This window comes from Ruditapes philippinarum, unplaced genomic scaffold, assembly GCF_026571515.1.
Source record: "Ruditapes philippinarum isolate M1 unplaced genomic scaffold, ASM2657151v2 ctg2330_1_1_1_1, whole genome shotgun sequence".
Lineage (NCBI taxonomy): Eukaryota > Metazoa > Mollusca > Bivalvia > Venerida > Veneridae > Ruditapes > Ruditapes philippinarum.
Genome location: NW_026861942.1, coordinates 177,071 through 238,018, shown reverse-complemented (window position 1 = coordinate 238,018; position 60,948 = coordinate 177,071). Strand labels below are relative to the sequence as shown.

At 31.1% G+C, this 60,948-nt stretch overlaps 4 protein-coding genes across 4 annotated transcripts; 2 read left to right on the top strand and 2 right to left on the bottom strand.

Annotated features, from left to right (window-relative positions):
- The first annotated feature begins 21,323 nt into the window (after positions 1-21,323).
- Positions 21,324-24,621, top strand: LOC132717436 (putative nuclease HARBI1). Its single transcript, XM_060700905.1, has 4 exons — positions 21,324-22,092; positions 22,389-22,496; positions 23,282-23,474; positions 24,485-24,621. The coding sequence occupies exons 1-3, from the start codon at positions 21,983-21,985 to the stop codon at positions 23,466-23,468; spliced, it is 405 nt and encodes a 134-aa protein (XP_060556888.1). The 5' UTR covers positions 21,324-21,982; the 3' UTR covers positions 23,469-23,474; positions 24,485-24,621.
- LOC132717431 (putative nuclease HARBI1) lies at positions 21,415-21,972 on the top strand. The gene has a single exon (XM_060700901.1). It carries the CDS (start codon positions 21,415-21,417, stop codon positions 21,970-21,972), a length of 558 nt encoding a protein of 185 aa, XP_060556884.1.
- Positions 23,678-27,810, bottom strand: LOC132717435 (uncharacterized). Its single transcript, XM_060700904.1, has 5 exons — positions 27,625-27,810; positions 26,195-26,362; positions 25,740-25,872; positions 24,894-24,944; positions 23,678-24,620 (listed from the first exon to the last, which is right to left on the bottom strand). Exons 1-5 carry the CDS (start codon positions 27,770-27,772, stop codon positions 24,428-24,430), a joined length of 693 nt encoding a protein of 230 aa, XP_060556887.1. The 5' UTR covers positions 27,773-27,810; the 3' UTR covers positions 23,678-24,427.
- A 16,167-nt stretch (positions 27,811-43,977) lies between these two features.
- On the bottom strand, positions 43,978-45,540 carry LOC132717433 (uncharacterized). Its single transcript, XM_060700903.1, has 4 exons — positions 45,451-45,540; positions 45,076-45,122; positions 44,751-44,857; positions 43,978-44,114 (listed from the first exon to the last, which is right to left on the bottom strand). The coding sequence occupies exons 1-4, from the start codon at positions 45,519-45,521 to the stop codon at positions 44,037-44,039; spliced, it is 303 nt and encodes a 100-aa protein (XP_060556886.1). The 5' UTR covers positions 45,522-45,540; the 3' UTR covers positions 43,978-44,036.
- Between the last annotated feature and the right edge of the window lie 15,408 nt (positions 45,541-60,948).

The following is a 60,948-nucleotide window of genomic DNA, read 5'->3' as shown; positions in this document are numbered from 1 at the left end:
AATATTTACTTTTGGCTTGCTTCGTCGACTTTGTCTGTTTTTTAAATTATTTTCAGGCACGCACACTAATGGTTTATTTATAAATTGTTTTGTTTCTTTTACAGACACTCTACAACATGTCTCGATTCGGATTTTGCCTTCTTTTGGTAGTTGCTGTTGCATATGTAACTGCTGATGAGTGCTCTAAGTAAATATCATTTCCATTTTTTAATAGACGCTAAGCTTGCTTTTTTTATCAACATAATATATGATCCATGAGGTACACATCATATTTAGATAATATATACATTAATGATTTGCAAACAAAATATATTTTCTTTTTCGCGGAATGTTCCTTATGTATTGGAATACTTGTTTCACGTGAAACATATTATTGTTCATGTAAAACTGTTTGCGTTTTCAGCTGTCCATGCGGTCAAGCTTGCGACGAATCATCAGCATGTGTTGATGGTAAGCATTTATTAAAAAATATAACTTACAGTAGAAATTCTATGAATCTATAAAACGACTTTCGGAATGGCTCGCAGTGACGAAGAAGTCCAGACTCCCCCTATGAATGTGTTTTGTTCTACAATTTTAGTAATAGTAGTATGTTTGGAAAAGAAAGCATATTACCTGAAAACATGATTGCTGTATTTTACATTTTTCTAATACATGCATATAGTCTGCCATAAGGTATATGTATTACTTTAACATGCATCTTACTAAAGGTGTCTTAAATATAAAAGTTTCGCGTGATTGCAGGCTGTATGGTGTTTGACAAGTTTATCAAAGCTGGAGAAGAACTAGAGGTATATGGAAATACCTGTAATTGTAAAATGGAAACCGATGATAAAGGACGAGTCGTTGCGGTAGGTTGTATTCTGATTATATATTCTTAAATGTTTACAAACTGACTCTCCCATGCTTATATTGTATTTAAACAAGATGACAGAAAAATGGTAACAATTAAACTACTTGAACAGAAAGAGATTGGACCTTGTCACCTTTATGGAAGCAGTGTAGCCAGTTGACTAGGCTCTATACTTTGGTAGCTCAATCGTTGTAGTTTGATACAGTAATCACAGAGTGTTCCGATTTCGAAACAGGTCAAGTCCATTCCTCGAACTCAACCGGGGAAATGATAAGACATATTCATGCATTTCTACAACATTTCATGTACTGTTCACTTAATGCTGCAGGTTGTATTTATTTTGAATCACTATGTTTTTCAGTGTACTAAAAAAGCGTGGGTAGATGCACCAGCAGGTGATCCATGGACACAAAATCCAAACTGCTAAATCAAAAACAACATACCGCTTCCCTGATAAAAGACCCATGCTGTATTTAACTATATATCTTGCAAATCAATAAAAAATGAATTTCATTCTTAAGATGCGTTTGCTTCTCATTTCTTTGGCATTGTTAACAACGCTTGTACGTATTAAGAGGTTAAACTTTTCACAATGTATAAGAATATAACAGCAATATGTTCAGCCATTTGAGGTATGGTACAATGTTCTTGCATCAATTCGTTACACAGCGGAAATGTGATATGTTTTTAGACAAACAGGCTAGCCAGGCTGATAGCTTCGAATGATAATTATTTCCTGGTTACAGACAATCTGCTTTTCAAAGGCATTTCTGCTCGATATTCTTTTATAATGCAAATATTTTCATTCAATCATAGAATGTCCTGACTATCTATCAGTATTCCCTGAAAAAAAAAACAACAACAACAAAAGCAAATTAAGATAAAAACGGAACAAAAAATCAGTTTTCCTTCATGTAGACAGGAAAATAACTTTAGCCATTCAAAATAAACTAAATGAGAAAAAAGAATTTATTAAGACATGTAAAAGATGTTACACCTTCCATAATATCAAATAAACTGACATGATTTGAGCCGCGTCACGACAAAACCAACATAATGGGTGTGCGACCAGTATGGATCCAGACCAGCCTGCGCATCCGCGCAGTCTGATCAGGATCCATGCTGTTCGCTATCAGTTTCTCTACTTGTTATAGGGTTTGTAAGCACACAGCATGGATCCTGATCAGTCTGCGCGGATTGGTTTTGTCGTAACACGGCTCATTTATCTTAATCTGTAATTTTCAATTTTTAAACTTGTTTTCAATGCTTTCGACGGGGTTCTTCTTTTCAAGATTTTTTATCACAATATATAAAACAGACTTATGGAAATATGATCATATTATGAATAGAAAAAAGGAAATAAAATATAAAAAAAGATCTCATTTAGAATTAAAAAAAAGGTTTCAATACATACATTGTAATGTCAGGAGACCATAAATATTGGTCTGTCAGTTCTTTACCAAAACAATCCTAAGGGTTTGTTTTACACGAAAGGTAAGAAAAAATCGCTGATCCAACACATGTTAGATTACTCTATTAAATTGTTTTCAATTCCTGTATTCAATATAAAGTTCAATCACGTTAAATGAATGCATGATTGAATATCACGTCCATGTAATGAAATTATCCTATAGTTAATACTAATTTAGCTGCCTTTTGATTAATTATATATATTCTGTTCATTTTGTGTCAAAGAATTAAAATGGAAATTATTAAAAAAAATGTTTATGCCGAATCCCTTATATTGAGGGAATAACAACGATTGCACTTTTTAAAACATTTTATGTTGATGTCAATAAGTTTCATTTGTAGGCTTAGGTTTCTTATCCTTAAAATCACTTGTCCCTCAATGCTGTGGGTTCGAATCCCGCCATGGACTTTGAATTTTTTCATATGAAAAAGCTATCCAGCTTGCTTACGGAACGTCAATGGTTATACATATGTGTTTGTTCGATCATGAAACAATTGTGTGACTTAAGACCCAACTACAAAAATGTTTACAATCTTTTAACAAAATTTAATAAAAATCTAACAACTTAACAATTTTTAACAAAATTAATATAAAACAAACTTTAAGTATGTTATCATTTCATAAAATGGGTTCAGTTTTATAAATGGCTGTAATACAATTCGATTAATATATCAATAAAAGCAATCTTTATTCATGTATTGCATTTATCAATAAAGAATAAGATGATCTGTTTATATTAACAGTACTTTTGATAATAAATACGCGATGCCTTCGAGATATTCATTTTTAACAAATGTTTTATTTACCCTTGTTATTTATAATGACACATGTCATTAGTTTCAATTAATCATAATTATAATGAATTGTTGACTATATTACGTTTTAACTAAGTACATATGTACTTTCCTCAGATAAGGTTAATAACATTAAATCACATTGTCTCCATGATATACAAATAATTCAGAATAACTCTTTAACTTTGTACATAATTACACATGCATATAAACACACAATTTATTTCGAGATTGACAAGAATTGTTAAACTATCATTTTTGCATAGATTTACCAATAATTTGACTAAACTGAAATAAACTGAAAAATCAGAAATATAGGAACACTAAAGGTTTGGTAAACCAACAGGAACGGAACTAATATTCTTACAGCCCTTAAACTGCTACATGTACATGTCTGGTATTTGTAACTGAAATCATCTTTCACTTCAGTCTTAAACTAAGCGGTTTTCTAGCTTTTGCCAACTTACAGTCACCACCAATAGCCATGTCAGTTATTGACTATTATCGCATGGTTTGGAACTTTTCCTTTGTTCTTACTAACCCATTATACTCAGTACACTTCAATGATCATTTGAAAACTGTATTGATATATTACAGTACAGTTTTTTCATTGATTCATATAGGCAGAAAACTCGACTGTTATATATCGGTCTAGTTTTTTTCGCACATGTTATATATCAGTGCAGCTTTTTTTCACAGAGGCTCCGATGGGGCAGTGGTAACGAACATTCCCAGTAGCAAAAAAAATGGAATCAATAAAATGAAATAAAATACATATATAAATAAATACAATGAAAAATATAAACAAAGATGATTAATGAAATGAAATTTACTCTCATTTAATCAAAAAGGTACATCCGCTGAATGAATTATTTCCACCGAAAAAAGCCCTTTAATTAAAATGAATCAATATTGACAACAGTTTACAATTCGCCTCTAACATTGGATGTCTCTTGTATATCTTTTTTTTGCCACTCTTACTTCAGAGGGAGATTGCCCTGGCTGCCCGATTACCGGGTTCCTGTATATTTCTGTCAACAGTACGATAAAATCTGTACAAAGGTTTGTTCTAAAGACAATTGTATGTTGTATTAAATCATAAAAAGACGACCACACTATGAGAGAAACCAAATACTTTTCATTCTGTGTGTAATGAACTTATACATATCAGCGTGTAACATCTCCCAATGATGAAATACATAAAATACAAATGTAAGATATGAGTTAAAAATGATTTTTAAACATTAAACTTATTATTTTGAAACGGGTAAACCTTCATTTTGATACCTTATCATATCAGTCTTATATCTATTATATCTACTTGAATTAGGATTCTTAGTTCTAGGAATGATTCTTTTTATATAATCTTTTAACGTTTACGAACAATCTGCAACAGTAATGTAAGATTTATGATAGTTATGATCAATTGCCTTACTCATTTTTGTTTAATTCAAAGCTACAATACATCTTACAGAAAATGAATAGTACTAAAAAAGAAACTATAAAATAATTATTATGGAATGAGTTAAGAATAATTTTAATACCATATCATATCCTTTGTCATCAAACGTAGCTAGTAAGGCTTTGTTCGAATTGGATTTAAATAAACTTTCGTACAAGTATTCAATAATATAATAAATTTTAAGTTGAATCTACAGCAGTAAAAACATAATAGGTATATATAACATGTTTGATCAATTGCTACTCTCAAAATATATTTTAAATAAAAACTATTTAAAAGCTGAAACATCAAGTGTTTTTAAATGTTTAATCCTTCGAAGAATCTACAGCAGTTAACATGTGATTTATGACGGGTTTGATCAATTGCTATACTCAAAATGTTTTGAAACAATGCCGATTACACTTTAACATCAAGTGGTTTTATATGTTTATAACTGGGCTATAAAACAAATGTGTTTGTATTTTGTATAAGTTTCAGATCGAGGTTATATTACAGGTAAACGTCTTTCATCAACCTTTATTCTAAATCTGTACAGATTTGTGAACAGAAGAAAATTTAAAAAATGAGAAAACTTCTGTAAGGGTTGTAATATAATCTAACAAGTTTTCAGTTTTAATAGTTGCAAAATGCTTCATAAAGTAAATAAAATATAATTAAACTAAATGAAAAATCCCAGTTATATACACGTATTACGCAGACGCGCTTTTGATTTCGCTTCCAATTCATCTCTACATTAAGAGCACAAAAAAAATCCTATCACTTTGGGTTGTGTGAGTTTTACTGAATTTCCTGAGGCTATCAATGTAGGATTCATTGCGATGAAAGCCCCTTTTAAATGTCTTCACCGGGGGGGATGAATTTTTCCATTTTCCCCTAAGGACTCTGAAAAGTTTTATTGCGGGAGTGCCCCCTTAAAAGATACAATGTTTTTTGTATTGATAACTGATTCCTTGGGGTATACGTAAAGGGTTTACTGGTTTAAAGACCCCTAAAAGACAAACCACTATGGTTTGGGTTGAGAAAATTAGGGCCTGAGGCCATCATTGTATGTTTTATTGAAACCCCCTTGAATATCACCGGGGGTTGTGCGAGATTAACTGTATTCCCTGAGGCTATCACCGTGATTGTTATTGCGATAAAAGATCAACCTAAATGTCATATCACCATGGTTTGTGAGAGCTTTACTGTATTGTTTGAGGTTATCACAGTGGGTTTTATAGCGATAAAAGTCACCAGAAAGGCAAAAAAAACGTGGGACTTGTGAATTTACTGTATTCCCTGAGGCAATCACCATGGGTTTTATTGTGATATAGGCTCCATAAAGGCATATCACCGTGTGATGCGTTATATAACTATTCCCTGATGTTATTCCCGTGGGTTTTATTGTAATACGGCCGCTTATAGGCCCATCACCGTGGGTTGTGTGAGCTTTACTGTATTCCCTGAGGCTACTCTAGTGGGTATTTTTACGACAAAAGCCCCTTAAAAGCCTATCACTGTGGGCTATGGGAGCTTTACTGTATTCCCTATGGCTAATAACGTTGGTTTTATTGCGATAAAAGCCCCTAAAAGGAATTTAACAGTGGGTTTGTAAGTTTATTGTTTTCCCTAAGGCTATCACCATGGATATTATTTCGACAAAATCTCCCTTAAAGGCCTATCACCGTTGGATTTGTGTAAAGAACTGTATTCTCTGAGGTTATTTTCTTGGGTTTTATTGCGGTAATATTAGCACTATCAATGGACATCTATCAAGGCCTATCATCTTGGGTTGTGAGAGCTTTACTGTATTACTTAAGGCTACCATCGTGCGTTTTTTTGCAATAAAAACCCTTAACAATGGGTTTTAAGGCGATGGCAGCCCCGTAAAACGCCTACAACCGTGGGTTGCGTGGGGTCCACTGTTTCCCGAAGTTTCATGGGGTTTTTTGAAAGAAAAACCCTAAAAAGGGTTCACCGTGGGGGTTTTATGAGCATGCTGTTTCGGGTTTCAAAGTGGTTTTTTTGCGGTAACAGCCAAATAAAATGCCTATCATCGTGGTTAGTGAGCTCTACCTATTTGCTTACGTTTTCACCGTGGGTTTAAATTTCGATTATCAGCCCCAAAAAAACTATCAGGTAAGTTGTGTGAGCTGAAGTGTATTCGCTGAGGTAATAACTAACCAACGTATGTTTTGTTGCGATAACAGCCCCTTAAATGGCTTTTTACTATGGGTTGTGTGAGCGTTATTGTATTCGTGGGGTTACATGTGGGTTTTTAAATTTCGATTTAAACCCCCTAAAAGGGATTAAACCCTGGTTGTGTAAATTTTGTATTCGTTTAGGTTTCACCTTGGGGATTTTTTCGATTAGGAACCTAAATTGCCTTTCACAGTTAATTGTATGAGCTTGACTGTTTTCTCTGAGGTAATCATCGTTGGTTTTATTGCGATAAGAAGACCCCCCTTACAGGCGTATAACCGTGGGTAATGTCGATTTGAATCTATTCGCTGAAGTTATCAACGTGGGTTTGATAGCTTTAAAAGCCCCTTTTAAGGCCAATGACGTCAGTTGTATGAGTTTTACTATATTTGCACCGTGGGTTTTATTGCGATAAAACCCCACTAAAAGGAAGCTCACTGTGGGCTGTGTAAGCTTTACTGTATTCGCTGATGTTATAACCGTCGGTTTAATTGTGATAAAAGCCCCCACCCCCGAAAATCAGGCATATCACCTTGGGTTGTGTGAGGTTTAATGTATTCGCTGATGTTATCACCGTGGGGTTTATTGCGATTAGAGCCACCTAAAAGGCATATCACCAAGGGTTGTTTGAGCTTATGTGTACTGGTTGATGTTATCACCTTGGGTATTATTGCGATAAGAGCGACTTTAAAGGCATATCACCGTGGATTGTGTCAGCTTTATCATATTCCCTGATCACCGTTGGTAATACAACACAAGCTAAATTGTAAATATTAATCACACTTTACACATTTAAGCGAAAAATTTAGGTTCATTTTCAAGGAAATTTCCCTTGATATTTGGCTATTGTAAATACAGATTGCTCTTTGAAAAGTTTAAGAAACTTTCTTTTTCATATTGGTTATTATTTATATGTATTGGCTTTAAATTGAAGTTCGTAACTGCATTTATCTTTCCGAACTTTAATCATTTCGTTTAAACAAATGTACAAGCTATGTTATACCAACATTAGAAAATGAGAAAATTCATATTCTGGAGTACTGAAGTCTAAGAAGCCCCAATCTAGTTATTTGTATTGAAGACTGTAAAGAATCAATACATTGCAATTTATCCGCTTTGCATTGAAATAATATGTAAGAAGGAACAATATAAAAAACATATACATATATGTATGTTATTAACCCTATGACAGTCCGACCTAATTCATTTGGTAAAGGGGCAAGGAAAGCACTACCACTTCTCGTACCAATTAGTCCCTACAATAAAAACCGAAGCTAGTTCTAAATATTTTGTTTTCTAAAACTCCCATTTCTTATTTGCTATGCGAAACAAATCATTTTTCTCATAAAAGATCATTACACTTTTATGTAAAGAAATTATGTTTATACCATTGTATAAAAATGTCGTGGAACAAACTGAGCAAAAATGCCATTATATAACTGTATAACCATTGAAAAGTACAGTACAGACAAATTTATCGCAACGTATTACAATCTGCAAATATTCTCGTCTGTTCTCAACACGTTGGTGAATAATAAAGTTTACTTGTGCAGACTAAATAATGATGACCTGTCAAATGATGCCACATTATCGAGTCTTCCTTATGCAAAAGAGGCAGATGCTAACGAAGTAAGTAAACTTGAGTGATATATATAATGAGACATTGATAACATTTTGCCGCCTTCTGTATCGCATCTTGTCGGCCACATTTATTATCAGTTTATCAGTATTTCTTTTTCTTTGAAAATTTATTAACCCTTTTATACAAAAATCGACTTTTAAGATGTCCTTATCGCAGCAATTCCCATGATGATAGCCTAAGCTCACAAAACCAGCCGTGATGTAGTAAATCTGAAAAAAATATAGCCTTGATAGGCCTTAAGAGTGTCCTCATCACTATTACATTGACGAAGACATCCTCAGAGAAACAGACGTAAAGACGTTTGTTTTAGGGGCTCTTATCGCAATAATACCTAAAGTGATAGCATCAGCGAATACATTAAAGCTCACACAACCCAAGGTGATAGGCCTTTAAGGTGGCTGTATTAGCACAAATACCCCAGTTATTAATCTCAGCGCTAAAAGTAAAGTTCATACAACACACGGTGATAACGCGACAGCCTATAAGAGAATAAAAAACTTTTTAGGAATCTCTTATCGCAATAATACCCACGGTGATAGCCTCAGCGAATACAGTAAAGCTCACACAACCCATGATGGTAGGTCTTTCAGACGGCTCTTATCGAAATCAAACCCACGTTGATAACCTCAGTGAATACAGTAAAGCTTACACATCCCACGGTGATAGGCCTTTTAGGTGTTATTTTTATTGCAATAATACCCATGGTGATAGCCTCAGCAAATATACTCAAGTTCACAAAACCAACGGTGATAGGCGTTCTTGGTTGCTCTAATAGGAATCAAACCCAGTGCACGTAGATATCCGAACACAGTTAAGCTCACACAACCTACTGTGATCGGCCATTTAGGTGGATTTTATCTCAATACTACCCACAGTGATAGCCTCAGCGAATATATTAAAGCTCAAACAACTCACGGTGATAGGCCTTTTAGGGGCTTTATCACAATCAAACCCACGGAGATAACCTCAGCCAATACTCTTAAGCTCACACAACACAGTGTGATCGGCCATTTAGATGTTTTTTACCGCAATAATACTCACGGTGCTAACCTCAGCGAATATAGTAAAGCTCATACAACTCACGGTGATTGGCCTTTTAGGGGCTTTATCGCAATTTATCATGCAACTGCCATGGTAACTGCCCGATAACACTTGCCTGATAATTATTTTTGATATCAGGTCAGTAACCTGATATCAAAAATAAGCCACGCCCATTTTAACGGACTTTTTTCAATTGCTTATATTCTCATTTTTATCAGTATGTGAATTCTTCAATGTAATCTCATACCCTTACAAGTCTTCAATCAAGATGCGATATTTATTTATTTATCATTTCGATTTCGATTTCAATTACGAATAAAATAGATAGCGAATAGTTTTAGCACCAACTACATGAAGTGACGTCATAATTTATATTGCAAATGACATCATCAATGTTCACGTCATACTATATTGTACATGTAATCATAACAAACAGGCTAGATGATTTTATTTGAGAACTTGAGAATGTTTACCTATATTGCCGGATTATTTAATACGTGAACAAATTGTTTCGTTTAAAAAATAAAACGCATGTTTGTGTAGCGTGTGTTTGATTGCCGATTTGACTTTTGTTTGATTGAAATTATTGTGAACTTTTGAATTTGTCAATTCAAGACAAAAAGTGCAGTAAAGTTTATAAATGTGATTCTAAGGGAATTTTTGGATCGAAGTTTAGATTAAAGGTAAGAATTTTATCGTGATAGGCCTACATTCTGTTGTATCTTTTATCCGAGTCGAAAGAAAAAATGGCCGCCATTTACAAATTCTAAGTTTCAGGGGCGGAGGAATTTGTTTTCAAGAATTATTTCTTTGAACAATAATCCCCTTGTTTTACGAAATTCGCTATTTTAAAGTAGATTATTTTGTTATTTTGACAGTTTTTATGTGTTACATGATAAATAGAAAAACATGCTACTGTCTTTTGATATCAATTTTATCAGGCTCGGCTGATATGGGCAGAAAGGGCTCGGCAAGCCTCGCCCTTTCTAGCCCATATCAGCCTTGCCTGATAAAATTGATATCAAAAGACAGTAGCATGTTATTCTCTATATATCACAGGGTGATAACCTTACGCCACTCGTGAGAATCCCACTCGATGAAATAAAATTTCATCTTAAACACAAACAAACAAAAATAAACAAACAAAAATCTTCTATGTATTCTCCTTGATAAAGCGTCTTTCAAACCAGTGTTGAACTATTTAAAAACACATCCGTCTGTTCAAAAACATGACTCTAACTGCTTAAATGAGCCGCGTCATGACAAAACCAACAAAGTGGGTTTGCGACCAGCATGGATCCAGACCAGCCTGCGCATCCGCGCAGTCTGATCAGGATCCATGCTGTTCGCTTACCAACTATACTGATAGCGAACATGCAGTATGGATCCTGATTAGGCTGCGCGGATGCACAGTGGTGGTTTTGTCATGACGCGGCTGAAATGATTTACGATCAAGTTAAGCTTATAAACTAAAGTTTTAGCTTACCACATAAATCATGTATTTTATAAGAACAAGACATTGTCATGTAATCACATTTAGTTTTATCTTCTATGTATCTCAGCATCTATCATAGTATGTGGTCAAATAACTTTCACAATTTAACATTTGTTAAGAGAAATCGAAAATATGAAATAGGAAATGAAAGTACTATCTTTTATGAAGTGAAATCTAAAATACAGAACGAATTTGGTACAAAAAGGGGGGAGAAAGAGAAACCCTGGTAAAAGTACACTACGGACGAACATGTGTGTATGTTTTATTGTTTTACCATTCTGCCTTTAACCAAATTTCACCAAATAAGTATGATATATTTTTACAGTTTATTGTTTTTGTAATAAAAATACCACATGTTGCCATAGTAAATAATAACTTAAAAGGTAACGGACTGTCATGATAGATACTTGGCATCAACGAAAGCCTAGCAGGTATATTGTTCACTATATATATAAGGTCATTCTCACAAAACAATTCTGAATTTTATTTTGAATCGACACTATTCAAGTTAGTCATATATATTTTTTCCGAAAGGATGTTTGATTTAGACTTGCTATGTGGCCTTGATTTTGATTGTTTATAAAATATATTTTGCGTGTACGACACGATAAGAGAAAGAATTATGAGGCAATCAGTTGCTTGTTTCTATTTCAGATTTTCTACAATATGTTGCGACTCGGGGGTTTGCCTACTTTTTGTTGTTGAATTTGCATATGTAACTGCTGATGAGTGCTCTTAGTAAATATTTTTCAGCTTGATATTTTTCTGTAATCAAACTAATTTTCAGCCGATGAGTTGTATTCAATATTTTATCATGAAAATTCAATTATGTGAAATGATAGCTTGCATATTTCTTATCAATAGTATGAGCTATTGAAGCAATAGGTAAAAAAAACAACAATAAACAAAACAAAATAGACATAAAGTAAGCTGTATTTGATAGATCAGCAGGCTTTTTAAGACTAAGAGTTAAAAAGATATGTTTGGACTTCTTTTAGTCGTTAAATAAACAATATTATTGCACACTCAGCAAAAAAGTCCATATATATTGTAAATATTTTCTCACGGGATTCACGGTATAATATGAAGGTATATGTTATTTTCTTTTATCTGTCCATGCAGCCAAGCATGTGACGAAACCTCCGCATGTGTCGATGGTAAGCATTTACTAAAATTGTATGTTACAGATGACCAGAAGAATAGTAGAGTTGACTTTTTTGATGAGTCAAAAGAGTTAAAACAAGCGGCCTTTTGTAATTTGCCCTATGTTTATATCTTGCTATATTTAAAAATATTTTTGTTTTAAACTGGGTTAGTCAACCGTATGTTTTTAAAAATACTGAGTTATTTTGTCGAAAATGTGTTGTACTTGTACAAGCTTTCATAAATGTGTATTTTTGTTATGCCTGTTTTTATACCTGTCGTAGTTAAAGAGAGCTGTCAAATGTGTTTTAGATAAGGAAAGATAGTTACTGTGCAAATTGCCACTGCTACTTGTAGGTAAAATAATTAAAGAATATGCCTGACAAAAAGACACTGATATATCACTTCAAACAGAATAATTGCAAGATAACAAGGAACATAAAGGTAAGGTATATTATAAAGATATTGAGGTAGCTATGTTTAGAAAGCATACTTCATAAAAATGTGTCTTATCTATCAAATTTCCATGTGAATCAGGCTGTATGGTTTTTGACAAGTTTATCAAAGCTGGAGAAGAACTAGAGGTATATGGTAATACCTGTAAATGTCAGATGGAAACCGATGAGAAAGGACGAGTTGTTGCGGTATGCTGTAATTTGATTATATATTTAATATATCAAATGTTAATATAATGTTTTTGCATGCTTTTTAATGTACCAAATTCAAACATGACATTAGTACATCATAAACATGTTCGCGCTTAATTATGTTTCGCTCGTATATCACACTTTGAGGGTAAAAATGATAACTCACAGGATAACAAAATGTGTTAAAATATGTGATATATGTTAAATTTTATGTTGTGATACATCAACATAATATAATATAGATAACAAATATAATAGTTACTATCTATTATATTTACACACACTATAGGATTCATTTATATTATTAGAATTTTTATAGACTATTGTTCTTTTTTAACAATCCCATATGATAATACATTGTCATCGCTATTAACATTGACGCACAAACCATATGTTAAACTTTAACATACTAGTAGAAAGAATGATAAGTCTTTGCCACAAGTAAAGAGCAAGGCCAGGGAGAGCTTCATTTATTGGTAGCTCTTGTTTTGGAGTTTGATACTGAAATCTCTAAAATTGCGAATGGGCTCTTCCTAATTAAAAGCAGACAAGTCAATTACTTTAACTTTGCAAGTTAAGGGTTATGAAAAATGCATTCATTTTTGTCACAATTAATGTGATGTGCACATTATGGTACCATATCGTTTATATTTTATTTTGTTTTATTTATTTCAGTGTACTCAAGTAGCGTGGACAGGTGCACCAGAAGGTGATCCATGGACACAAAATCCAAACAGCTAAATCAAAAACAACATACTGCTTCCCTGTTTAAAAGACCCATGCTGTATTTAAATATATATCTTGCAGATCAATAAAAAATGAATTTCATTTTAACATGCTTTTTTGTTTTCATTCTTTGACATTGTTAACATCTTTTGTACTTCTTTAATAGTTTTAACTTCTCATGCTGGGTCAGAAAGAGGCATTAATTCTATGAAGCGATATGTGATAATATTTTAGACAAACTGACTAGCCAAACTGTTATTTTATGCATATTCTCGAAAAATTATCATTTTCTGGCTACAGACAAACAGCTTTTCAAAGACATCGGCTCAATATTCATCAATTATTTATAAGATTATACAAACAATTTAATCAATCATAGAATGTCCTGAGTATTAACTATTTGTTGTAAAACAAACTGGATGTGTATTATGAAAAATACGCTTAATATTAATAGCTCTAAACAAATAAAACAATTTTGCCGTTCTGTACCACACATAATGTACTGACTAGATTATTTGTTTATATTTGTTACACGTACAGTGTTTGAGTTGTTGGTGAATCGGGTAAAAAGAGCAAGGCGATGTCTTTAAAAGACGTTTGCTTTTCTTTTATTGATATGTAAATAATGTTAATATCTTTATTGAGTTGATTAATAAGTTACGTGACTCATTTAACGACTTGTCTTTAAAACAGGTGGACAATTATTGTTACTTTTGATAGAAGAAGTAGTAGTAGCTATAAAATATATAGCTTTTCTAGATATTCATCAATCCTAAGGCTTAATAGTCTAATAAAAAGAAAAAGAAGAAAATACACATCCTTCGACAATAGGACCTTGACGATGTTAACTACTTTTTCAGAAACATATCTTAAATTTGTAATAAAAGCTGAAAATTGAATGTACTTCAACGTATTTGGTACATAAACGTGACTGTAAGAACATTTTCTTTTTTCTCTTGTCAATATGTGCTAAGTATTTTTTGAAATAAAAAGCTTCTAGTTTAATTGCCAATTGTCTCAAAGAAAATTCGTGCAATAAGCATTAATAACATGACGGTAAATTACAATTCAAACCTTTTAATAACATGTTTATTTTCAATTTATACTAACAAAAGCTCAGAAAATAACTTTTGGAAATGAAATGTAGGAGGAACAACAATGATAAATCACTGTCTCAAGGAAATTATTTTGACTGATATTATCCCATATCTTCTCAAATATTTATGAAATTTACAATGATAAATGCATCCCAAAATGATAACACTAGTTCAATACCATAAATTTAGGTCAAGGTTTTCATTTCAATTTTACATCAATTGGATTTATCTAATTAACAATCGAGCTTTTTCTTTCAGTTGATCACTTGTGCCTTCAATATCTTTCTTAATTACGAATATGTTTAATAAAATCAAAACAAGCAGTTTTAAACCTTTTATATGCATTTTGGACAATTTTCACTTGAGTCGGGCTCTTCAGACGCTTGATCTCTACCATCCGGAAAGTGTTATCACCAGACGCTATATAAAACAAATTTTGACAGCGCCTACTCAACATGGCGGCCCCCATGGCAGCAATCCTCTGGATATTTTTAATAAACATCAATCTGATTTGTTCATGTGAAGAACGTGAAATCACTGACAATATGTATATAGGTAACTACCCGAAAATAGATGACGATCTTCAAATGAATAATCCAACAAAGTATTATAAATGGTACAAAATTGCCCCAAATTTGGACATTATAAACATTCATTGTATCATATATTTCCATCTTAAACACACACGTCGAGCTCAGTCACGGCCAATCAAACTTAACCAGTGCTACAAACTGTATCTACTTCTGCTTGTTGGGGATATTGCTCTCAACCCAGTTCCCACAAAATACCCTAGCGGTATATGCAGTCGACCTTTCGCAAGTAATCACAGAGTCCTAGAATGTGAGGCCTGCTACAAATGGACACACATTAAGTGCGGTAATATCTCCCCCCAAGAATACATTAGACTAGCAAACATTCTAGATCATTAAGCTAGCAGCCAGTGTGAAAATTTTCACTTTACAGACTCACTTTTTATGGATACTAGTAACTGCAGCAACTCAACTGGTTCATCTATCTTCTAAGAGTCTGAGGAAGACCTCAGTACCAACTCAAATACTGCTGACATTTTTGATGAACTTCATAAAATCCGTAGTGCACAACCGAACGAGTTTCTCTCCGCTTACATGAATATATAAAAGTCTAAGGAACAAATTTTTCCACATAAAAGAACTATTGCTGAAAAACTCTGTTGATCTTTGATTTATTTCTGAAACTAAACTTGATGATAGTTTTGTTGATGCCCAATTTCAGATTGACAATTACCACTTGTGGAGGGCTGATAGAAATGCATATGGTGGTGGCATAGCTGCCTATCTCAGGGTCCGTATTCAATATACATCTTAAGATAATCTTATCCTTAAATATGACCTTAAAGATAAGAAAATCTTAAAATCAGCGTTTTTTCTAAGAAAAATCTTAAGTGATATTTAATAAACATCTTATCTTAAGTTTTTCCTTAAAAATACGATTTTCAGTCCTTAACTTTAAGGAAGCCACATAGCAACCTTAACTTTGCTCTTAGAAATAAGGAATTTAGATTGATTCATCAAAAACGCCATTTTCTCGGGCAGGTAAATATCTTACGATGTACATGCGTGTTAATTGAAATATTTTTCGTTCAAAAATGATTTTATATGCTTATTTGCTAATTTGAAGGGCGATAATCGATGTATGTTCCGTAAAAGTCGCGCGTCACAGGTCGAATGTTTACATCGTTTAAGCTCAATTTACCTAAAATATTGCCACTATTGGAGGCGAACATTTAGAAGGCAAATGATTAACAGAGTCAAGATATACCATAGCATTGGCTAAATGCGCATATGTTTTGTTGTGCTTACGTATGTGATTTTTTACCGGAATTCGCGAGTTTACAACTATGATTGAAGTAGACAAAACATCTTGTTTACATGTATTATGATCCACAAACTCTTCAACAATAACTTCCGGTGACTGTTACCAGTTATAAACAATGAAGTGTTTAATTGGTTAAATAAAAACGATGATGACACTGCATGAAAGCACATCTTCAACGGTAACTTTTATAAGGAAGCTTATATAAAAAATGGGCACACTGGATTACTTTTATATGAACAACACCGTTGATGTTGAGGGATGTTGAGGATTTACAGGTTTGTAACCTTTAAACTTCGTGATTTTAATATCACTATATCATGGAAAAGACCCCAGTGTCTATAAAATCTTCATCTGTTTTCTTTATTTTACATTACTATTTTTAATTGATACATTCAAGTAACCCCCCCCCCCCCCCCCCCCTGAAATATACAGCAGGGTCTTATCCAGGAGATATTCTTATATATATATATATATGTGTGTAGGAACATCGTCATGTATAATATCGTAGCATCTCTTAGTCTTATATCATGTATGATGTGTATTTGACTGCCTCTGTGGTCGAGGGGTTACTGGTTGGGGACCACCAAAACCGGACAACCACCAAACCCGGACGGCCCCGAAAATGCTTAATTTAGTATTTTCTTTGTTCAGTGGTTGTCAGTCACATTTTTATCAACAATAAGTGCATGTTTCTTTTAAAATTAAGTAAATGAATTTATTTCAACCTCTGTAAATGGTAATATTTTAGTGTCTATTTCAAGAATGTTAACGTTGAAATTTGAGGGTCAAGAAAGCAATGCCTGACCTCATATACCAGCTGTAATCATTTGCAGAGTGAATAATAGAATTTCCAAAACTTCAGCATTTGTTGCTGACATATTGTATATCATGTTACAAATCAAAAATCAAAACACCCAGGCTTTAATCTGAATTAAATCACATCATGTACATATCTGTCCGGACACATGTTACTGTAGTGTAGACAATTTAGGTAATTTTGATACCCTCCTTGTCGAGCCTCAGATAAAAGTGTCAATACAATCAGAAATAAACAAACTAGTTTATTAGTTAGGAGAAGAACCTAGCTGAACTGTGTCAAATTTTTTGGTCTCTAGGTTAAAAATTATGAAATCTGTACAGAAAAATGTTCCAAAAGTGTCCGGTTGATGGTCTCCGACCAGTAGAGTCGATGATTTCTAATCCAGTTACCTCTCTGGCATAGGTTCGATCCCTAGGAGATGCTTTGGTAGTTTAGCGTTTATTTCAAATTTTGGGTAATATTTGGGTATTTCGTGCATGCCGAACATACATATGAGCCGCGTCAGGACAAAACCAACATAAAGGGTTTGCGACCAGCATGGACCAGACCAGCCTGCACTATCAGGATCCATGCTGTTCGCTATCAGTTTCTCTACTTTTCATAGAGTTGGTATGCGAACAGCATGGATTCTGCACATCTGCGCAGATGTGCAGACTGCTCTGGATCCATGCTGGTCGCAAACCCTTTATGTTGGTTTTGTCGTGACGCGGCTCATATGTATGTTCGGCATGCACGAAATACCCAAATATTAATACCCAAAATTTGAAATATACTAAAAAATAAATGTTTAAGACTTTAATTATGATTTACAATATACACTCTCACTAAGGTATATTAAAAAATACCCAAATATACATTTTCCTATCATTGTGTTTTGAACCAAAATATACCCAAATACAGTATACTCCATTAAAGCTATTAATTTTAAATGGACACTTGTATGAATTTTTAACAAAATTATACCATTAACATTTAAATGTAGACAATAAATATTATACCTTAATTTTAAATCTCATGTATATTCATTAATGAACCTAGGTAAGCAAATGTCACAAGTTTATTTTCTAACAACATCAGAACTGCCCATTTCAACGAAATTAATGAAAGTTATAGCCTGCTAGGTCATATTATTTTATTAATATCAAATCATTTTATTATTATAATCTAATTTTTTACAAACAAAAATGTATATTGCTATGTTTGGGTGCATTTGCAGTGATTTTTTTCACTGTATCTATATTACAGCTGTAGAAAGGCTGTTTCCCCTAGCCCAAAATAGGTATATTTTCCCCTAAAATTTGTAAAAATGCTAATATTTTCCCCTAAAATGCCTTGTATTCTTCCTTCCCAGAACCATGACTTAACAGAATCTGCATCTGACTTATATCACCTAGAGAATAGAAATCTGCCCCTATACAGCCTCTGCTATGTACTGAATTGATATTATTTTTTTTCACATCAAATCTGTGGGTAAATTCCATTTTCAAGTACTGGAATTTGATTTCAGGTTCTCCCCCTTTTTTGTTTTATCACTCTATATTTTCACCTTTAAGCCAGGTTTTTTGGGAAATTGAAAAAAAAAATCACTGATTAAAACAGATTTGGGTATGTTAGGGTATTTCGTGCCGCCGTGTGTTGAAGTTCAATAAAATTGCTGTTTATGATAACTTTATCTGCTTCCATTAAATAATGATTATATTGAGTTCATGCAGACTATATAGACTAGTAATTTAACATTAAAAGTCTTATATAATTATTATGTATTTTTTTTTTTATTATTTCAGGTTCTCAGTCACTGGATGATGTATTTTCCTGAATTCTTGCATCTAAAAGTTCCACTTTTGGATGGACACTCTTTCTCTTCAAGCAAACAGTGATTTTTTTTTCATAAGCTTGTTGTGCAGGAAAGACACGGTTTAAGGAAACATTCAGTGAATGGCCGATTTAATTAATAGGAATTTAAAAGAAAATCAATACAAGATTTTTATGAACTTATGAACTTAACATTTCATTATTGCATTTCAGTATTGTTCAAAAAGGCCCCTGCCATGAAAATCTTAATTGGAACTGAGTTAAAAAAGTATCTCATCCAGTAATCCAGTATTTAAAGCACCACATGAACCTATAAAAATTGAACATTTTGATATTTATAATATGTTGTGAAGTATATGTGTAGAGAGCAAGTCAATGATAATTGAAACTATCAGTGAATAAATTTATAAATAAAATTTTGCAATATAATGAGCTTGTTGTTGCACCCATATGAATTATTCATCATTTACTTAAATGCTGCCATTATGATTATGAAAAAAAACCTTGCTTCAAAGTTGAAGCAATACATCTTTACTGGCTTAGACCTACTATAGACCACTGTATTGTATACAGAGCCGACACAGTATTCTCTTAGATGACTTGGGCATTTAAACTGAAATGTTCAAGGATTAATTGGTACCTCAAGTACTTGTGAAAGTTTTTAGCTCGACTATTCCAGAAGAATAAGTAAAGCTATTTATGTAGTCACCCGAGTGTCAGCGTTGGTGTCTGCGTTACCACTTATGTTAAAGTTTTTGTAATACCTTAAATATTTTCAAAGTCCATTGACATATGGCTTTGCAACTATGCACACTTGTTCACCATTATGATCCCAACCTGACAGGAGGAGGTAACTGTATCAAGCATTTTAACAGATTATGCCCCTTTTTCAAATTAAAATGTGTTTTTAGGTTTGCGTACCACTTCAGAATTTTCATATTCTATTGAAACAAGTTGAAATTTTATAGTATTCTTTGAGAGCATAATAGGACTCTCTCCAAGGCCTATAACTGTAACATGGATTTAATGAAAACTTTTGTCCTTTTGTTATAAACTCAGAAATTTTTACATTATCAAGGCTCTTTTACTATCGAGCACTAAGAATAGTCGAGCGTTGCTATCCTACCGACAGCTCTAGTTCTGCTGTTTGACTCAATAATGGCCCTTGAATAGAAAAAAGATGTTTCAGCCTGTTGATGATTTTTGTTTTTGTGTCTCTTGCTGCGCAGAAGGTGCAAATATTCTACACAGTATTCCTGAAATATAGGGTGTTCATTTGCCCCACAATACAACTGCTAACATGGCTATTATAAGGCTACACAATGTGATCACTAATCACTCATTTTAATGTAATGTAGCTTAAACATTACATGCTCATGGACTAGTTGATATGATTGCTTTTTGTCAGTTATCTGTCATACACCCAAATTCACTGTGTTTATCATGAGTTACAATTATCTTTTGTCCAATTAGCATTGCATTCACTCCAATTGTAATATTTTAACTTCTAGGCTTTTCTTCTATATAACATATAGTGAGGCATTACCTCAAATTGAAGAGTAGTCATAAATAAATTGTATTACTGTCTATAGCATTGAAACCTGAAGGGATGTATATTAAAATCTCATACTGTTAAATTATTTACCCCAGGGTAAAAGTCTTTGTCTGTCTGTATGTCACAAATTTTTGTCCTGAGCATAACTTGATAGTTAAACAACATATTGACATGAAACCTACTGGGTAAATTTAAAAAAAATAATATATGACAAATGGAAGTTATTTCCCTGCATTTAATGTCTTAATTTCAGTGCATACCACTCCAACAAATGATGACCGTGAAAATTAAAATGTAAGCAAATGTCATGTAAGACAAATACAGGAACTGTCTGGTTGCTGTCTTTAATTGTCTCCCTTTCTTTATTTTTTTTATTTCAAATTGTATACCTCTTAAACTAAGAATGTTATTGTCTTGAAACTTATGAGTATTATTAAAAGACAGCTAGAGGAACTTGTACTAATAAAAAGAACCAGAATTGCAAACAAATGTACATCACATTATACCCAAGTATTATCTGGCTTTTTGTGTGGATAATTTATTTGCCGGATTGCATTTAATATGTAAATTGTAATGTAATTGAATCAAGTAAATTTTGTATAATCAATCTTTTTCAAAACCAATCTTAAAAGAACATCTTGTTATATTTTCTAGTTTTACAAAGTAGAGTGTGACTGATAGGGATTGTCTCTTAACAGAGTTAAATAGTTTATGTAACTGTTATATTTTAACTAAAATCTGTGCTTACTGAACTTAAGATTACATTTTATTTTTTAAAACCTTAAACAGAAATGACAAACCGCCTAACTTCAATAGACACAATGCCTAACTTAGAGGTTCTAAATAGGTACAGGCTTGACAAAGGTGGAATAAGGTTTTTGGAGCAGTTATTGTATAACAAGATTCAACCCCTGGCCAGGAGAAATAACAGTTTGTCTGTCAGAGACAAGATTTTGGTAACTCTGAGGTACTTGGCCACCGGACCCATTCAGCTTAATGATGCTGACATACATGGTGTAAGTCAGCCTACAGTTAGCAGAGTTGTGACTGAGGTAGTCTCAGCTTTAAGCAGTCCAGACATTGTTGGACAATTTATCAAATTCCCTTGCACCAGAGAGGAACTGATTAAAAATCAACAAGAATTTTATGGCATTGCCAAATTCCCTAAAGTTGTAGGTGTGATTGACGGCACACACATAAGAATACAGGCACCTGCAAATAATGAAGAGCTGTATGTTAACCGGAAAGGCTTTCATTCCTTGAATGTTCAGCTAGCATTTGATCCCTTTGATCAGATCATAGATGTAGTGTGTAAATGGCCTGGATCTGTTCATGACAGCAGGATACTACAACAAAGTGGCTTAACAAACAATATTTGAAGGAGGACACATGCCAGTGGGACAGTACCATCTGCTGGGAGATTCAGGCTATCCATGTAAGAAATGGTTGCTCACACCATTTATAAATCCCCAAACTAGTGGTGAAATTGGATACAACAGGTAAATAAACTAGATTATAAGTATACATGTTATAATAGTTAATCTATAATAACTTTTTTATTTAAGTCAGAAATATTATTCAATGTAATTCAATTTCTTTAAATACAATTATTAAAGAATTCAGAACATCTAACTAATATATATATTTGTACAATACATTTAACAGTAAAGTTAATTAACAAACATATATTAGTAAAGAATTTGACATTAAAGGCCCATTAAGCCTTTGATATAATATTTCATCATTATCAACATACAAGTTTTGAACTTACTGAAAAATTTGGCAAACTATGCAGGAGTCATAAAATTACAAGGGCCAAAGTAGAACGTGGAATTGGACAGCTGAAGCGGAGATTTGGAGTTTTGCATCGAGAAGTGTCATTAAAGCCTGAAAAAGTTTGCAAGTAAAAACATTTATTTTTTCTTATTATTCTTCATATAAAACCCCAAACAGCTGGTTCTAGTATAAATCATGTCCAAAAAAATATACAAGGGCAAAATTGTCGACAAATACACCCTTAAAAGTTTTGACAGAGATATGGGCATAAAAGAAATGTAGTATATAATTATGCTCTTGGCAATATCCGGAAAATTCCTGGATATTTCATCATCTCTAGTGACATTTACCTTGCAAATATTAACCTAAATTGCATTTGTACCACTTATGGTCATGATAATTAGCATTTGTGTTACAATCCATCAATAAATGATGACTAAATGCTCCCCAAACAAAATTTGACCTCTCTATGTGACCTTGACTTTTGGTAGCAGGGACCTGGATTATTATCGGTAAACTTGTGATTTATTGTGTTTAGATAAATCAAATATGATTGTCAATTAATTTGTTTCAAGAAGTGGCCCATTAATATTAGAACAAATTCATAGAAATAATGATTCAATGTGCATTTAAAAAACAAATATTTAATATGAAATACCAATATTGCTACAACTAAGAAATGCCAAAATGTATCTTTGAATTTTGAATATAATAAGTCATATGACACCTTATATATACCTTACAGACACATAAAGTAAATGTCCCAAAAGTTCTTAAATGCAAGTTTTTTTATAAATAAAGTACATTATGTGCATGTATGACATTTTCATTAATTTACAAGTTCATCATAGCATTGTGTGCATATGTTTAAATGTATTTTATATGGAATTGTTTGCACTTTTGTATTTATAGAGTAGTACTAGCATGTGCAGTGTTACATAACATTTGCAAGAGGCTAAACATTCAAATGCCATTACAAGATGATGATGATGACAATGATGATAACAGTAATGCTCAAGACAATACAATCAATGGAAACAATGCTGCTTTTCAGAATGGTCTAAGATTCAGAGATCATATAGTACAGACATACTTTTGATGATAAGTAAGTAAATGTTATTGTATAATTCAAAATGAAAAACTCAAAAATGAAGTTCATTTGCTCAAACTAATAAACAGACATAATATTATGCTTTTAAATCCAAGTGCTTCTTGATTCCTTTTTGCTGGACATTTAAATTGTGCCTGTTGGTATACAAGTAATTGTAAGTTCCAGGCAAAGTGACAATTTTTCTAAGTTAGTATTTAGCAGCTAATAAAGTTTACTAGAACAAACATAAAATGTTATTCACTTATATGTCTGTAAAAACATTGTTTAAGCTAATTTGAAACATTTCATTATTTCATGCTTTCCAGTGTTTTATTGTAATATATCAGATGATTATATTCTGATTAATCACTAGTGAAATTTATAAAATATAATTTTTCACTGTAGCCGGACTACATCTGAATGAACAAGTTTTGTGACAGACAGACAGACAGACGGACAGTGCACAACTAGACTTGGTACTGATCATTCCTGTAAAGTTTGGATCAAATTGCACCATTAGTTTATGAGGAGTAGTCCGGACAAGCTTTTGTGTATCTGGCAACACACAGAAAATAACACCTTTTTATCAAAGGGCCATAACTCGACCAAAAACCATTCAACCGGAAAACCAGTGCAATATGCGCAAGGACTTGAGCTACAAATCAATCCTGTAAAGTTTCATTGAAATTGCATAAGTGGTATGAGAAAAGTAGCCCAGACAAATTAAAAAAAAATTATTAAAGGGCCATAACTCTGACAAAATTCATTGAACTGGAAAATGCTGACAATATGCACAACTAGACTTGGTACTGATCATTCCTGTAAAGTTTGGATGAAATTGCACCAGTAGTTTATGAGGAGTAGTCCGGACAAGTTTTGTAACAGACAGACGGACAGACAGACAGACAACGGAGAAGTGATCCCTATATGTCGCCACTACTCTGTAGAGGCGACACAAAAACCAGCATTCATTGTTCAATTTTTGAAAAATACTGAATTTGAAGTTCAAGTTTCTTTCTTTTCAGTTGTCTCATACTTGAACAGTCTAAACATTGGCACTTTGCGCAAGATGTTGATGTTGATGGAAGACTTCTTTTTGATGTTTTCAGCCCCACTAGATCTACCTCACTGTCATGATCCGATAACATAATTTCTGTTATACTGTAAATAATGAATCAGTTTAGTGGAAAGTGAAAATGTACTGAGTAAAATGTTATTTTTCAGTACACAATAAAATATCATTTAAGGAAAGCAGATGTTTCTTTTTAATTCAGATATAAGCATTGTCCAACAGAGAACAAACAGCATTTAATATCAAAAGTTAACACAAACTGAAAAAAAAATTATGATAATTATGAGATAACAGGCAAAAGACATATCTCATATTTTCTCAATTAAGTATTACAAAATCAATAATTTAAAAGTAAATTTTACATGTCAATATCCTCTGTTGTTTTGGTGTTGTCTGTGGTCTTCTGTGTCAGTCTGGACAAAAAAACAGAAAAAATAGATAGTAATAGAAATGAAATCTTGTGAAAATAGATTTTGTAACATTAAACTCAAACATGACTACAATATATTTCTATGAATCACTGAAGAAAACAATGTTTGTACACATTTTATTTCATAGAAATGATAAAGGATAAATGATAACCTTTATGAAAAGCTGATATTTTTTTGAATTCCAGATAAGCATTGTTGATGTAATCAAAAGAGACCATTTATTCAAGTTCATTACAAGATAATAGGCTTAGACACATCCAACATTTTTGTATAAAGTATTGCAAAATCAGTAATTGAAAATTAAAATTGTTACATGTCAATAGCTTGTTAAAACACAATAAATATGAATGTTTTAGAATTTAAATATAATAAAACTGCTTCAGATGAACTGTTATTTTGAAATGAACTATCACCTGCTAGGTCTAGAACTTTCAGTGTACATTTGTACATACATGTACAGCATATGTGTTATCTTGTATGCTGTATAAAAACAGACTGGCTTTATCAAATTATCATACACAAAATATACCTTTATCGGTTTATACAATTTTGTGATGTAAATAAGTATTTTCTATGCATCAAAAAATTGGGTTTAACTGACATGATTATGATGTTCTTAAATTCTGAATTTTGATAACACAATTTTCTGACAGCTAATGGAAAAAGTTTTATAAAATGTCTGTATTGTTACATAATATTATGAAACAAAACAAACTGTATACAACTATACATTTATAGGTTAAGTGTTTACTGTGTTAAATGATTAATAAATGATACCTTTCTAACATCATCAAGGAAGAATCATAATTTGTAGAACCAGGAATTCCTACTGTATTTACTGAATTCCTCCCAATTACATCCATCACTGCCTCAGTAATTGCAGACATCTTTCCTGGTTGTGGACCACCACCTGAAAGATAAAAAAGTTAGGCTATAACTTAGATAAAGTGAATATATGCATCATGTTATCATTATTCTTGACATTGATTGTTAATATTGATGTAAAGGAATTTCTTAATTTAAATGATACATTTTTAAAAAAAGATTGAATACTATACCTACATGTAGTTGGTGCTAGTGGGCCAATGTGGTTCCATTTCTTATTTATACTTGTAATAATGATAAGATTATCCAAGTAACAGAGTGAATATAGAAAAGCCTCAAACACCTACAACACATTATATAAACATTTGCTTTACTCAAGCTTGAATATTAAAAAAATTGTATGTTACCTGTAGCAGACTGTTCCCTCTGGAAGTCCTGATACTTTAACCTGTGTGTTTGTACCAGGTTGTCCCATTTTTTAACAGTGTCCTCTGTCTTCCTTGGAACTTCTGCCACAGTATTAAAGTTCTCAGTTATTTTGGTCCAGTTTATTTTCTTTGTTGATGATGTTATGCCTGAGCAAAAAAGAAAATACATATTGATGATCGATAAAATATAATGCTTGGGTTTCCATACACTTTAAAGATATACTATGCTCATCTGTAGGTAAAATATTTTAACCTTAGAAATGTACTGAAATTCATGAAATTCTTACTTAATATGTTTAAAATTGAATACAATAATGAATAGACTACAATGTAATACTATGTATGGGAAGCTGCATTCCGTATTACATGTCAAGTGAAGTTGATCTTTTCTTAAAAAACTGCCAGTTTTTTTAATGACACTATATATATATATATATATATTCATATTGTGACCGCCTATAGTGTGACTAGTTCAAAACATAACATATCTACTTTAAATGAAGTCGAAACATTTATATTTTATACATTCAAAGAGACTGTGTAGCAATTATTAATATTTTTAAAATTCAAATTTGAGCTTGCTAACTTTTATAACAACATATATACAGAGTCTCTCTTAAATGTGAAAACACCGTGGATATAGTTTCTATCAGCCAGGTAGACAATCAAATACAAAGTGAATCAAATTTAAATTTCAATAGTATATGTTGGTTAACAGGAACTTGAAAGTTCATATCAACAATTACAGTAAACTTTAAGTTTCTAGAAAAAAAAAACATCCTCCATACATGTATCTTTTTATATTAGTCTAGCACCGTGGAATTTAATTATATACAAGGATTCAATATTAAAGCATACAAATGAATAAATGCACCTTTTTTAAGTTATCATATTTTTATCCAATTTTATTACCCTGCCTCCTTATTTTAATAGTATCTCTTACAGCTAGATCTAGGTCTACTATCCCACACATTGTAGTTTTTGCGTTTTGAAACAAAATGTCATAAAAAGAGAAAATTCACCACAGACGATTGCATTTAGATTGTACTAAATGGTTAATAAAAGTATAAGTTTTTTGCTGTGTTTATAATTCTGTACTGGTTGGGGACCACCAAATGCAGACAACCACCAAACCCTGACAGCCAAGATAATGCCTGATCTATATTTCTGTTTTGTTCAGTGGTTGTCGATCAATCACTGTCACTTTATATCAACAATAAAAGCATGTTTCTTCTATTATTAAGTGTTAAAGTTTATTTCAACATAACAATAATCGGGGACAGTGAGTTTAAAATACATCGTTAGTCCAAGATCGAAGAATGAATTGTAAACACAAGCTGGTTATCTCCCTTCAACTCCCGCCATCTGTCAAATGTAACATTTCATGGTAATATTGGCAAAATACTTACTGCTGGTGAACTTATGGCGAACGTACTGGTAATTCGTCAGTGTTTTATTTAAGTTTGATGACTGCCCCATAATGTTTGCCAGCAATAAGCAGTCATTCGCCGAAAAATTGGCGTTTCGGCGTTTCTTTACGTCTGCTGCCTCCGCCATGTTGAATGAGACGTGCGCCTAATTCTCATTTCCGTTACTATTTTAAGCGATGGAAAAACCAGAATAGCCTGGCAACGTACTTAAGAATTTTCTCAAACGAAATAAGAAAATTCTTAACCTTAAGAAAAATTTTAGCTAAGAAATTACTTAAGTAGCTTTTTAAGTACTATTTAAGGATAAGAAATATCTTATCTTTAGTTAAGGAAAATATCACGTAAGGATAAGAAAAATCTTAAGATGTATATTGAATACGGGCCCAGATCTGACCTGGCAGGTGATAGAAAGAAACAACTGGAATTCAAGCTCATAGAATCTATTTGTATTGAGGTAATAATAGAAAAATCTAAATGGTTAATTTCTGGATTGTATCGTCCACCCAGCCTGAGGGACACAGACTCTTTTGATGATCTATATAAGTGCATAGATAAAATTACTACGCATTATGACAATTACATTTTCCTGGGGGATTTGAACTATGACTGTGCAAACAAAGATAAATGTACAAATATAACTGAACTTTGTGACAGTTTTGATTTAACAAATATGATAAAATCACCTACATGCTATCCTGCAAATCATGCTCCTAGTTTACTAGATGTTATACTTACCAATATGCCAAACAAATGTTCTAATATTATGAATTTTAACTGCGGCATAAGTGACTGCCACAATTTGATTGGTTTTACTTTAAATTTGACTGTACCCACCTATAAAGCTAGATGGATTAGCTATAGAAGTTTTAAGAATTTTAATGAAGATGACTTTTTAAATGATTTTAGAAATTCAGATCTATCTTTTATAAATACAGAGGAAAATTTAGATCAAGTTTCTGAAAAATTTTCATTGTTAATGACAAAAACCTTTGACAAACATGCTCCTATTAAACAAAGAAAAAAGCCTCTACAGCCTGCCCCTTACATGAACTCTACTTTGAGAAAATCTATTTATAAAAAGAAAATGATGTTTAATAAGTATCTAAGAAATAGAAATAGTGTTAACTGGGAAAATTACAGACAATCAAGAAACCTAGTTACTAAAATCAAGAAACAATCAATTAAAAATTATTTTTTGGACAGATGCTCTGGAGGATGTAAACAGTCTGATTTTTGGAAGACTATAAAACCGTTTTTAACCAACAAAGGTACTACTTGCCAAAAAAACTTTGTACTATGTGAAAATGATGTTCTTTTATCTGATCAGGAAGAAATTAGTAATGTTTTTAATGATTTTTATATAAATGTTGCAAAAAATATTGGTGATAGCAATGTACCTTGTAATGATAGTCATGTAAGTGTAAGTAAAATCAAGGAAACATCTAATATATCTGATGAGTTAGTTTTTAAACCTGTTTCTGAAAATTTTGTCAAAAAACAAATAGGAAATATGAGTATCAAAAAGGCTACAGGCTATGCTAGTATTTCAGTTAAAATGTTAAAAATTGCCTCTCCTATTATTACACAACCACTAACAGATATGATAAATAGATGCATACAAGTATCGTTATTTTCAGATATGAAAAAAGCTCAAGTACTAGAAAAATAGTATTTTAGACAAGAGCAATTACAGACCAGTCAGTCTTTTACCTGTAATGTCTAAGGTTTTTTAGAGGGCCATTTATGAACAATTGATGTCACATTGTGATAACATTTTTAATCCCTTTCTTAGTGCTTTTATGCCTTGTTATGGTTGCAATACAGCTCTTTTAAAAATTCTTGGATAAAAACCAGTATCTGGCAGCTATCCTAATGGATCTCTCAAAAGCCTTTGACTGCTTGCCTCATGATTTATTATTACTTAAAATGAAATTTAATGGTATGTCTGAACAATCACAAAATCTTATTAAAAGTTATCTGTCTAATAGGCAACAATGTGTAAAGATAAGAAATATATGTAGTGATTATCAAAACATAATAAAAGGCGTCACACAAGGCTCAATACTTGGACTGATTTTATTTAATATTTTTATAAACGACATTTTCCTTTTCATAAATAAAAGTCAACTGTATAATTATGCGGATGATAACACTCTTTCTTACTCAAGCACTTGTAAAACAGACTTAGTTAGCACTTTAGAAAAAGATAGTTTAACTTTGATAGACTGGTTCTCAAAAAATCAAATGAAGGCTAACCCTGAGAAGTTCCAGGCAATAGCTCTTGGGAAGAAAACCCACCAGCAGAAAATTAATTTTGAATTCAAAAATATAGAAATATCATGTGATGATGAAGTAAAGCTGCTTGGTGTAAACTTAGATTTTATGTTAATTTTTTAATTCACATGTGTCAAATATATGTAGGAAAGCCTCTAAACAACTGAATGTACTAAAGAGAATTGGTAAACATCTTAATAAGTTAAGCAGACTCACAATATACTCTTTTGTCATGCCAAACTTTAATTATTGTCCTCTTACTTGGCATTTTACCAATGAATCAAACACTAGGAAAATAGAAAAAAATCAGGAAAGAGCTTTGAGATTTATTTATGATGATTTTTAACAGTAACTATGATCAACTACTTGAGAAGTCCGGCCTTATTTCTTTGAAAGTTAGGAGATTAAGAGCAATTGCTTTAGAAACATACAAAATTCTAAATGATATGTCTCCTGTTTATTTAAATGATTTACTACATCTTAAACATTCTAAATATAATTTTAGACACACCAATATTGTTGAAGTACCTTTACCAAGAACTGACAGATATGGTAAGAAATCTTTCCGGTATGCCGCTGCCAAACTTTGGAATCAACTTCCAGATAATTTTAGACAAATTTCATCTTTTTAACCATTTAAGATCATTGATTAACACTCTTGGTAAGGGGAGAACTGCTCTTGTACTTCATGTAACGCATGTACATCATAAAAAAAACCCAAAATGTTGGCAGCGACATGCTGGATGTTTCAAGTTCTTAGTTACTTTTGCTTTGTATTTGTTTCATCGATGTGCTTGTTTTAATTATCTTATATGAGCTGCTTTTGTGTACTTTTATTGTGATAGATTTATTTTTATTTTTTTATGTGCTATGCTTTTGTGTGCTTTTATTGTGATAGACTTATTTCTATTTTTATGTGCTATGTATCATCTTTTATATACAATCATGTATAACTTGAATGTTTGTGTGTATGTTGATGTCAGGGTTAATGTTCATTACTTGTCATTCTATTTCTTAGTCCTAACAATGTTTTATTTATTTATATATAATTTGCTCTTTTTCATAAGTTGGTTTGTCTATGCATTGTGTGTATGTATGCTTGATGTTCCTCTGCTTAAATGTTTGTGTGTTTTATATAAGCTGTGATGTATGATCTTAACCTTTAGTATGTTTATTATTAGATCTAATATGTATTACTTCTTACTTTTGTATGCTACTGATGAATGCTAGTACAGTGCTGTTTGTCTACTCTTCTTGTTAATGCAATGCTATTTGTCTTATTTTATCATAACCATTTTCGTCATTTATCATATCTTAAACATGTGTCTTATATTATAGTAGTCGGAGTAAAAAGCTCATCACAGCTTATATTTTATTGTTGATGTATCCGACTTGTAAATAAAATTTACTTGACTTGACTTGACTTGAAAATACGATTAAACGTGACATAACACTTGCCTTTGTCGTTATATCAACGCGTTTACATATACAATGCCACTGTTTCGAGATAGTCAATTTGCATCATAAAATTAAACTTTTGCTATTTTGATTGAAAATGCCTGCTGTTTTTGAAGATATTAAAATTAAGATTTTAATAGCACATTATTCGAACCCAGATAATTATTACGAGTATAAAATATATGCATGATCGATGATAATTATGTCTCAAATGTAAAAGCGAAATGTCAGCTTCATTTAAAAATTGATAGGAAGGAGGCACTTGGTGTACACAGCTTTTTACATAACAAAAATTGAAAACTATGTATACAATTATTTTGCAATTTTATTTTTTGACGTTTCAAACACTGATTTTCCAAAAAGAATTGGACTTTTAACATTGAAAATACTTTTGTAATCTGACGCTTTAAACGATTTTGGTAGAATAGATATCAACATTTAAATCATTGTTTTGTTTATCAAAGCAATAATTGGTATTATAATTGATCACTATTCAATATCGTTCAATCAAATAAATAAATAAATAATTTCACCATTCTTATCTTCACATTGCAGTGAAATTTAATATTTAACGAAAATTCAATATTTTTGCTAGTAAAGTATATTGCTGCATTTCAATCATGGAAAGAGGACAACTTATGAATATGGTTTCCTTTGACGACATGACACCGTGATATAGTTTCGACATTCTCTTTTCGCATGCGCCCTTCAACTCTCCCTTTCAATAAAAAATTTTGCAAATCATTAATACTTAAATGATATACGATTTATAAATTATTTTTCATCTGCCATTTACGGACAATTTTGTTACTGACTTGTTTAATGAGCTCAAACTCAGAAACGAATTGTACATCTATAATTACTTCATTGCAATTGATTATACATGTTCAATATGCTTACCAAACAAGACAATCAAAAAACTTTTCGACACAATTGAAAAAATGAGCCGCGTCACCACAAAACCAACATAGTTCGTTTGCGACCAGTTTGCTACGGTTGTGACCAGCATGGATCCAGACCACTCGCGAATCCGCGCAGTCTGATCAGGATCCATGCTGTTCGCTTACCAACTCTATTACAAGTGAAGAAACTGACAGCGAACAGCATGGATCCTGATCAGACTGTGCGGATGCGCAGGCTGGTCTGGATCCATGCTGGTCGCAAACCGCATACGCGCTATGTTGGTTTTGTCGTGACGCGGCTCATTTTACATGTATCAATTGTGTCTGCAATCTGAAAATATATACACGGCCACAGAGTGTTTGTTCTTGAAGCATATAATAGATCTTCGCTTAATTATCAATTCAACTCGAAATTTTATTTAATCCCTTGTCCAGAACATGTGTCTTTTGCGATTATATAGCAAGAGAAGTTTTTTGATTGTCTTGTATGGTAAGCACACTGAACATTTGAGCCGCGTCACGACAAAACCAACATAGTGCATTTGCGACCAGCATGGATCCAGACCAGCCTGCGCATCCGCGTAGTCTGATCAGGATCCATGCTGTTCGCTTACCAACTGTATTACAAGAGGAGAAAAGCGTGGATCCTGATCAGACTGCGCGGATGCGCAGTCTGGTCTTGAGCCATGCTGGTCGCAATCACACTATGTTGTTTTGTCGTGACGCGGCTCAAATGGATTTTTTAACGCATAATAAGATATACATGTTTTTATGTATGTAATTCATAATAGATTGATTAAACAAAAAATAAACGTGTGTATCAGTGAATTCCTCTTTAATTTTTTCTATTTCAATGACATAGATAAAATTAACTTGCTTTATTCCCTAAAAGGACACTTTTAAACAGCTTAATTTTCACTTATTAAAGAAAACGGGCAGACAAGCACTTTAACTAGTTGATTAAACAGTTGTTTAACAAAATTATGCAAAACAAAATGTTTAAATGTCCAATTGATATTCATTTCACGAAAGCAATTTCAGAATTCTCTATGGCATTTTCACTAAGGTTGTATAAAAGACTCAAAACTTACAACAAAGTATTCGTAAATGTACAAAAGGATCTGATAATAGAAGAATTTAGATGCAATTACTATTCTTGATTTTGTTGGCCTACTGCCTTGTTGATGACGTCTTAATATTATTTATTTTGTTGGGACTTATTGCCATTTTGTTTTCTAAATAACGCAGTGGCAATAAGAATCGACAGTAAAATTACCAATGGCATTAAGATAAATTTTAAAAAAAGTTTGACGACCTTTATCAATTAACTTGTAGAAAATCTACTAGTGCAATCAAGCTTTTCAATTTTGTCGCAAAACAAATAAAAATATTATAGTATGTAGATCACGTGTCAGATTTCACGAATCGCACTTAACGTTGTACCAGAAGGGTTAAATAAATATGACAGTTTCTCCGTTTGTGTAATTAGGCTCAAGTAGAATCTATCTGTATTTATTTGCTTCATAATTGCCTTGTTATAATGCCAGTGTTGTATACACTTTTCATATTTATTCCTTAATTGCATAACTCCTAACAAGGTTGTCATGCGTCCGGATAATTATCACTTGAAACTTCTTACAGAAATACAACACCATTTTTAGTTTATCTTCAGATTTCTAGATATATTGTCTAATTTACATTTTAAAGATGGCACAGTGTCAGACATATTTATCCCGAACATTGGCCTGCGGTGCACTTTCTGTAATAGCTGTAATAACAAGGAGGCGAGAAAATTTGAATAACAATTCCACACACAATTCCAGATTATGTATGATTTCAGTGTCGATGACCTTATCAATATCGGACATTGCTTAAATGTACTGGACAAAAAGCAGAAATACTTGTTTACTTAATATTTGGTGACTTTATGCTCTTTTTTCACTGTAAAATTAATGAAATATTTCAAAAGATTGAGTATAATGATGGTCATTGAACAATTATTGATTGCTGACTTAAAATGAAGATAAAATACTAAAACTGATTAAGAAATAAATGACTGCCCCACTCTTTTTTTATAAATTAAACAATACCGGTAAAGTTAGAAGAGTTCCAATAAATATATATGTAGGTCATTGACTATTCAAGTCAGGTGACATAGATTGTAAAATAATAACAAATATTGACAAAATGTAAAGTTCTTTTTGAATTTTCTCGAACAATCACCGTTTACTCATAGATGGACATAATGTTACTATAGCAAAGTACCTTTAATTTCCCGGACATGTGAAAGATTATATAAACCAACACAACGTAAGAAACATGATTATTAAAGAGAATGATTGGATTGGAAAAAATCCATTCTTTTGAAATAAACTGATACTGATTTACATATGACCTATACTGTGTCCGTGTGACGTAAAACCAAATCAAACAAACAAACACATTTATGTTATATTTTTTATGATAAATGTGTATGCTAATCGTTTGCTTGTAGTTAGAGTGTTTATTATCTATGCGTTGATGTTATATTAATTCACTCATATTTCTATTGTAGGATTGTCATATTTGTCAATTTAATCATATTGTCTATAATGTTTTATCCAATAAAATATATAGTATTAATTGAATCGATGTGGCATATATTTCTAATAGACGTTTTTAAATTGTCTTCATGAACTCGAACTCTTAGATATATGTGGCTTTCATTCATAAGATGTTTCAAGATCCAAGTTTTAGTTATATGAAAAAAAAACAACAACATATTATTCCATTGACTGTCCAGCGTCGCAGGTGGGCTTATATTAACTATGTTTATAATTGACTTTTAGATCTATGATAAAGTGTCTCTTCCTTGCAAAGTCTTGAATAATTACTAACATTTTCTTTGTCAGTCTCATATTTTGTCTGTGGGAAATTTTTGTCTTCAAAAAGTAGTTAATCAGGATGTGCAATAAATAACTAAGAGTTGCTTTCATTTAATGCAACATTCATTCCGTACCTTGTTTATTTATTTTATTCCGCAACAAATTAAACACAAAGCTTATTTATCGTCAGGGTATTGACTACGTGTAAAATGGAAGTAAATAATAAGAATTTATATAACTTCGGTTTCTTTTTTCTTATTGAAAGTCGCAAATTAATTCTGCAAAATTACATCTGAAAGAAATTATTTACTACGGAAGTTTCTTTGTTCTGAAAGTTTATAATATTGTTTTCACAAGAATAGTTTCTAATATTCGTTTGTACAATAACTGCGTTGTCAGCGGTTTTATAAACGTGTCCTGAAAACCGACATAGTTGTAAACATATATTCTCTTCGCTTTTTCTTGTTTCTCACAAGAATTTTGTTTACTTACTGTAAAAATGTTACTTAGGAGATAGTTAAAACGATAATGATAATAACAGATAATAAACTATATGTGAACTAAAATAAACAAAACAACATGTTTATAATGGAACAGTTTATTTTAAGTTTAATTTATACCTGTAGAAATAAAGTCAATTTATTCAAAATGTATTATCTATTTACTTATTTGATCATGCTAGCCATTTTAATATACCTTGTCGAATTGAATATTTGTATTTTAATATATTCATCCATTACGTAATTGGCTTGACACTAACAACGTCATTTCCTATCATTGTCTTGTGCTTTACATTTTTCCTCTGTCGGCTATTATTTGTGCATGTGAATTGTTCGAATCCCGACAGGGACTTTGAATTATTTCATGTGAGGAAGCTATCCAGCTAGCTTATGGAACGTTGGTGGTTCTACTCAGGTGCCCGTTTGTGCCTGAAATAATGCACGGAGAGGCACCTGAGGTCTTCTTCCGCCAGTAAAGCTGGAATGTCGCCAAATGACCTATACTGTGTCGGTGTGACGTAAAACCCAATCAAACAAACAAACACTTGAATGATCTTTATGCTATTGAAAATCTTTCAATGCATTGTTTCATTTTATAAATGTTGAATAAACATAGCTCAATGATTTTTTTAAAGAGCGAAAAGTACAGTTCACAAAAAGCGTTTGAAATGAACATCCTCGTTACACTTTTATTGTTTTTGTTCTAGTTTTTGTTTGACGAGAATTAATGACAATAGTTATTGCGACAGAAAGCTTTTAAGTTTTAATGGTCGTGCTAGAAAACAAATTGCTATTTCAAGAGATAAAATGTTAGCCATTGAGTTAACTAATATTTCAATTATTAGTTTTATTCTCAAGGAATTTCATGTGAAAGGAAGTTCCCATTTGGGTTAATGATTCAAACTTCCATACGCTAATGACTTTGGAATAATTACAAAATAGTAGAAATTTTCTGTATTCTTAGATGAATATCAATATAATAATTTTGAAACATTCTCATTTCTGTGATTGCAATAGATAATATATTCTTGACACGAAAATGGGTCAAAATTATGAGAGAGTATAATCATATTTGCTAAAGGAGAAACGATAACGGTACTGTCCTAGCTTAATAATTTGTATAAATCTCCTACAAAGTCTAAACAAAGTCGCTTGCAACTAGAATGTCAATGACCCAATTGATGTTTCTTTAGTAAAAACATCTCTTTTATGCTGATAAAAAGTGAAGGGTTTGGATATTCCTTAATCGATTATTGTTTTCATTTAAACATTACTTTCTCTGTTTCATTATTTGAAAGATATATACATGTTATAATAAGATTGATTTAATTTCTGTCTATCTGGTTATAATGTCAACAAATATAATATTTACATGACTGTATGCATATTTGTGTTAAAGCAATGCTATTGTTTCTAAGGTCCTTCTATATAGAAATGAGAGAGAACTTTATTCTCTCCGATAATGCGTCTTTTAAACGATAGAAAGTTGTAGAAACAACAACATAGTTTTAATAAGAAATAACTCTATAACTGCACGAATGATTTACGACTCAATTTAAGCTTTAAAACGCTCACCACATTATTCACATTATTTGCTTTGAAAGAACGAGGGAAGAATGATATAAACGACGATTTCTTTATCATGTAATCAGATTTAGTTTTATCTTCTCTTTAAGTAGCATTTTGCTTTAGTACCAGATGTGTTTCGAATGACAGACATTTGTTATCGTTATATATTCGTAACAAGAAATCGAAAATATCAAATAGCAGATGAGTGTATTTTTTTATCAAATGGTTCTCTAAAATATAAAACGTTTAAACTATTTTGTTTCATTTCATTTTAACACTTTGATATCTAATACTCATTAGTCTAAATGAATATTCCACGGCATTTAGAAAAAAACTGTATTTTAATTAGTCATGTTTTTGTTTAGAATCATCATTGCTGTTTATATTATATATATTTGTATATATTTACAACAAAATCGTTAAAATGCAATATTATACTGAAGACAAAACTGTTTTATGACGAAAGACTAACGTTTATGATTATTGGGGACAAATGCACTTTACCAGTACGTAGAGATAGACTCGAAGGTCCTGTAACTAGTACGTTTGAAATTAGCAACGGCTTATCTGGTGCATTTTGTACAGTTATTTGTTTTTGTTTATCATTATTCCATTGATAATCTATTTCATATCGGCGGATTGAATCCCAATACCCCCGTTCACCCCAAATCCTACTTAGTCCAATCTGAAATGGCCGCCAAATTTTGATTTCAGACATGCGCAATGATCGCGTAAAGAAATATTGCATTCTAGATGTTTTGGAACTCGTTTTGTCAGTATTGAAACTTTAATTACACGTTAGTAAAAGGCATATTGAAGAAAATCTATTACTTATTTCACTATCGGAGTTCTTTAAAAATGAAAAACAATGTATTCAAGTAGTCTACTTGGATAGTAAGCAATTTTGAAGGTGAATGTTATCATTTGTTTATCAATTTTAAATAAATATATATCAAAAACTGAACGTTTTCATCGTATGACTATATAAATTTGAGTACTTTTTTATTGATGCAATCCATTATTTTGCCGACGACAGACACTGACCAGTTTAACTTTGCATCCTTTAAGTTTGTCTGAACTCACTCATTTCTTAAGACTGCAGTAAATGGTTAAGTGTTAACTTTGCAGATGAAATTTAAGCCATTTACATATATGTTTAAGTACGCTACAAAACAGCAACTTATAAGTGGTCGTTTTACAGAAAACGTGCCTAAAAATTTATATGTTGTGCTTCTAATATTTTTTGTTCTGTTCTATTTTATATAATAAAAAAATGATGCGCAGTCGTTTTCTTTCCGCAAATGCTGTTATTACGAAGACGTATTCTCTTTTTGTATGATTAATATTGTTATGCTGCTGTTGTATTAAAACGTTATTTATCTTCAGAACCATTCGTAATTACCAAGGTGCATGTGATAAGCTACGGGAATTTGATAACTTCATATCAATTTTGTTCAGATTTTGTCATAATGACATACTAACAAATCGGCTTTGATCTTCTTTATTTGATGCCTGTGTAATAAAATATATATTTATTTGTTTCCGTGCATTAAAGTTTTTGAAAAATTGTTAACATTTTTATCAGTATGTTTTTGTTTTTTTGTTTTAATTTTCAGCCTTGATTAGACAGATGATACATTTTATCAACCAGAAGTTCTAAATAAAAGTACATTCTGACGAAACTTAAAACATATCAGAGTTAGTGTTATTTTGCTTTGATTTCAAAGGTATAATTCTCTTATAAAACTTCAATCAATCTTTTTCAATTTAAAAATATTAAAAGACTAATGTTTGAAAAAAATTTCTTATTGGAGAATTTTAATTCTAATGTACACAATTCTAAGAAACTGTAATTGAGTGATTTAGATCAAGTTGTTATTAAATTTTCAATCAAACGAAAATTCTTGTAATCAAATATATAGTAACGTACGTATTATATAATTATTTTAATTGCTGTAAGATTTCAATAAATTAAATAAAATTTTATTGAAATATCAATTAACATGTGATAAATAGATGAATAGTCATATCAGATAAAGATAATAGTCATACTAGATTAACTTTTATATAAAACGACAACAGTAACGTTTTATTAAATCATTAGTTGAAGCACATTTTTTATTGTGTAGCACATAAAATGAGTTTCTTTAAAAGCATTTCGAAACAAGCTTTCGTACTTTTTCTATTGAGGTAATTATACTCAACAAACAGCAGTAATAGAGGCTAAAAGCATTCGTACATTTTATGGTTTTATTAACGTAACAAAACAGTTTTAACAAATGGTATATCCTTAAAAAGCCAGTAACAATTTTATAGTCCAATAAAATTTGCAGTCAATCAAATTAAAAAAACAACATGCTATCTCTATAACAATTTTTACTGTTGCTTTGAACAAATTGTAATAATAATGTATGTTACACTGAACCCGGAACAATATAAAAACCTATTGAAAATTTATTCAACCACATGTTTCTGTTTGGGAATAAAGAAGGCACTGTCATTTCTCGTTCCGATCAAACTTGCTGTAAAAACGAAAGCCAGGCTGAATCTTTGAATCTTTAAAACTTATGAATATTTTTATATCAAACTGAGTAAAAACAATATGTTATTACAAGTTATCTTTATCTAAATAGAAGCTGCACTGAGTTCAAAATGCCTCATAACATATTTTTTACAAAGATTCTAGTGAAGCGTTTAAAAAGTCTTTAAAGATCATATATAATATACTCAGAATTAAATTGAATATCATTTTTATTGTGCGAATCTTATACCGATTTAAGTAAAAACGCTTTGTTACGCTTTTCATTTATTATCATTTTGAAAAAAAGGATTGTGCTTCCGAATTTTAACCTTAATACCTTTTGTAGCTAGGGGTATGGAAGATCGCTTAAATTCATTAAACTTCATCTTACCAAGCCTGCAATTTTTTGAATGTGTATATGCCTTGCGATCTATGCGATTTATTTGGTTTGCTTTTCAAAGTTAGTATGTTTAACATTTTGTTGATTAATTGGTGGTTGCAAGGTCCTTGAAACTGTATACATCATAATTGCAATATTCTAGTCAAATATTCAAGAGTTTCAATTAGTTAAAAGGCGTTTACCTGTAATTATTCTAAGTATTTTGTATTCACTGCTATTGCAGTTTATTTTTATTGCTCGTGTACAAAATGAGAATTAAAGTTATAAACTTCAAAACTTGTTTAACATCGTTGAGTAAGATTTGAGCATTTTAGAGTTTTACAAATTATAAACATGTGAAGCTAAAGTTTATTTGATTTTTATCATAAACTGGGTCACTGTTACTATTTTTTGGAACATGAAATAGTAAAGCACTATTCAGAAAACCATTGCCGATTTATACAGTTGAACGGATCAAAACAGAATGGACCATTGCTCGTAGTGTTAAATAACGTACCGGTAAATGATATTTTTCCGATTTTTACTTGTACCGATTTTATAAGTTAAGTCGTATTTGGGCAATGCGCATAACAATTTTTGTAGACTAGTTCAAATGCTGTCACGAATCACCCTGTGTGAGTATAAGATGCACAAAAATATATGGAAACCGTTCAACAACGGAAACTATTTGTTAGAAACTCGATCCTTATATTAACTAGAGAAAATAGGACAGCTTAATCATTTGCAAAGCTTTTACGATAATGTGCATAAATTCTTTCTTTTTGAATGATACACTGGTGAAAAATGAACATGAGTTAGACTCGTACAGACATACCATAGACAACTGGACCATTTATTCCATTGTTTTCATTAATTTTATTTTCTTTGCTTTAAATTCCCATATCAGATGCATTCAAGTATGTTTTTCAAACCTTCCCAGAGAATTTTTTGCATGTAAATTTCAGTTTGTGATAATTTGACATATTAACTATTTTATACATGTTTTTGGGTCAGATAAAAAAGAAAAGGAAAAAGAAAAGCATCTCCACATTTTCAACATTTTGTTTAAGCATAATTAGTAAAATTATGATACGCCAGTTCGATGCCAGCGAATGGGCTTGGTTACATTTGTATATCGATTAATCGTTTTAATATGATTTATGTCCTTGCACTTGCTTGTCGAGGTGAGCCTTATATCGGTCGTAAATTTGACGTGTTAATGCACACCTACTATTGCATAGTTGATTAATAAATACTTTTAATTTATGCTTTTCTGTGGATAACTGATTTATCCGTGATATTATGTTTGATAATTTCACAGGGAAAATTATCAAAATATAATTTCACACTTTTCAATGACGAAACTACTTTTTTAAGATTTCCCCATGTGGTACCTCAATTTTATTTTTGCTGACAATTCTGACAATGTCAGGCTGTTTAAAGAAAAAGCAAAGCTGAAATTGATAAATAACTTAAATGTCAAAAGTAATAAAAAGAAGAAAAACTAATTTCTATTCATTCATATCCCAATCGCCAAATTTTTTGTTTCATTTTTACAGTCTGAAAAATACAATCCTTCCACATGCAAAACTGCTCTTAATGACATTTGGGCATAATAAAGTATCCTACGAGCAATAACTGCCGTATGCTTGATGAAAAATTGAAAAGCAATGACAGCCATCAGCTCGAAGAAAAAGTAAACAACACAACGTTCCTGAGCCAGCTTCCAAGTTTTCCAATTTCATAGCTGCTTTTTTTTAATGTTTTCACATCTGTCATACTTACTTTTTGTCTGTTGCAATCCTCAAAATAAGTTTTCTTTCTTTTAAAAAGGTATATGACTAACAAATTCAAATGATATTCCTCTGAATCAAACACAATTATTTTCCTCCCGTGAAATACACAACTTGGTTGCCGCTTACATTAAAGAAATCCAGGTCTAAAATAAATTCGCAGTAAGTAACATAAATATGGATGGATAGTTGGACTTTTCGCCTACAAGAATTGTTGCTTTTATTATTGAAACAAGCGATCATTGATATCATTCTTTTTAATAAATGGATAATGTCACCGTCATTTAACGTTGATTGTCGGACTTATTTTTCAGCTCAAGACTTCTTGTTTTAATGAGAAATTCCGACTAAATGGGGCTCTCAATGGGGAAACAGATTTAATATTAACGTTTATATTATGGATATTTCGATATAACTTGTTTTTTAGCATAAAACAAAAAGAAAAATTTGTTTGTTTGTTGTGTAAGATTGAATTTTATTTTTTATTTCATCTTGTGACCTTTAAAAACAGTGTTCTCTCTCTGGCTACGCCACTCGTGAGAATACTGTTTTAAAAGCCCACTCGATGAAATAAAATTTCATCTTACACACAAACAAACAAATATCTTCTATATAATATACGTGCTTCAGTGTTATCATATTAAACATAAAGGTCGTTAAGGAATACAATGAATTATTACATTGTTAGTCATACAATTTTAAAGAAAATTCGATTGATAATTAGATAAAGGCAATAAATGTAAATTGAACTGAGAACCATGAACTAATTATCAAACCAGATTTTCCATTTCGTGTTAATTTATAAATTATTTGAATTTCTCATTTCAGCGAAGTAATGGATTAAAACTAATCTCGAGATAAATGTTAAATCAGAGTTCTTCCACTAAGTTTTCAATCCCATTTTAGTTTGTATGATTTAAATTGAAATTAAACATCTTACTAAATGGTTTTCATTGTATTTTAAATTCATGTCATAAACTCCTATTGTACCAATTTTATTAGAGACAATTAGTTCGGAGAGACTCAGTAATTATTGATAATACAAAGCAAGAAACACGTTTCTGAAGTCACGTTTCTATCCTAAATATGTAGGAGAACATGTAATTTAAATAGTTGGTGAGAAATGTAAGTTAACTTCTGAAAAATTTGGAAACTAATTTTGCGATTTCCAATTCCAATAAACGTTGTTTTTTACATCCCAAATTACAAATAATGATGTCATTTGTGTTCCTTTAATCTCTTTTTTTTCTGTTATAAATTTATATTTTTTTCTTATTTAATTTACCATAATTTTTCATTAGATATATATCATAATCTTATCAGTACGTTTTGAATCAACGCAATAAAGATACTATATACTACTTAGAGAATAAACTGTTTTCTGTTAAAGACATTGTATATTCATAGTTTTATTCACAAGCACAACGCTCAATAACTGTAAACTTAGCAGGGGAGATTGAAATAATAAAATTAGTGGCAAAGTTGCAAACCTATAAATGCAGTGTCTACGATAATAAATAGAAGTGTGTGTGTGTGTGTGTGGGGGGGGGGGGGGCAACAAGATAATGAGACTAAGAGATGCAGGAGCTTCTTTCAACACATGAAATAATACAATTCATATGGTGTAAAATATATTTAATGTATTAAATATTATCGAGAAATTGTGTGAGTAAAATTATATTTTTTATTAATTGTATTTATAGGTCAAAAGGAGTAGACAAAATAACCATTTCTGCGTACAGTTTGTTTTAGTGTGCAAATAAGTACATGTAATCGAAGTATTACGGAGTAATGTTATTACGTGTATTAAGTGTTGTTAATTTTCCGATTAGAACGTTATCTTCAAGATGTTTGAACATCTACCATTTATACAATGAAAACAATGATATAGTGTTTAAACATACCATGGTCTTAATATAAAAGGCACCTGATTCCCGATGGAAACATGTTCGTATAATTTTCATCTTCTTGGTACATTAAATGCTATTTACAATCCATTTACAAGAAATAAAATACATATGAAATAATCAGATTGAATAAGGATATAAAGCAAAAGCAAACTATCATGTGTCACATATTAATATTTATTTGCAAATATTACACATCAATCGAACACAACGTAGATTATCTATCAAGGTTTGGTATTGCAGTTTGGGTTCAGTGTCCATGGGTCACCAGCTGGTGCACCTACAAACTCCAGACTTGTACACTGAAATAGAAAAAAATCACAAATAGAACACCTATCTGTGTACTATAAGATTGACATTGCAGTTACTTAAATTTAAATGTAAACATGTAAATGTTTTATTTGTAAATACAGATTGTTTTTCAAGTTGACAAAATGCTTTATCAAATGGACACGTTATCTATTTATAGTTACTTTTTATAATCTCATTTACATGATAAAACTTTGGAAAAAACGTGGCAGTTGTGATGTTATTACACATTGCAATCCATATACTATTTTGTTGTTATATAAAATAGTTACAACGCATAACGCTTTATCGGACACTCTGTAATCGGAGAGTTGTTAGAACTATTCCCAGGTATAACAGTAAGTTTATCAAAATAATGTGAGTTGCAGTTCTGGATTTTTTTAGTATAAATGTCTTTTGTAATGCATTACACCTATAAATTTCAGTTTGGTTTATTTTTCCTTCTACATTAACGTATTGTATCAAATAATAATTGTCAACTTAACATGTTCTTGTTAAACTGAATAAACACAATTTGAAACATGATATAATCAGTTTAGACAATTTAAACATAAATATGGATGAACTTACTTAGATATGCCACTTTAGTTTGTATATATTTTACTACAAGGTAAGGTAGTCAAACTTACCACGATGACTCGTCCTTTCTCATCTGTTTCAGTCTGACATTTGCATGTATTACCATACACTGCTAATTCTTCGCCAACTTTAATGAATTTGTCATACACTAAACAGCCTGTAATGATAACATGACATAATTTTATTGTTTTTTAAAAAAGGTAAAGAAATAAGACATTGTCATTTCATTACCAGATTTTTGCAAAACCACATTTATATCTACTTTTAAATTATAAGAAAATGTAATTTGTAATAGATTATTAATTTTAAAGAAGCCAGCAATCCCACTCTATTCAGACATAGTACTTTACAAAGTTTACAAAAACATATACTTACCATCTGCACATACAGAGGTCGAGTCACATACTTGACCACATGTGCAGCTGAAAGAGAAAAAATCCTTTCATCCAAAAGAAAATCGTTCATATGTTCACATTCATACTGAAGTCAATGTAAACGACGGTATGATTTTTTTTACTAGAACTCATTAAAATTGGCATTTCATTTTTTTTTCATTTTCGCTATATTCATTTCTCAAATAAGGTGTGTAATGATTCATAAAATGTAACAAATAGCAATGATATAATAATATGTCATGGGAACAATTATATACTGTGCAAAAATATTTTATTTGCAGATAATGAAGATGTGAAATCTAAAAGCTAAATTACATGTTATACAAAAAGACTAACGAACATAAGCAACACTTACTTGGAACATTCATTAGCCATGGTGTATACAACAGCAACTACTAAGAGAAGGCAAACTTCGAACCGGAGCATGATTTAGATTGTCTGAAATATGAACACATTTAAATAATTCACATACCTTGTCGTAGGTTGAATACTGAAATTCCACAGATTATTCTGTTACAAAATAAGTTGCAATTAAATAGGAAACGTAAAACTTACTTGGACTGTTATGCTACAACGAGAAAACTCTGAAATATTTTTTGATTGTGACGCCGTGTTGATGTCTTTTATAGTCAAATGTACGCCCTAAAGGAATTTGATTATATCAATTTAGGATCAATCATGGCCATGGCAGATCGGTTTCTATAATCGATTACATAGTTGGGTAACACATGTTATTTACATAAAAAAACAAAACAAATAGTGCGATGACTTATTACGTTAGGTTTGTTTACAGAATGCTACAAAATTTTGATACTGTATGTTAAGTAAATGTTCCATGTAATTTATGACCTCTGTATTTATATTTATTAATCATTTATTTGATAACAATATTTATAACATTAACTAACATTTAAAAGGGTAGTTTGTTTTACAGTTTAGTTATCAAAAAATAAATCTGTTTTTTGAATATAGGAAAAATAGGATATGATATATCGATAATGACTACATTTTTGGTAATACAAATGCCATATTTATTGCAAAGTACGTTATTTTCATTCCTATGTTGAAAAAGTAACCGATATTAGTTACACGTAAACTCACTCATAGCATTACGGATATTATGCTCATTTACATCTATCCTTTTAATGGCATTGTCATAATGCATTGTCATAAGTCTGAACAAGGTAAAGCGATTTTCAAGTTGTGCGTCTTTTATGTGCTTTTCAGAGGTTCATAAAGCTTTTCACCAATGCTTCAACTAAATCATATGAAGTGTTAAATTGAAAGTTTTTCACTTAATATCCTCTAGATAATATATTTCAAAAATATTTTAGCAGTTTTGATATAATAAAGATTTATAGGTATGTTGGAAGAAACTCATTATATGTGCAGGTTTTGACATTTTGATTATGGAAATATTTGACATGTTGTTTTCAAAGTTTATCAAATTATGCGAACATTTGAAAGAGAATAAATTTAGAATAGCAATTTCCATTTTGTAGTAAATTTATCTTATTTTAATAATCATATGTCCTATATCTGTGACATTTTAATAATTAATGATGACAGAAATAGATTCTACGTTTCTTATCAATGTATACTAGGAATTATAATTTTACTACAATTATTCAAATTGTCATATTGACCGATAACGTTTTGCCCGGAAGTAAAAGCACGCCTGATAAATGAGGATAGAAATATCAATTTAACGATCATTTATCAAGTTTTGAAGCATACAAAAAGATAAATGAGAAGCGAATACAAAAATCGCGTAGGTACTTGTGTATCATATAAACTTGTTGCTTACTAGTACAATAACAAATTGTCACAATGACCGACCGATAACTTCATGGCCGGAAGTAAAAGAGCACCTGATAAATGATGCTTGAAATACTATTTATACTGTATTACTTTTATGAGTGATCATTTAACACGTTTTGATAGTGAAATATTGGGGGCAAAATCACAACGCATTGGTGCCATACAAGTTTATCACTCCAATGTTTAAATTGCAGGCATTTATCAAAGTGGACGATGTTTACAAAAGTGCGTAAATACTTCTTTTTAATTGATCTTAGTTATTTCCTTTTTGTTTTGACAGTTCTAAAGAGATTTCAAAACATCAGAATATGTTATAGTATTATATAGATATTTCAAAATTTGGCTTAATAGTTTCACCCTTAATTTCGACCGCCAAAATTAGATTTGCCCTGTTTTGAATATTTGGGACAGTCCATAAATAGTTTAAATGATTTCAATAACAGAACGAATAAATGTGAGTAGAGCTTGGTCAGGCTGCAACACATGTGTATGATAATCTGTGTCTAATCTGGTGAGAGATGCTTATGACATATGGTCATGTGATCGGTGAGTATTGATCAGATCTCTTTTTTAGCTGACTGTCTTTTATAGTTGTTTATCTTAGATAATACAGGTATACTATTTTCAAGAATTTTGTTTAAATAAACGCCATATAATTAACAAATGCACTTAACTTTAAGTAATTTTTAGTTGTAAGATTGTCTTTAAATAATTATATATGATTGATAATAACATTATTTTTTGTTTAGAATGAGTATGTTCGACGTATGCAATTAAAGCCTTGTTGTCAATATTCTGGGTGTTGTTTAAGTAGTTAATTTAGTTAGATAGTTAGTTAATAGGTGGAACTCATCCCGCTTTTATAATTGCGCAGATTATTGAAATAATTGACAAATTGAATGATGAAATATTGAATATTTAACCAGATTATTCTTGAAAAATTTAAAAATCTTTAAAATTCTTAGAATTTTTCCATAAATGATAGATCAATTATTAATTGATTTATCCCTTACGCTAACTGATCAAGGAAAACAATAAAATAATCGTGCTTAGTTTTGAACTGTCAAATTGTCACAAATACAATCGATTCAATTGAAAGTATTTTTCAAAATAATGCAGTTTCCGAATTAAATAAAGTTATCATAAATATAATTTGTCTTCATTAATTGCTGTTTTGAACTCTATGATGACATGTTTGGATCAAACACGTTTTTAAAAGTGTAAGTAAAGTTGCCTGCAAAACATATATAATTAACCAATAAAGAAATATTCAATAAAGGCCACTAACCTTTGTCAACAATGTAGTAAAACAAAGCAATGTGAGGATAATTTCAGTTCGATAGATAATCGCTAGTTTATAAACTGATCATGAATAGTTATTATATTCAAGATAATAAAAATACCATTTAGTTCAGCTTTATTTGGACTAAAAGAGCAAACGTCAATTTATTCATTATCCTTCAATTATACCTTTGTCCGAAGTATAACAAAATGGGTCTCTGTTTTTTTGGCACAAATACATATTAAAAAAGAAATAAGATGAAATTTCTATTAAATTATATTTTCAATACAATTTTAGCATGTTTCTCGATGAATCTTTTTGTTTTAAAAGAACATTTAATTACAATTTAGGGGGCCGTGTCATTGAATCTGGATACGCGCCGCTATAGAACTTAAAAAATAACAATTAAACATTGAAAACCAGATTGGTTAGTTTAAATATTAGGTTATAACATATAATGCATGTACATTTAAATATTATGCATAAAATTTACCAAAAAAGCTAAAATTAAAAACAGCGTATAAATATGATCATCCCTATTTTACCATATTTATATTTTTATTTAAAAAATATTATCATTATTTTCATCATTATCTTATCATTAAATTCCATGGAATATTCAATTTTGTGAAAATCATTTTGCTTTACATCAAGTGGTATAAGACATAGACTTAAAAAAGACAATATCCTCGTTCGTTCGTTCTGTATTTCTAATATCACTTTGTAAATGACAATTCTCTTTGTTTTCATGTTACGAATGTAAAATGATAAAAAAAAACTATCTGACATTCGAAACACATCTGGTACTGGCACAAATGCTGCTTAAAGAGGAGATAAAGCTAAATCAAGTTACATGGAAAAGTCATCGAAGGTTATATCAGGTTTCTCTGTCCTTTCAAAGAACAGCGTTAATGTGGCGAACTAAAACTTTCGTTTTTATAGTATATTAATTTGAGTCGTAAATCATTCGTCAGTTAAAAAGTTATTTCTTAAGCATAGCTCTTTTGTTTTTTATGAGTTTATAACCGTTGAAATACGCATTCTCAGAAAGAATAAAGCTTTCAATAAACTCTCAATAAACATTGCTTCAGAACAATATCATAAATTCGCTTATTGTTTTGCATTGACAACTAAAATAGATGAATAGGAAAAAGATTAATTCGTAAAGCTGCATGACTCAGATGAGCTTATATATTTTAGAAAATCCAACTTGAGAAAAAAACGTACTAAGATTTTAAAGACAGTAAGGACATTCAAGATTCAAGTAATAAGTTAGATGTTCGGTGCGTTTAATGACTGATTTTGAAATATTCATCACCATATTCGAACTGCGTGACCAACGCAGCAAGGTGTTTTTTTCCATATTGTGACATCTGTTTGATAATTTACATGAATTGTATGCGACGTTAATAATATGAAAATTACTTCCATTTTTCACTTCACAATACCTTCAAAATGCATTTTCAAAATTGTCATGAATATAAGAATAAATGTTTGGGCATGCTGTTTTATGATACTTTTAAATAACAGACAAGAAAACAGAGAAAATAATGTTTGAAATCAATTATCGGTTAGAGATTTAAATCTCTATTATTTTTGAAGATAGTTTGTTATTACTTATTTAGAAAAAATGACTTAAAATTTTTTTAGAACTTGTAGAAGATTTCTACAAATTATCAGTAGTAAGACATTCATCATGACAAATTATTCCATAAGTAGTAAAGTTATGTTTTCTCTCTATTTTGTCATAAAAGTTGACTACAATTATAGCAACTCATACAACAGATTGCTTTGAAATAAATAATTCTTTTAGCATAAAAGGAATTTTTAATATTTTGTCATTCCTTATATTTTTAATAATCCAAAAAGCATTATAGTGTGCTTAATTTTAATTGTGAAAAATTCGTTTACAGTGAAAAATATTGAACTTTTAGTGAATTAAATGATAAACTTTAACTTTTACAATACCACTAAAGCTCAAAAGCTTGCAGTCAGAGAAGCTTATGTCTACATTTTTTCAAAAAGAAGAAACGAAAAACAAAAAACAAAAACTGGAACAACTACAATAACAAGCCAAAAGAGGAGGTTCATTTAAAACATCGGGTGGAAATAAACTGTTCTGTTGACATATTCTTACCAGAAGTATTGAAAATATTCTGCAGAAGAAGGACGTGTCCTTTTTACAGTCGTTTGAAGATTAAATTCATGTGTATGATAAAACTTAAAATGCAATAAAATTATAATATCGCCTGTGAAGTAAGAATTGATGAACATGGTAAAAATTAGTAGAATTATTTTTGAAAAAATTTATGTAAAATTACATTTCATGACACGATTTATAAGCGTATCAAAATCAACAAAATGACATGATAGAATTTTTATGAAAGTAAGAAGCAGTCGAGAGAAAAAATGATTATGAATATAAATGGACACTGTTAAACCCTTTTTTTCATTCATTACTTGTTTTAAAAAGGGAAAAAAATTATGTCTTTTTATTTTTTCCAAATATAAGGGGGAAACCCTTTTTTAAAAATGAAATGCCCGACCAGGATGATCTTTTTAACAAAATTTGTTTATTCAATTTTTAAACGTTAAAATGCTGAATGCATATATAATTAAAAAGGTACTGGTGAAAGAGAGTTCCATTTTTTTGTTTAAATGATTTATGTTGTACTTACTTATGGAGGGCGATCGTTGCCAAAATTCCAGACATGTAATGTGTTCCTTTTGAAAACTACTTTTGAAAATGCGAACATGTATGTCTAGCATATTTATTGCATTCGTGCACAGCAAAGGATATGCCTCTTAATCCAATCTTTTAATTGAAGGCACCCGCTTTTAAATAACAAGTTTACATGTAAATCTTAACAACTGACCTAACATGGAGAACAACAACACATTTACAAGTTCGTATCTACCATTGCATATAATACATAAGCATGTTTACACACTTGTAGATATATATATATGTACCTGAAAAACACAAATGAAATGTAAAACTCGAATGCAGAAAATATAATTTAATAAAACGTGTTCCAGTCGTAGAACTACAACAGTACGTTTACACAGTTACATGTTTAAAATGACAAAAGTAGATTCACAAAGTTAGACGATTCTAAGTCACGCATGACGCCCCGCCTCTCTCTGAGTATTTGCGATCTCTATCACGGAAATGTACGGACAGGTATAATACCCGTCGCCTCTCTCCTATTTCTCAATAAAGTGAAGAAAAACACGGCGTCCATTCTAACTTTTTTTTATTTCTATAAAAAGTCCAATATTATTGGTATCAAATGAAAGATTACTCCATAAGCTTTCTATGAGTGCCTCGAAAATAAAAATGAATTAAATAGATGTATGGAATGTTTAGGTTTTTTTACTCTGAAAATAACACTCTCGAATTGGTAAGAAAAACACGGCGTTCCCTCCAAACTTTTTTTTAAGTTGGTAATATATTTTGATAATTTTGGATTGAAATAAAAGTGTGCTTCATACGATTTATGATATAATAATTATATAATGCCTAAAAATAAAAAAAAATTAAATCAAACTGAATTAACTTTCGTTAAAAGTTTATCATGTTACTTTCTGTAAAATAGAGAAAATAAGAATCCCTAAAGAACGCTCAAAACGACAAAAATGAGAATGTTGCAGGCCGGGTTTGATTGAGCCTGCTCATTGACGGTAATGGAAAGAGCAAGTTATCGTCCGCGCCCCTAGCACCGGCTTAAGCAAAATTCAACATGAACTGGTACAATTTTGAAACATCTGCAGATGTGTTAATATGGCTATTATCATGGAACCTTCAATGTGACACGTAAGTGCCATACCATGAAAAACGGCAAATGATCCCCATGTAAAAAAAAAACACACTCTGAAATTCAGTAAGAAAAACATGGCGCCCCCACTTACTTTTTTATTTCTTGGTCAATTTTGATAATAAACAAGATCATCAAGGAAAGGCGGCGTTGATAATTTTAGACTCAAGTAAAAGAATCCTTTATGAACTTTCTAGTGATGCCTTAAAAATGAAAATTATATATCATGTAAAAGTATTAAAAAAAAATTGTTTCTAACTTATCGTTGTTATTTTTTTTTTCTCTCTTAAATCCACACTCATATATTCGGAAAACAATAACGTCGCTTCCTTTAGATACTTTATTCAAAAAGGAAATTGAATATTGAATGAAATTTAAAACCATAAGCACATATTAAAAATCTGGAAACAAAGTGATCCCTCGGAAGCATTAATCACAACAAAATTACATAAGAATTGCAGATTCGGTTTGATTGAGTCTGCACATGAGGGATAATGAACAAGTGCAACATCCCTCACGCCCCCTAGCACCGACTTGAACGGTACTCAATTCTCAACACTTAATAGCGCTGGCATCAATGAACCCGAAGGACCAGAAAAACACTGAAGTGAAGTACGGGGCAACTTTTTAAACAACTGCCACACGGCACTTGGCACCTGCTGTTGTGAAGTATTAAAATCTGAAAACAAAATGATCCCTCGGAAGCATTAATCACTTCAAAATTACATAAGAATTGCAGACTCGGTTTTGATTGAGTCTGTACATGAGGGGGATTAGGAACAAGTGCAAAAAGTTTTATTTCATACTGAAAATACCTTATTAAAGATTGTACATATGTGCTACGGATAAGTATTTTCTTGATTTCGGAAAGGAAATCTCGGTGGCCGCTTTAAAATCCTATTTTTTTGCAAATACTTGCATAGTTTTTGTTGAAAGTGAAATTTGTGCAATACATTTTTCAATGATACCAATAAGAATATTGGATGGTTTTTACATTATCAATAAAATTACTCCCTTGAAGTTGGTCATTGTTTCCCCTAAAAATTTTCCAAATCGCCGATGTTTCTCAGGAATATATGATAAATAAGATCAACAAGGAAAGGCGGCGCTCAATGAACGCAACCCTACATGACCCAGCAACAAGAACAAGTGGCAAGAAGCCCAGGCGGACCCCAAACAAAAACAGGACAGGGCACTAGGCATAGCACGGACAGGCTAATCACTAAAATGATAAATAATTTTAATAATAAGGTAATGCACAAGTTATCTTCATCATAAATGGTAAAATCAGCAATTTTCAAGTGATGTTGCTAGTGACAAAACTTTTGTAACAAATGTAACATATATATGTTATGAAAAATGCCGTATGTTGTCCTTCAGTTTTATTTAAAAATATGGGAGAGGCGCCATTTTTATACCTGTCCGCAATAGAAGGTCGTAAATACTCCGAGAGGGGCGGGGCGTTATGCTTGACTTAAAATCGTTTAACTTTGTGAATCTACTTTTGTCATTTTCAACATGTCACTGTGTTAACGTACTCTTGTAGTTCTACAACTGGTAACACGTTTTCTTAAACTCTATTTTCCGTATTCGAGTTTTACATTTCATTTGTATATTACAGATCTATAAGTGTGCAAACATGCGTATGTATTGCATGCAATGGAAGATTCGAATTTGTAAATTTGTTGTCGTTTTAGATGTTAGATCAGTTGTTTCGATATATATGTAAACTTGTTATATAAAGGCGGTAACCTTCAATTAAAAGATTGAATTAAGAGGCATACAATAAAAGTGGTAGGCATACAATTTCGCATTTTCAAAAGTCATTTTAAAAAGGAACACTTTACATGTCTGGAATTTTGGCAACGCACGCCCTCCATACTTACTTGTATTAAATTATAAAGTCGTTTATCTTCAAAACAAATCCAAGTTGACTGAACGCATGATCGTGTTTAAAAAAATCAATATCTGGATATATAAACCATGTTGAGATGTTGCTACATACTGACAAATATATGTGCAAACATATTAAAAGAATAAAATTAAGTGTACCACAATTTTATATCCTTTGTTTAAAAATATATATTCTTCATATGACTGTATTAAATCTAAATGATTATTTTTTCGTGATAATATAGATCAAAGTGTTTCTAAGTGTTCATGTTTTTTCTTTAGACGGACCTTTTGTCGTGTTAAGCAGCTATCCAACAAGCTGAAGGAACATCAGTGGTTCTACGCAGGTACCTGCTCGTGCCTGAACTAATGCATATAACGCATATTCTACTAGTCTAGCTGAGAGGTCGCCATGACACCTTTTTGTGATGATGTGACGAAAACAAAGCCCAACAAAAATTAACCGTATTTCATATCTATAACACAATTTCGTATTTAAAAGCATACAAACGCTTTTATCTAAAAAAAAACATTTAAGACCTGCACGCTTACCATCTATGATATGTATGTGTTTTAAACGTGTTGATGATAATTCCTGTCTAGGAGTTGGGTTTGTTGGGAGGCACTTAAAAGTTGATAAACCACTCACGTATCAATCAAATATTTTAAAACAAAACGGAAACATATTTTGAAGTGGATTTTCACACTGGTATAATGTGCAGGCTAAACAACAATTATCTGCCATATTATTCCACTTATATATGTATTTTGTTTGTATTAAAATCATTTGATCAGATAGATGTTAACGAGGAAAGTAGCATGTGTATTTTATATCAAATAATACAATGCATAGATCCCTGACCTGTCCAATTCTAATTATCAGATAAGTGGATGCAACAAGAATTTCACCACCACATATTTCTTAACAAAAGATGTCAATGTTTGTGGTTAAATCTATTGTTATTCAAATGAAAGGTCAGAGTAGGGATCTATCAATACATTAATATCGCTTTGACTTTGCTTTAACTTTTTTAACCGACGACATTATATTATTTAATCCTGTTTTCTTATATAAAAACAGAAAACAAGATCCATATAAGACAGAATTCATACACTTAAAATCTGATGACAAACGCGTACTTTATATTATGCTTCATGCGCCAACAAAATTCAGTCCTGTTATTATAACTTAACTTTCTCTACAAACGGATATCCTTTTGCTTAATTTCGAATGCTTTATTTTCCTATTTTCTCGATTTTAATTCACTCGCCATAGGGAGGACTGTAATTGCTATTATGAATTGAATATTGATGGAGTCATTTAGTTGTCGTACATTCGTACGCTTTGTTTTAAAACTTCAGTCCAACTATTCAATCTAGAACTTACTATTGTGTAATTTTAAAGCTTGAACTGAAATTGTTCATCTTCATTCTGTTGAATTTAAAAACTTGTTGATCTGGGTGTGGAAGTTAAAAGTAGGTTATAATAAAGCAAACTTAATTTTTTCGACAACAAAACTTATATGACCAAAATCTTTGCTCTATTCATATTCATTAGTTTTGATCTGAATATCTTAGAAAAATATAAGAAATCTCTTGGAAAAAATATTTATAAGAACATGTGTGGACTTGGTAATTTTTCCGTTTATAATACGTGATGATAAAACAGCAAATGTTACGATAGAACAATAAATTTTACCTATTCATATATTGGAATATGTATGCATTCTTCCTAAATACAATTTTCTAAATGAATCATACTAGGAACTAACATTGGTAAGTATATCAGATGCTTTACAGAATATTATTTGAATTGCTTTAGCAAGGAACTCTTGTATTTTTATTTCACATATGATTTGGATTTCAAATTGTACTCATTTTTGTAATTAATTGCTTTAAAGTGAAGGCGAATAAGCCACTAAAGGGAATATAATATCCTCGAGATGATATTCAGACAGAATATGGTGATATATTTACCGTAAAAAGGAAATTATTCTATAGATTTTACTGAAGATGGAAGGAAAATTGCAATAAAGCCACAAACAATTTAGTAACATTGTGTTTACGGCATTGCACCAATACGATTTTATGACTTTGTCCACTCTATTTATCTATGTCTTAAAATAGAAGTTTGCCGATATTTATAACATACTAGATCTTTATCATTTATTAATATAACACAATTTTTTGACTTTTATTATGTCATTTGGCTTTGGCAACACATTCATTTATTTCCAGCGCAAACTTGTTTGCTCAAACAAATCTTGACCCTTAGTGAAAGTAGTGAAAATGCTCACTGTTGGGACAGACACATGGCTAATTGATATATACGTTCAGGATTATTTGGAATATTTTTATTCACTTTAGACATGATTTGATTTCAAAAAGATTAAATTACAAAATTATTTCCATCTCGCTTATATTTTGTCAGAGTCCTTGGCACAAAATCTTTATTTTACATCAATCTTGATAAATATTATAGAATTAATCGATCGAACAATTTTATACTTTTATCTTCATAGATTGATTATATCTTAGGCGTTGATGTATTTTAAACAAGAAAAGGGTATAATTTTATAGAAATGGCCTGTGGTGTGATGCATTATCTGTATATGTCGAAGGTCTACCAATGACTATGTGAATGACTTTTGTGGCCTAGTGATTAAGATCTTTGACTTCAAACCACTTGTCCCTCATTGCTTTGGATTGTTTTATGTAAGGAAACTATCCAGCTAGCAAACGAAACCGGTGATTCTACTCAGGTGCACATTCGTGCCTGAAATAATGCACGGAGGGCTACCTGATGTTCTGTAAACCTTTAATGTCTGCATATGAACTTGACATTGTTGGTGAGACGTAAAGCCCAATGAATAAAATAATTATACATATACAAATGTGTCAAGGTAAATGATGATATGATATCATCTTCTCGGACAATTGAAACAACAACGAAATATATTGCATGAGTTATTTTCTCCTAATGACAGTCACCATAAAGCACAAAAAGCAAAAGTAAACAGTCGAAGGGAAATACAGAAATATAAACTGACTAGTGCATTCTTATTTATTATCATGCTTGTACTTAAATAGGAATTTGGAAATGTCACTCCTTTTTCGTTCATATCATTATGCGAATATAATATTTTATTCTCCACGGTATAAAAAACTAACAAACAAAAAAAACTCAACGAACTTTTACAGGGAGAAATTGTTTGAGGAAATTACGCAAAATGTTATACACGTTTCTAGACACAAGGGTGTAGTGATGAATGCTCAAGAATACCAATTAAAATGTAAATTTCATTTTCATTTTTTTTGTATTGCATTAAAAGAAGTTGGGAGATATACATCTGAATTATATAGCTATGTTTTATTTTTGTTAAATTCAGGCTATATCTTTGCTTGTGTTATAATATTGTACCTTTTAACATTTTGTGTTTTAATTTTTATTTATGTTAAACCCAAAAAGATGTTGGAAGCACGCGTAAAATATTATCAAGGTCAAAGCTATCCTGAATAATATTAGTGTTGTGATCTCAAATTTAAGATAACAGATTAAACATTTCACGTAAAATCGTCAAAATAAGGAATTTACTTATAAGTGATAGTATTAAAATGAAGATTGGCAAAATGAACACTTAACTAAAGTTTGGCAGAAGTAAACCTTCATTTTAATTGACATAATGAACACTTAAAGTAAGATTGGAAAAAGGAACACTTAACTTAAGATAAATAAAATAAACATTTCACTAACAATTGACAGAATGAAAACTTTATTTAAGATCGGCGAAATAAAAACACTGACCTTTAGATAGACATAATGAAATTTTTACTTAAAATTGAATGAACAATTAACTTACAACTGACAAAATAAACACGGACGAGAAACCTACAAGGAGGCAAACTTTGAAAGCCAAAAGGATGTTCATCTAACAAATAATTTATTTTATTAAGGTAGACCATGGTTGATGCATTACCTCCACTCTGAAGAATATTCAAATAGGCTAGAATCACTTACCAACTACATTGAAATTGAAGGGCATAGGTTCAAACCCCAGAAGGGGCAACTTTTTTTCTTTCTTTTTTTAAACATTATTTATGTATAACTCTGACCCCTTATTGAAAAAAATGGTTTGATTTAAATTATATAATTATTGTAGGTATTTATTTGCTAAATAATGCCAAAATCTATAGCAAATATGATACCAGATATGTTCAAAGTTTAATAAAATAAAAACTACACGGTAAAAGTATTTTATATTTTGCAGGATCAACCTATCCACCATCCATATACATAGAAGAAAATTTAGGCAAACTTTGAAAACAGCCCCTCATTGTGGTAAATTTTAGGGATAATTTGAATAAAGCATTTTAGATAGGGAAATGGTAAAATTAGTGTTTAAAGTGGGTGGGGTAGGGTAACATTTTTATACATATTAAGAACATTTTGTCTAGAAACAAACATTTTGTTTGTGTATTTTGTTACCTGAATGTTATTATTTGTTTTTTAATAATGAGCAATAGGAACATTTTTTTATAATGATGATATTACAATTATTACGAGTTCCCTCATTTCTGAAAATAAATCCTAATGGCAAAGTCTTAGTTCAGAAATATATCCATAACTCATAAACCGCACGGTAAATTTTATTTAAATTTTGCATACAGGTGACCTTGAACAGGTATGTTGTCAATTTTACAGTGCCTTATGGAACCCATTACACATGGTCTACCTTAAAGAAAATATCATGTGTGCTGTAATTAATTTAACTCTTTCTCTACGACCAACCATGATGAGTACTAAAAGCACTTGTATTATAGTTAGGGGACCTTTCTGTTGAAAAAGTGTCAGAGTTAAATCGTATACATATACATGTATATGCATAGTGCGTTAACTGGAGTGCAGGTATTAGTTACCCGCACTCCAGGATATGCTCATTGATTGGTTCATTTTTGCTTGGGTTTACATAAAAACATTTTCATCGTAAAACTTTCCGAATTTTGAACAAATACATTGTTCGCTAATAAATATATTTTCATAACTGCATACAGTGTTTTTGTGACAGTGTTATTAAATTAAGTCAACCTTTTTTTAAATACAAATCATTATTTGTTTCTATGATAAGAAAATAAAAACAAGTTGTGTCTCCCAAATATAGTTAATAACAAGAAACAAATAAGAGCTAAAAGTACGAAACATTAATTTAATCATACATTTTTAATGTCAACATCGGATTTACATGTAATAATGATAATTAACAATAAACAGTCAATTAATGTAAAGAAATAACTAATTCTAGCTACTAGTATTAGATACGCTTTAGTTGAGACTTGTGGATACTCAAAACAGCCAAAACTATTCCAAGTAAACTATAATATACCTATTATATACATTTTATGTCCCAAACAGTGAATGTATGAAATACCGGGGAACAGACTGGTAAAAACATCTGTATAAACAACATTTTACAGATAAGGTCTAACTGATGGTATCAGATAAAAATCCCATGGAAATTAGTTTTATTAAGAAAGAAATTATTATTATAGATAAGGATTTCTATCTAGGTCCAAACCAGTTAGATAGACGTATGAGGTGAACAGACAAACAGATGCAAATATATAAGGTTTCTCAGATATTTCGTAAGACTGGGGCCAAGAGCGAGGTTTGGTGCACCATTAACCGGTTTAAACTCCCCAGCAGACATTATTATGATGCTGACCGTTCCAAGGCGGCGGCCCACTGTGTTCCTCAGATGTATGTCTATGTTGTTTCATACTGTTTGGTGACACTTTTGCTTGTGTCCCTTGTTTTTTTCTCGTCTACGGTAAGTATCTTTCCCATTACCTCTAGTTTTTATTTCTTTGATTAACCCTTCCCACTTTCCCCCGGTCTCCTGTCCCCTCCCCCTTTGTGGGCATATTATTATTTTCCTTGAATTCCTAATCAGTTACAAATTATTTATCATTAACCTGTCCGTTTTCTGTCTTAGCCCTGTCCTGTTTTTGTTTGGGGTCCGCCTGGGCTCCTTGCCATTGGTTCTTGTTACTTGGTCATATGGGGGTTGCGTAATGAACGCCGCCTTTCCTTGTTGATCTTGTTTATCATATTTAAGTATAGAATAATCACAGCGATAAAAATGTCGTAAGTGAGATTTGCGAAGAACGGACGAATGACGCTTATGGAATGCCATTGAAATTTGTTAATATGGCATTGGTTTATCGTTCATGCCATAACTGGTGGATCAAATTTCATTGGAAATATGAAATGAAAATTTAATTGCTTGAACAAAGTGTCAAAATTAACTAAATATTTTACTTATATAAATATATGTGGTTGCAATTTAACGTCGTGTGATCATTTTGTCTTGAAAAGGGTTAATTATATCTTTTTTCTTTCTATGTTTAACGACCTTTTCAAGATAAAGATATAATTACCATAAGTCAAAAATAAAATACATGAAAATGGTACCGATATTAACAAATAAAGGAGCAACACATTTTCATAGTAGTGATGGACAAAACTAGAAAATATCTTATATACGAATATATCCATTCGTGCCCTTCGTATTCTTTATTAAACGAATCGCTGTTACAATTCAAAAATCTAACTTAGATTGAAAAACATGCATCATCACTTTTTCCTCTTTCGGACTATCTATGTTTTACTCAACTCTTATTATAGAATCAAATTACATTGATTTTGGTTTTACTTAAGCTTAATGAATGGATTAAACCAATTATTTTGGTTGTATTTCTTTTGCATACTACAGGATCTATTAAACTGCAAATATCGTATGTAAAGGGTACACAAATATTTAAAGATAGCATAGTGCACTTACAGATATGCATTTTTAAAGTATAAGTCAAATAAAATCAAATATCAACAAAACTTAAGGTGACAACAGACACTTTCCATGGTATTCACATAAATGTCATTTAAACCAACTTATTTTAGTAATAATTGTTATTAATTTAATCTTTGTGCATTAAATGTCGTTGATCATCATAAAAAATAACATATTTGAAAAAAATGCCTTTG

Coding starts and splice junctions, on each gene's coding strand:
- LOC132717431 (XM_060700901.1), top strand. CDS start 21,415: ATGCCTAACTTAGAGGTTCTAAATAGGTACAGGCTTGACAAAGGTGGA.
- LOC132717436 (XM_060700905.1), top strand. CDS start 21,983: ATGCCAGTGGGACAGTACCATCTGCTGGGAGATTCAGGCTATCCATGT. Junction 22,093..22,388: donor GGTGAAATTGGATACAACAG/GTAAATAAACTA, acceptor CAAACTATGCAG/GAGTCATAAAATTACAAGGG. Junction 22,497..23,281: donor AAGCCTGAAAAAGTTTGCAA/GTAAAAACATTT, acceptor TTGTATTTATAG/AGTAGTACTAGCATGTGCAG.
- LOC132717435 (XM_060700904.1), bottom strand. CDS start 27,772: ATGGCGGAGGCAGCAGACGTAAAGAAACGCCGAAACGCCAATTTTTCG. Junction 25,873..26,194: donor GAGGGAACAGTCTGCTACAG/GTAACATACAAT, acceptor TTTATCTTTCAG/GTGGTGGTCCACAACCAGGA. Junction 24,945..25,739: donor TCCTTGATGATGTTAGAAAG/GTATCATTTATT, acceptor TTTTTTGTCCAG/ACTGACACAGAAGACCACAG.
- LOC132717433 (XM_060700903.1), bottom strand. CDS start 45,521: ATGCTCCGGTTCGAAGTTTGCCTTCTCTTAGTAGTTGCTGTTGTATAC. Junction 44,858..45,075: donor GACCTCTGTATGTGCAGATG/GTAAGTATATGT, acceptor TTATCATTACAG/GCTGTTTAGTGTATGACAAA. Junction 44,115..44,750: donor AGAAAGGACGAGTCATCGTG/GTAAGTTTGACT, acceptor TTTCTATTTCAG/TGTACAAGTCTGGAGTTTGT.